Source organism: Barbus barbus (genome assembly GCF_936440315.1).
Source record: "Barbus barbus genome assembly, chromosome: 47".
NCBI lineage: Eukaryota > Metazoa > Chordata > Actinopteri > Cypriniformes > Cyprinidae > Barbus > Barbus barbus.
Window position 1 is genome coordinate 20,800,487 of NC_136725.1, and position 64,936 is coordinate 20,865,422.

General features: G+C 43.2%; 5 protein-coding genes across 5 annotated transcripts in view; all 5 read left to right on the forward strand.

Moving 5' to 3' along the window:
- Positions 1–10,181: 10,181 nt before the first annotated feature.
- Positions 10,182–12,052, forward strand: LOC306866251 (interleukin-1 beta-like; the record flags this gene model as incomplete). The annotated part of the gene is made up of 4 exons (XM_079411346.1): positions 10,182–10,252; positions 11,327–11,500; positions 11,593–11,729; positions 11,819–12,052. Exons 1-4 carry the CDS (start codon positions 10,189–10,191, stop codon positions 12,050–12,052), a joined length of 609 nt encoding a protein of 202 aa, XP_079267472.1. The 5' UTR covers positions 10,182–10,188.
- A 9,592-nt stretch (positions 12,053–21,644) lies between these two features.
- On the forward strand, positions 21,645–26,498 carry LOC306866252 (interleukin-1 beta-like; the record flags this gene model as incomplete). The annotated part of the gene is made up of 7 exons (XM_079411347.1): positions 21,645–21,839; positions 24,168–24,206; positions 24,396–24,468; positions 24,547–24,721; positions 25,773–25,946; positions 26,039–26,175; positions 26,265–26,498. Exons 1-7 carry the CDS (start codon positions 21,772–21,774, stop codon positions 26,496–26,498), a joined length of 900 nt encoding a protein of 299 aa, XP_079267473.1. The 5' UTR covers positions 21,645–21,771.
- Positions 26,499–35,505: 9,007 nt separating this feature from the next.
- LOC306865750 (interleukin-1 beta-like) lies at positions 35,506–40,245 on the forward strand. The gene is made up of 7 exons (XM_079410519.1): positions 35,506–35,611; positions 37,885–37,923; positions 38,114–38,186; positions 38,265–38,439; positions 39,513–39,686; positions 39,779–39,915; positions 40,005–40,245. The coding sequence occupies exons 1-7, from the start codon at positions 35,544–35,546 to the stop codon at positions 40,236–40,238; spliced, it is 900 nt and encodes a 299-aa protein (XP_079266645.1). The 5' UTR covers positions 35,506–35,543; the 3' UTR covers positions 40,239–40,245.
- Positions 40,246–50,146: 9,901 nt separating this feature from the next.
- LOC306866253 (interleukin-1 beta-like) lies at positions 50,147–55,017 on the forward strand (the record flags this gene model as incomplete). Its single annotated transcript, XM_079411348.1, has 7 exons — positions 50,147–50,346; positions 52,649–52,687; positions 52,879–52,951; positions 53,030–53,204; positions 54,293–54,466; positions 54,559–54,695; positions 54,784–55,017. Exons 1-7 carry the CDS (start codon positions 50,279–50,281, stop codon positions 55,015–55,017), a joined length of 900 nt encoding a protein of 299 aa, XP_079267474.1. The 5' UTR covers positions 50,147–50,278.
- Positions 55,018–63,675: 8,658 nt separating this feature from the next.
- Positions 63,676–64,936, forward strand: part of LOC306866254 (interleukin-1 beta-like) — a gene marked incomplete at its 3' end in the record, with an annotated part of 1,868 nt that continues 607 nt past the window's right edge. Inside the window, exons 1-2 of the mRNA XM_079411349.1 lie at positions 63,676–63,746; positions 64,819–64,936. The exon at positions 64,819–64,936 is cut by the window's right edge and continues 56 nt beyond it. Of these exons, the coding sequence (XP_079267475.1) occupies positions 63,683–63,746; positions 64,819–64,936 (182 nt within the window). The 5' untranslated portion in view covers positions 63,676–63,682. The remainder of the gene's footprint in view (positions 63,747–64,818) is intronic.

A 64,936-nucleotide genomic window follows, 5' to 3' on the forward strand; every position in this document is an offset into this window, starting at 1 on the left:
CATCCTTGCCCTCGCTATATCACGAGCGAGGACACACACGATTTGTGCGTGGTCTGCCTGGGTGCGGAGCACGCAGAATCGGTCTCCGCACCCGGAGGGCTCTCTTCGAGAAGGGAGCCTTCGCGAGCTTCCCACGCGGTGCCGGTCCCGCTGCTGCCGAGGCAGAGCGGCGGCTGCACTCGTGGGGCTCGCAGGCTGGCGAGTGTGAGACGGGCATGTCCTTATCTCCTCCCGTATCCGCCAGATCTGGCGCCCCGTCTCTCGGTGTGGAAGCTGTCTCTTCCCCCGAGACGAGGGCTCAATGCTTCGTCTCTCTTCCTCTGAGGAGGTTGATGTGACGAGCGTTCACGAGGTTTCGCCGCCTCTGTCACCCCAATATGATATAACTATGAGCTTTGTAAGCTGCAGTGTTTGCACAAGCATAAAATGAATAAAGCCGGTCCCGCTTCTGCCTTTAAATCAGAGAGAAAAAAAAGGCAGAGCGGCGTCTGCGCTCGCGGGGCTTGCAGAGAGAAAAAAAAATAAAAGAAAAAGGCTGATCTGGCTGGCGAGAGTCAGACGGGCATGTCCCTATCTCCTCCCGCGCCTGATCTGGCGCCCCGTCTCTCGGTTCGGAAGCTGTCTCTTCCCCCGAGACGAGGGCTCAATGCTTCGTCTCTCTTCCTCCGAGGAGGTTGATGTGACGAGCGTTGACGAGGTTTCGCCGCCTCTCTCGCCCCAGAGAGCTACTTCTACACAGGAGCCTTCCGTTTTCCCCGATCTCCTCACCGAGGTGTCGAGATCGCGGGTGAAATCTTTTCGTCCCGGCCATTCGTTCCCGCGGGAACTGAATGAGCGCGGGTATGCGGCGATGCCGCGGGTTGAACAGACGCTTGCGAGCTATCTGTCTCCCTCTACGGCAGGGGTGTCAAACTCAAATTCACAGTGGGCCAAAATTAAAAATTAGGACAAGGTCGCGGGCCAAACTCAATATTTATTGAAAAATTGCAATGCAATTCTGCATGTTTTGTTTTCTTTTGAGATATGTAATGTTAAACTTGCTTTACTTACTTACTTACTTTTTACTTTTGTCATTTAGCAGACGCTTTTGTCCAAAGCGACTTACAAATAAGAAAAAGTAACTAAAACTAAAAGTTACTAGAGTGTAAAGTTTTTAGAGTGTAAAGGCCATCGATTCTACCGTGCGACTCCACCGGGCAGGGACACCGGCAAGGGATAGTAGTATCGCTTTTTATTTAAATTTTTCATTTATATGTTTATTATTGAAATGTTGTTATATGCATGTGTCAATTTTATTTAATTTCTTTATTTTCTTAAATATGTGGGTATATAGTATTTATAGAGTTGTAACTTTTAGTTTTAGTTACTTTTTCTTATTTGTAAGTCGCTTTGGACAAAATTAGCGTCTGTTAAATGACAAAAGTAAGTAAGTAAGTAAAAATAAAGAAATAAAAAAAAATTGACATGCATATAACAACATAAAACAACAATATAAAAACCTTTTCATATGAAAATAGATTTTAGTTTTGCTCAAACATTGAATCCAGAACAAGCATAAACAAATAGAAATAGCATTTAAAATAAATAATACTGTCTCTATAACTATAGATTTCAAGCTCCTTTGTTACAATCCAACAGCCAAAAGCAACAATTTCTTTCAATGAAAATCCAATATTTTAACTTTGAGTCATTAAGAAAACATTCATCCAAGCTCAGTTTTTGCTATACTGTGATTTAGCCTACTCTGCTCCACATGGGTCCAAGCCCGATACTTGGCATCTCTTCTTAGAGGCAAGTTCATCAAAGTCTGAGGTCAAGCTCTGAGCTGAGGAAATTCTCAGGACTGAATGAAGGTGTTCGTCAGTGAGACGACTCCTGTGTGGTGTTTTGCTCATCTTCATCAAAGAGAAGAGTTGTTCACATAAATATGTGCTGCCGAACATAGAGAGCATTTGAGCATCTTGGGCTCGGAGTTGGGGCAGAGTGTCGGGGAGGAAGCGTGGGAACTGCGCAGCACCGACGGAGTCGTACTTTGACTTGAGCGCGTCACTACACTGGAGCTCAATCAGCTCCATTTGGAGATTGCGGTGCGCTCTTCACGTCAACCGCAAACGGTTAAATAAATTTGAGTGAGGTGACTCGTAGCTTTGCTAATGCGTTGTAACACAGAGGAGGAGGTGTGCGGTCTAGAGACTGACGGGCCGGCGGCAACGCGTTAGCAAAGCATTCTGGGATTCGTAGTCTAAAGGCCCTTTCACACGGGACGGGACACGGCAAGCGGTGGAATCGCCCCGTGGCTGCCGCTTAGCGGTGCATGCGCTATATACTGGCGCGGCGGGCCAGCTCTAATACATTATTGGATATGATCTCGCGGGCCAAATAAAATTAGATTTTAGGGCCTGAGTTTGACATGTATGCTCTACGGCATCGCCTTTGAAGGCTCCTGCTCTTACAACATCTTTGGTGGGCAGAGGGTATGCGCGCTCTCTAAACTCAGGTGGCTGCTGGGCGGGCGCAGCCTCCTCCGCATACCAGCTCCTCGCGCAAAAGGTCCTGACGGGCGAGCCCCAGGACCGCGGAGGGCGACCCCTACTGGGGTGAAGTGGCTTGCACCGCGGCACTCGGTGACCACTTCACCTCGGTGCCCTCCAGGGACTTGTCTGCTGAGCCTGCCGCTGTTCCAGGGCACAGCCGGTCCCAGCGAGTATATTTCTCAGGTTTGTCCGCCCGGCAGCGCGGAGCCAAGAAACTCGCCTCAGCTGCCAGATTACGCGTCTCATTCCGGTGCGCCGCATCGAGACAGCGGTCTGGCCGCTTCTCTGAACCCAGAGGTCAGTCTCGAGAGACTGATTCCCTTAGAAGATCATTGGGCAGCGAGCTGCCGAATGTGTCTCTTTGGGTCCTGCCTTGCAGGGTCTGGTTCGTTCAGAGGTCCTGACAGGTGAGCCCCAGGACTACGGAGGACGACCCCTACTGGGGTGGAGCGGCTTACACCGCTGCACACGGTGACCGTCTCCCCTCGGTGCCCTCCGGGGATTTGTCTGTCAACCCTGCAGTTCCAGGGCACAGCAGGTCCCAGCGAGTATTACTCTCAGGTTCTTCCGCCTGTGATTTCAGCGGGCCTGAGAAACTCGCCTTGGCCGCCAGATTACGCGTCTCCTGCCGGTGCGCCGCAGCGAGGCAGCGGTCTGGCCGCTTCTCTAACACCAGAGGTCAGTCTCGAGAGACTGATTCCCTTAGTAGATCGTTTGGCAGCCTGGCAGCGACTGCCAAATGTGTCTCTTTGCGTCCTGCGGACGGTAGAGGCTGGCTATTCCATCCAGTTCGATGGGCCACCTCCGCTGTTCAAAGGGGTCTGTGTGACTACGGTCCGCCCCGAGCAGGCTCTGGTCTTGGAACAGGAAGTCGATACTTTGCTGAGGAAGGAAGCCATCGAGTTGGTTCCTCCTCACGAAGTCCACGCCGGCTGCTACAGCCTGTACTTCATTGTTCCAAAGAAGGATGTGGGGCTGAGGCCCATACTGGATTTGAGTCTTCTGAACCGCTCAGCCAGAAAGCTGAAGTTCAAGATGCTCACTGTCAGGCAGATCGTGTCTCAAATCAGGTCCGAGGAATGATTTGTCACGACAGACCTCAAAGATGTCTATTTCCATGTACCCATCCTTCCCTCTCACAGGGAGTTCCTGAGGTTCGCTTTCGGGGGCAAAGCGTATCAGTATCGGTTTCTTCCCCTCGGCCTAGCACTCTCACCCCGCACTTTCACCAAGTGTGTGGATGCGGCACTGGTCCCGTTGCGACTGCAGGGCATCCGCATACTCAATTATATCGACGATTGGTCGATCCTCGCTCAATTAGAGCGGGCGGCGATTCGGCATCGAGGTGTCGTTCTCGCCCACATGAAAGATTTGGGGGGTTAAGACTAAACGCCAAGGAAAGTGTGCTTTCTCCAGCTCAGAGAACCACTTATCCAGGTGTAGTGTGGGATTCGACCACGATGCAGGCTCGTTTGACCCCTGCTCGGATCGAGTCGAGAGAGTGTGAGAAGGCCAGCCATTCACTGTCAAGCAGTTTCAGAGACTGCTTGGGCTCATGGCAGCTGCGTCCAGCGTGATTCCTTCTGGCCTGCTGTACATGAGGCCCCTATAGTGGTGGCTCAAGACCAAGGGGGTCTCCCTGCTCCCTGGGAGCTCCTTGTCGCTGCGTCTCGCTAGCGACGGACGCTTCCCTCACCGGTTGGGGTGCGGTCATGAGTGGCCATCCTGCCCACGGTCTGTGGAGTGGTCGCCACCTGACGTGGCATATCAACCAGCTAGAGATCCTAGCTGTGTTCCGTGCGCTCAAGCACTTCCTCCCAGACCTAAGAGATCACCACGTTCTGGTGCGCACCGACAGCACGGCAGTGGTCTCTTACATCAACCACCAAGGAGGTCTGCGGTCGCGCCCCTTGTATAAGCTGGCACACCAGATCCTTGTGTGGTCCCAGGGCAAGCTCCTATCACTGAGAGCTGTGCACATTCCTGGGCATCTTTATGTGGGAGGGGTGAAGCAGATGTGGAAGGTTTTGGCCAGGCACAGGTGGACCTCTTCGCCACTCGAGAGTCAGCGCAATGTCCCCTCTGGTTCCTCCAGCTCCTCCGGGACTGGACGCTATGGTATAGATATGGCCGAGGCTCCGTCTGTACGCCTTCCCCCCGATCGCTCTGCTCCCTGGAGTTCTGGCGAGAGTGCGCCGGGACGAGGTCAGTCTACTGTTAGTAGCACCGTTCTGGCCGGGCCGAGTATGGTTCTCGGACCTGATATCTCTCCTCGACGGCACTCCGTGGGAAGTGCCCGTCAGGAGGGACCTCCTCTCACAGGCCGGGGGCACCGAGGTGCACCCTCGCCCGGAGTTATGGAAGCTGTGGGTGTGGCCCCTGAGGGGGCACAGCTCATAGCTTCCGGTCTGTCAACCGAGGCTGTCGAGACCATTCTCCAATCCAGAGCTCCCTCTACGAGGAAACTGTACGCCTTGAAGTGGAGGCTCTTCACTTCTTGGTGCGGGGACCGCCAGCTCGACCCAGTCAACTGCCCCGTTGGTGCAGTACTGGAGTTCCTGCAGGCCCGTTTCTCCGCAGGGATAACCCATTCCACTGTTAAGGTCTACGTGGCAGCTATTTCGTCATACCACGCCCTTATTAGTGGCCAGTCAGTGGGTAGACACCCCCTAGTTACACGTTTCCTCCGCGGTGCGCTGAGGCTGAGGCCTCCGGTACGATCTCGTCCCTACGTGGGATCTGGCTGTGGTTCTGGAGGCTCTGTGCAATGCACCTTTCGAGCCCATTGGACGCATACATCCACAGGTCCTCCCTGTGGAGAAAGTCGGACCAGCTGCCCGTGTGCTATGGTCCGCCTAGGAGGGGTCTTCCTGCTACGAAGCCCTCTCTTAGTAGGTGGATTGTGGGTGCCATGGCTTTGGCATACGAGGCCTCTGAGCTCCTCCCGCCGGTGGGAGTCAGAGCGCACTCAACCCGAGGTGTGGCGGCCTCCAAGGCCTTCTGGGCAGGTGTTCCATGCAGGACATCTGCAACGCAGCTGGGTGGTCCACGCCCCTGACTTTCGTTAGGTTCTATGACCTCGACATCCGAGCCACTCCCGGCTCCTCTGTCCTTTCGTCCTGACACCAGGCAGGGACTTGTCAGTCTGGCGGCGTTGGTATCTCGTTCCCATATGCGTTTCGACGCAGCTCGAAGTTCCTGGAAGGGAACGTCTCAGGTTACGTATGTAACCATTGTTCCCTGAAGGGAACGAGACGCTGCGTCACGTTGCCACACTTCCGGCATCCCTGCCAGCGCTTGCTTCATGACTTGAAGCTGAAGCCGGCTCCGCCGCACGTGCTTATATGCTTCCTGGTCGTGACGTCACCCCGCCCGTGACGCCTCGCCCTTGTTTGACTGATTACACATCATATTCAGAGCCTGGTCACGCTGAAGGCGTTCCCATATGCGTTTCGACGCAGCGTCTCGTTCCCTTCAGGGAACCATGGTTACATACGTAACCTGAGACGTTATATTTTTAAAGCATAAAATATGTTTGCAGATATTTAGGAAACATGCTAAGCTCACATATACAAAGTTTCTGAAAAACGATGCTACAGCCTACAGCTATTTAAACCTAAAAATAAATAAATCGCTGTAGGATTTAGAAAATTTGTAAATAAAGACTATTTTCTCATTTTTAGTGACATTTTAGTCAGATATTTATAACATTGGCCATGTGGCCGAGAGAGCTCAACGCGCTGCAAATTAAGAAAACAACTTCATCAATTTAACAACACGCGCTGCAAATGCTCACAACACAACCAAACAAAGAAACGCGCTGCAAATAAAATTCTTTATTTGTTTGTGTTGCACCTCTGTCAAATTGATGAAAATGTTTTCTTGATTTGCTGGTGCTTTTCCTGTTTGCATGTGTTTTCTGAAGTTGCAGCGTGTTGAGCTCTCTCGGCCACCGTATACATGTATAAAGAGACAGATTTTTGTGTAAATGTAAACTTTTCACCCGAATTGTTACGCAAATGATATAATTTGCAATTGTATTGAATTTGAAACATGCACAGTTTTGTACCCCAAACACAATTCCAGACTAATTTCTTTAATAACTGTCATATTTCTCTGTCTCATGTGGACACTTCTTGCAGTCCCTGCGGTTTTACCTCTCTGACCCCTGAATGTAATAGGGTGGGCTGTTATCTGGTTCTTGCAGTGGGGCTGGAGTGAGTCACTGCCTTTACAGGGATCATGTCTCAAGATCAGTCTGCAGTGAGTGGCCCTTTTAGCATACGCAGACGACTGCTCCTCACAGCACAAACAGTATTTAGAAACTGCACGAGGAGATATTGGAAAGGTATGAACAGTGATTCAGAGCAAGTTATGAGAAGTGGAAGTCTCTTATTAATGTTGGCTGAATTCTCCTCTAATGATTTCTTACAAGATGTTATGACGAGTATCCTGCAGATTCTCCCTCCAGAGGTCTTAGAACAATTGGTAGCGTCCAGCTGGCTCACAGGACCAAACTTCTTGTGGCAGAAGGATGGGAGGAAGTTAAGGTGGGAGATGTAACCATGAGCAATGATCCAGAGCTTCGTAAGGGTCAAGTTCTTAGTACCTACACAAGAGAAGGAAAATCATTGTTGAAACGCCTTCTTAAGTTCTCTGATTGGACCAAAATGGTGAAGGCCATTGCCAGACTTAAACGGTGTGTGAAAGAAGCCAAAGGTCTTGAATCCAGATCTTCTGAAACTACGTCTAGAGGAAAGGAGAGAGGCAGAACTCTTTATTATTCGACTGGTTCAAGAAGCAGCCTTTTACAATGAAATACTGGGTCTCAAGAAACAGAAAGCATCCAGTACTCAAACTGCATGGAGACTTAACAACGCTGTAAGTAAGAAATTGTCTTAAACTTCTTTCAAGTACAAGTAAATCTCAAAGATGAGTGTATAAGCTGTGTGTATACATTTAGCCACAGATTGGTGCCAGTAGAGAATGGGGCTAGTTGTCACATGGGTTATATTTTCGTAAAATTAATGTTTCAGTTTCAAAAACATCTTAGTCTCACATGTAGTTCAAAAGTGTTGCAAATTCGGATACTTTTTGTGAATTCCTTCCTACAAACTAAAACTTAAGTTGCATCATAGTATTGCAAAAGCAGACGGAAACCACAAAAATGACCACAAAAAAACCAACTACGTAGCTACACAACAATTGGTTTATATTTTAGCTTTGTTGTTTTGATTGTTTTGTAATGTATTTCCGGAAAACCTGTAATAAGCTGTTTATTTAATAATTTTGACAAAACTATTTTTATGTTACTGGATGCCTCATGCAAAAATACTAATACAAATAAGTAATAAGTATATACTAATTATTACTATTATATACTAATAGAATATATAGGCCTATATTCTATTAGTTATAAAAAAAGCTTTTTATGGTTTTCTTGTAGCTTGCACAAACAAATGCCTTTTTTTAACTTACAAAAAACTAATGCTTCTCTGCTTTTTTTTTCTTTTTTTAAGAATTAATAATAAAATACAATGCCAAACTTCTCATGCCAGTATTTTTTCAAGCATTTTAACATTTAATGACTTTTTTCCTTTAGTGATACTTTAGGACAGCCAAAACATTTCAACCTGATTTGTAATTAAGTGAATGCAGAGTCATCATCATCATCATCATCAGAGCTGTGTTTCACAGACTTACACAAATTATAGGATACTGTGATTTTAAACCAGTAGTGCAGGCTATTGAAACTTTTAGTAGTTTTGAATGAAGGAGTTTATTTTTATTAGTTTGCTTCGTTTTGGAAATACAAGTCTACTAATTACAATTTAGTTTGTTCTTTATGAAAAAATGGGTTTTATTGTCTTGTTTTTTGTTTGTTTTTTCATAACAGTCTTATAGTTATAGTTAATCAAATATAATTTTTCGTTCTCACTCTCTGTGCTATAGTATAAAAGTTATAGGCCTACTAAAATATGCAGATATCTTTTTTTATATCGTATAAAATCAAGTCAATCCTATGTCCTACAAATAAATACACACGCGGTCAGAGACAAGGTAACAAGGATTACAATTTCTATTATTTTGTGTGTTATTCATATGCAATTTAAACCCCTGGAGACAGATCTAATGGCTAAAGACACCATCCATTACTAGAGCTCTCTCTCTCTCTGTGTGTTTTTGAGTGTTTTGTATCAGACCATGTGTGAAAAGCAACTAATAAAACATGTATGTTACCTGTCTGAGGAGTTATTAGCGAGGTAATATCTTGTTATAAATTTAATGGGTTTTAAAAATATATATATATTTGCCTATTGAAAATGTTTGTAATAGCTATATAAACAAAATGGATCGGCATTAATTTAATATCCCCTATGAGATTTAAATAAACATGATGGGTACAATCAAAAAGGCATCTCTTTATAATTAGCTATTTACAGTGTAACATCTGCATATGACGAGTTCATTATTATGTTTTTAACAATTCTCAGAAATTATTTTTTTCATTGTGCATTCCAATTAATCTCAATCAAACTGCAGTTGGGTTATTTTGACTAGGAAAACAGCTAATTAACACAATAAAAACATAACAAAATTTGAGATATCATGTTACAGGATACAGCAGTTTCCTTTCAGTTCTGTTTTGCCCTTATTTGGTAGTTCCTGTCCTTGTTTAGTTAATGATTCATGCTAATTATCTCGTTTACTCCTTTGTTCCTGTTTTTGGGTTTTGTTCTAGCCTCACACTAAAGTTATGTTAATGCTGATAGACATTAAAGTTTTAACATTGTAATGTAGCTCAAAACCCCTTAATTGCTACATGTACTGCGTTAGACTTCACTTAGACTAAGTCGCTTTGGATAAAAGCGTCTGCAAAATTATTAAATGTAAATATAAATATGAATTTATTCGAGACCTATACAGCGCATGCGCATAAAACATCCACTACGTTTTGGATCTGAGCTATTACGTCATGGTGCTACAGGCTGCAGCAAGAACCTCTTTTGGGAAAATCCCCGCTGTAGATGTACAAAAGCCACTGGCTACTTGTCCACAAACACATTCAACAGAGGAACAACGGTTTAACCAACCCAGTAACTACTATCTACTTTCACCTGAGCCGTGATTGAAAGTCATTTTCTCACTGTGTAGTTTTATGCTTTATTTTAGTACGATGGCATGTCAAGGACACCGTTTTTTTCCTTCAAAGTAAGTATGGCTTGTTTTTTTTTAATATATATATTACATTAATCAATGCATTATCAAATAGCCTAGCTCTCGTCTAGATGATGCATTTAACATAAAGTCTGTAAATGATGTCCTTAATTAGCTTAGGATTAGTTTGCCTAAAACTCCTTTAATGATACATTTTGTTCATTTCTTAAACAGTGCGCTCAAGACAGACATGATGTATCCTGACATTTCTGGCTTTGATGAACGGGACTGCCCAGATCTAGCCATGGTGAGCTGCTGTTAAATATGCTCGTGCATATGTTCTGATTACTATGAAGTCTTCTAAAACATAGTTTATTTTCTCCAGATTTGCGACATGAATCAAGACATCAAGCTGGAGCTGTCTCCGCATCCTCACAGCATGAGGCGGGTGGTGAACATCATCATTGCTGTGGAAAGGTTGAAGCACATCAAAGAAATGTCTTCTGGCAAGTTTTGTGAAGATGCGCTGCTCAACTTCTTCTTGGAGAACGTGATCGAAGGTACCTTTAGCAAACTTTTAAGCAGCTAAAAGCTGGTTTGATAGTTGGTCAAGATGGTAAGAGCTGGAAGCACCAGCAATGAACCATACTGACCACCTTAACCATTATATTATGCTGGTCAGCTTGACCCAGATTCTTGAGTTGGCGGAAATACTGGTTAACCTAGATTTTTCTTCATATTATATTTTAATATATAAATATGTGTCCCTGGACCACAAAACCAATCACAAGGGTCATTTTTTTCAAAATTGATATTTATACATCATCTGAAAGCTGAATAAATAAGCTTTCCATTGATTTGTTAGAATAGGACAATATTTGTCTGAGATACAACTATTTGAAAATCTGGAATCTGAGGGTGCAAAAAAATCTAAATATTGAGAAAATTGTCTTTAAAGTTGTTCAAATGAAGTTCTTAGCAATGCATATTACTAACCAAAAATTAAGTTTTGATATATTTATGGTAGTAAATTTACAAAATATCTTCATGGAACATGATGTTTACTTAATATCCTAATGATTTTTGGCATAGAAGAAAAACCTATAATTTTGACTCATATAATGTATTTTTGGCTATTGCTACAAATATACCCCAGCGACTTCAGACTGGTTTTGTGCTCCAGGGTCATATATATATTTTGATGCATCTTCAAAGAAGGGTGTTTAGTTACATTTAAGCATCTCGCAGATGCTCATATCTACAGAAATTGAAAGAAAACAAACTTTTGAATCCAAGATTTTGATAATAATATAGCATGAGCAGGTTGGTATTTTTTGACGGGGAACATCAAATTAGGTCAAGGATTCTCTGCACAGCACAAGGGTTTAAATGTACTAATATTACCTGATTTTTGATGTGTTCTAATTGGGTCAATCTAATTTGGGTCAATTTGACACAAGATTTTAAACATAATACAAAGGTGTCTAGCTGGTTTGTCAAATCGCTATAATATTAATATGAATCTGCAATATCAAACCAAGTATATTAATTGACTTAAAAGGAAATTTGACTGCCACAATGTTTAGACATTTGTTCTCTTTTGATTGATGTTCACTGTCTTTTTATTTCCACAGAGCGTCTAGTGAAGCCGCTTAATGTGACACCGATTTACTGTAAGACCAGCCGGACCCTGCAGTGCACCGTTTATGATAAGTACAAAAAGACTCTGGTGCAGAGCAACAAACTAACCAATGAGGATCTTCATTTGAAGGCTGTGACTCTGAGTGCAGGAACCATTCAATACAAAGGTAAATCTTCAACACAAGCTTTCACATGCAAATGCATGACTTCAGAAATGTCCTTTTGACATAACCCCCTACACGTTTTCTGTTTCTCTCAGTTCGATTCAGTATGTCAACGTACGTAACGAGTGTCCCACAAAATAACGGCCAGCCTGTGTGCCTGGGAATTTCCAACAGCAACCTCTACATTGCTTGCTCTCAGTCTGGTGGTCCTTCCCCCGTCCTGCTCTTGAAGGTTCGTGCACCACAAACACATTAAATTTCCCCAAAAAATGTTTTCCACATTATAAAACGAGGATTCAAAGCCCTTTTTAATTGTTTTAGGAGGTCAATGGCCCCCTGGACACCATTAGAGCCAATGACCCGAACGAGTACGACAGCCTCCTCTTCTTCAGAAAAGAGACTGGCACGGCTTACAGCACTTTTGAATCTGTTAAATTTCCTGGATGGTTCATTACCACAGCTTTTGATGACTGGAAGAGGGTGGAAATGAACCAGGTGCCAACGGACCAAACCACAAACTTCACACTTGAGGATCAACAAGTAATCCTGAGCTAAGAATCAGATTTGATCCATAAACACATTTCCAGAGAGTATGTACCATGTACAGTTTATAATCTGGATCTATTCAAACATGTTACAAACCTGAATGAGTTTATGTATATGTCTTTTTTTTTTTTTTTTCTCAAATATATGTGTAAGGTTTGTGTTGGGAATGGTAAATTCATGTTGAATTCCTTAAGTATGAACATTATGTACCTATGTGCTTTTAATTTAATTTTTTAATTAAGTTTAATATTTATTTTAAATTATTTTTTAAATCAAAATTATTTTACACTGTACTTATTTTGTATCTTATATTAAAATAAACCAAAGATATGGATTTAACTTGGTGTTGTGTTGTTGATTAACTACAGGATGATTATTATTATAAGATTATCATATAAAGTGACAACCGAGTACCAAAGTGCACTAACAAATAAGTCACCGCACAAAAAGAACAAGCATAAAAGAACTGCATTAACACAACTTAAGGCACTAAATGGAGACACCAAAATAACACTAATGAATTGATACAGGTAATAATCGTTTACATTCATCTTACCCATAAATGCAGTTAACTTATGCTGTAAGCATTGATGTTGCTTTTTTTTTTTTTTTTTTTTTTTTTGTGTAGTCACTTTTTTTTTGTGCACTTTGATGTTATGTTGCCACTTTATTGATAAATCAATACATTTTTAAATCATGTTTTATTAGCTGAATCTATGCACCCCAAATATACTTATGTATAAATTGGCACAGAACTTTAAATCATTTGACAATGAGACATTTTGAACATAAAATTACATTGTATGGGTCAAAATTATCCATTTTTCTTTTATGCCACAAATCATTAGGATATTAAGTAAAGATCATGTTCCATGAAGATATTTTGTAAATGTCCTACTGTAAATATATTAAAACTTAATTTTTGATTAGTAATATGCATTGCTAAGAACTTCATTTGGACAACTTTAAAGGCGATTTTCTCAATATTTAGATTTTTTGTGCACCCTCAAATTCCAGATTTTCAAATAGTTGTATCTCAGCCAAATATTACCAAACCATACATCAATGGAAAGCTTATTTATTCAGCTTTCAGATTATGTATAAATCTCAATTTGAAATATTGACACTTATGACTAGTTTTGTGGTCCAGGGTCACATATTGTCTTCAAATAGTAAATATGCATATGAGCTGTTTTATGTGTTCTCCTGACAAAAAGTGGCAGTGCAGCCGCGGTTAACATTTTATACCAGCATTTTGCAGAAGCTAAATGTGGAAGTTTCATAAACACAGAAATTCTGGACATTCTAGCCCCAATATTTGTTGAAGCGAGTGAATGGGGATTGCCTAACTAGACAAAACACCAAAAAACCTCTCTGTTGAGGAATTTACTTTCATAACCCAATTGTGGACATTCTTCCTTAAACTGGAGTAGGTCATTAATTCATCCAGAACTTTTTATGCATGACCTCAGTACAAATTTAAGTTAATAAGATTAAGTCTGAAACAGTGAAGTAATTAAGCACTTAAGCTACAATAATATCTCTTCTTCATGGTTTCATTTAAACAGGCAGTTATTTAGGCAGTGCTTAAATAAATAAAAAAGCTGTTTTGTATTTTTGTGACTTTACAAAATATAATTTTAAAGGTGCTGTATGTTCCCTTCCAGGAACTTCGAGCTGCATCGAAACGCATATGGGAACGCCTTCAGCGTGACCAGGCTCTGAATATGATGTGTAATCAGTCAAACAAGGGCGAGGCGTCACGGGCGGGGTGACGTCACGACCAGGAAGCATATAAGCACGTGCGGCGGAGCCGGCTTCAGCTTTTTGTCATTCAGCGAAGCGCTCTGTGTGTGTCAGTCTTATTTACTGTTGTTTGTCCTAGTTTTAAGTGGAAAGCATTCAGTATCATGCCAAAGCCAAGGGCAAGCTCAGGGGTGAAGCTTTCAGACCACGTTTTGAGTCGTGTGTGCATCCTTGCCCTCGCTATATCACGAGCGAGGACACACACGATTTGTGCGTGGTCTGCCTGGGTGCGGAGCACGCAGAATCGGTCTCCGCACCCGGAGGGCTCTCTTCGAGAAGGGAGCCTTCGCGAGCTTCCCACGCGGTGCCGGTCCCGCTGCTGCCGAGGCAGAGCGGCGGCTGCACTCGTGGGGCTCGCAGGCTGGCGAGTGTGAGACGGGCATGTCCTTATCTCCTCCCGTATCCGCCAGATCTGGCGCCCCGTCTCTCGGTGTGGAAGCTGTCTCTTCCCCCGAGACGAGGGCTCAATGCTTCGTCTCTCTTCCTCTGAGGAGGTTGATGTGACGAGCGTTCACGAGGTTTCGCCGCCTCTGTCACCCCAATATGATATAACTATGAGCTTTGTAAGCTGCAGTGTTTGCACAAACATAAAATGAATAAAGCCGGTCCCGCTTCTGCCTTTAAATCAGAGAGAAAAAAAAGGCAGAGCGGCGTCTGCGCTCGCGGGGCTTGCAGAGAGAAAAAAAAATAAAAGAAAAAGGCTGATCTGGCTGGCGAGAGTCAGACGGGCATGTCCCTATCTCCTCCCGCGCCTGATCTGGCGCCCCGTCTATCGGTTCGGAAGCTGTCTCTTCCCCCGAGACGAGGGCTCAATGCTTCGTCTCTCTTCCTCCGAGGAGGTTGATGTGACGAGCGTTGACGAGGTTTCGCCGCCTCTCTCGCCCCAGAGAGCTACTTCTACACAGGAGCCTTCCGTTTTCCCCGATCTCCTCACCGAGGTGTCGAGATCGCGGGTGAAATCTTTTCGTCCCGGCCATTCGTTCCCGCGGGAACTGAATGAGCGCGGGTATGCGGCGATGCCGCGGGTTGAACAGACGCTTGCGAGCTATCTGTCTCCCTCTACGGCAGGGGTGTCAAACTCAAATTCACAGTGGGCCAAATTTAAAAATTAGGACAAGGTCGCGGGCCAAACTCAATATTTATTGAAAAATTGCAATGCAATTCTGCATGTTTTGTTTTCTTTTGAGATATGTAATGTTAAACTTACTTTACTTACTTACTTACTTTTTACTTTTGTCATTTAGCAGACGCTTTTGTCCAAAGCGACTTACAAATAAGAAAAAGTAACTAAAACTAAAAGTTACTAGAGTGTAAAGTTTTTAGAGTGTAAAGACCATCGATTCTACCGTGCGACTCCACCGGGCAGGGACACCGGCAAGGGATAGTAGTATCGCTTTTTATTTAAATTTTTCATTTATATGTTTATTATTGAAATGTTGTTATATGCATGTGTCAATTTTATTTAATTTCTTTATTTTCTTAAATATGTGGGTATATAGTATTTATAGAGTTGTAACTTTTAGTTTTAGTTACTTTTTCTTATTTGTAAGTCGCTTTGGACAAAAGCGTCTGCTAAATGACAAAAGTAAGTAAGTAAGTAAAAATAAAGAAATAAAAAAAAATTGACATGCATATAACAACATAAAACAACAATATAAAAACCTTTTCATATGAAAATAGATTTTAGTTTTGCTCAAACATTGAATCCAGAACAAGCATAAACAAATAGAAATAGCATTTAAAATAAATAATACTGTCTCTATAACTATAGATTTCAAGCTCCTTTGTTACAATCCAACAGCCAAAAGCAACAATTTCTTTCAATGAAAATCCAATATTTTAACTTTGAGTCATTAAGAAAACATTCATCCAAGCTCAGTTTTTGCTATACTGTGATTTAGCCTACTCTGCTCCACATGGGTCCAAGCCCGATACTTGGCATCTCTTCTTAGAGGCAAGTTCATCAAAGTCTGAGGTCAAGCTCTGAGCTGAGGAAATTCTCAGGACTGAATGAAGGTGTTCGTCAGTGAGACGACTCCTGTGTGGTGTTTTGCTCATCTTCATCAAAGAGAAGAGTTGTTCACATAAATATGTGCTGCCGAACATAGAGAGCATTTGAGCATCTTGGGCTCGGAGTTGGGGCAGAGTGTCAGGGAGGAAGCGTGGGAACTGCGCAGCACCGACGGAGTCGTACTTTGACTTGAGCGCGTCACTACACTGGAGCTCAATCAGCTCCATTTGGAGATTGCGGTGCGCTCTTCACGTCAACCGCAAACGGTTAAATAAATTTGAGTGAGGTGACTCGTAGCTTTGCTAATGCGTTGTAACACAGAGGAGGAGGTGTGCGGTCTAGAGACTGACGGGCCGGCGGCAACGCGTTAGCAAAGCATTCTGGGATTCGTAGTCTAAAGGCCCTTTCACACGGGACGGGACACGGCAAGCGGTGGAATCGCCCCGTGGCTGCCGCTTAGCGGTGCATGCGCTATATACTGGCGCGGCGGGCCAGCTCTAATACATTATTGGATATGATCTCGCGGGCCAAATAAAATTAGATTGAGTTTGACATGTATGCTCTACGGCATCGCCTTTGAAGGCTCCTGCTCTTACAACATCTTTGGTGGGCAGAGGGTATGCGCGCTCTCTAAACTCAGGTGGCTGCTGGGCGGGCGCAGCCTCCTCCGCATACCAGCTCCTCGCGCAAAAGGTCCTGACGGGCGAGCCCCAGGACCGCGGAGAGCGACCCCTACTGGGGTGAAGTGGCTTGCACCGCGGCACTCGGTGACCACTTCACCTCGGTGCCCTCCAGGGACTTGTCTGCTGAGCCTGCCGCTGTTCCAGGGCACAGCCGGTCCCAGCGAGTATATTTCTCAGGTTTGTCCGCCCGGCAGCGCGGAGCCAAGAAACTCGCCTCAGCTGCCAGATTACGCGTCTCATTCCGGTGCGCCGCATCGAGACAGCGGTCTGGCCGCTTCTCTGAACCCAGAGGTCAGTCTCGAGAGACTGATTCCCTTAGAAGATCATTGGGCAGCGAGCTGCCGAATGTGTCTCTTTGGGTCCTGCCTTGCAGGGTCTGGTTCGTTCAGAGGTCCTGACAGGTGAGCCCCAGGACTACGGAGGACGACCCCTACTGGGGTGGAGCGGCTTACACCGCGGCACACGGTGACCGTCTCCCCTCGGTGCCCTCCGGGGATTTGTCTGTCAACCCTGCAGTTCCAGGGCACAGCAGGTCCCAGCGAGTATTACTCTCAGGTTCTTCCGCCTGTGATTTCAGCGGGCCTGAGAAACTCGCCTTGGCCGCCAGATTACGCGTCTCCTGCCGGTGCGCCGCAGCGAGGCAGCGGTCTGGCCGCTTCTCTAACACCAGAGGTCAGTCTCGAGAGACTGATTCCCTTAGTAGATCGTTTGGCAGCCTGGCAGCGACTGCCAAATGTGTCTCTTTGCGTCCTGCGGACGGTAGAGGCTGGCTATTCCATCCAGTTCGATGGGCCACCTCCGCTGTTCAAAGGGGTCTGTGTGACTACGGTCCGCCCCGAGCAGGCTCTGGTCTTGGAACAGGAAGTCGATACTTTGCTGAGGAAGGAAGCCATCGAGTTGGTTCCTCCTCACGAAGTCCACGCCGGCTGCTACAGCCTGTACTTCATTGTTCCAAAGAAGGATGTGGGGCTGAGGCCCATACTGGATTTGAGTCTTCTGAACCGCTCAGCCAGAAAGCTGAAGTTCAAGATGCTCACTGTCAGGCAGATCGTGTCTCAAATCAGGTCCGAGGAATGATTTGTCACGACAGACCTCAAAGATGTCTATTTCCATGTACCCATCCTTCCCTCTCACAGGGAGTTCCTGAGGTTCGCTTTCGGGGGCAAAGCGTATCAGTATCGGTTTCTTCCCCTCGGCCTAGCACTCTCACCCCGCACTTTCACCAAGTGTGTGGATGCGGCACTGGTCCCGTTGCGACTGCAGGGCATCCGCATACTCAATTATATCGACGATTGGTCGATCCTCGCTCAATTAGAGCGGGCGGCGATTCGGCATCGAGGTGTCGTTCTCGCCCACATGAAAGATTTGGGGGGTTAAGACTAAACGCCAAGGAAAGTGTGCTTTCTCCAGCTCAGAGAACCACTTATCCAGGTGTAGTGTGGGATTCGACCACGATGCAGGCTCGTTTGACCCCTGCTCGGATCGAGTCGATCCTCACGGCAGTCGAGAGAGTGTGAGAAGGCCAGCCATTCACTGTCAAGCAGTTTCAGAGACTGCTTGGGCTCATGGCAGCTGCGTCCAGCGTGATTCCTTCTGGCCTGCTGTACATGAGGCCCCTACAGTGGTGGCTCAAGACCAAGGGGGTCTCCCTGAGGGGAGACTCGCTCCGCGCTGTCAAAGTGTCACGCCGCTGTCCGTGCCTTAGACATGTGGAGGAATCCTTGGTTCTTGTCCCGGGGCCCGGTGCTGGGAGCTCCTTGTCGCCGCGTCTCGCTAGCGACGGACGCTTCCCTCACCGGTTGGGGTGCGGTCATGAGTGGCCACCCTGCCCGCGGTCTGTGGAGTAGTCGCCACCTGACGTGGCATATCAACCAGCTAGAGATCATAGCTGTGTTCCGTGCGCTCAAGCACTAAGAGATCACCTAAGAGATCACCACGTGCTGGTGCGCACCGACAGCACGGCAGTGGTCTCTTACATCAACCACCAAGGAGGTCTGCGGTCGCGCCCCTTGTATAAGCTGGCACACCAGATCCTTGTGTGGTCCCAGGGCAAGCTCCTATCACTGAGAGCTGTGCACATTCCTGGGCATCTTTATGTGGGAGCAGGCGTCCTGTCGAGACAGGGGCCGAGGCCCGGGGTATGGATGCTTCACCCCGAGGGGTGAAGCAGATGTGGAAGGTTTTGGCCAGGCACAGGTGGACCTCTTCGCCACTCGAGAGTCAGCGCAATGTCCCCTCTGGTTCCTCCAGCTCCTCCGGGACTGGACGCTATGGTATAGACGTGGCCGAGGCTCCGTCTGTACGCCTTCCCCCCGATCGCTCTGCTCCCTGGAGTTCTGGCGAGAGTGCGCCGGGACGAGGTCAGTCTACTGTTAGTAGCACCGTTCTGGCCGGGCAGAGTATGGTTCTCGGACCTGTTATCTCTCCTCGACGGCACTCCGTGGGAAGTGCCCGTCAGGAGGGACCTCCTCTCACAGGCCGGGGGCACCGAGGTGCACCCTCGCCCGGAGTTATGGAAGCTGTGGGTGTGGCCCCTGAGGGGGCACAGCTCATAGCTTCCGGTCTGTCAACCGAGGTTGTCGAGACCATTCTCCAATCCAGAGCTCCCTCTACGAGGAAACTGTACGCCTTGAAGTGGAGGCTCTTCACTTCTTGGTGCGGGGACCGCCAGCTCGACCCAGTCAACTGCCCCGTTGGTGCAGTACTGGAGTTCCTGCAGGCCCGTTTCTCCGCAGGGGTAACCCATTCCACTGTTAAGGTCTACGTGGCAGCTATTTCGTCATACCACGCCCTTATTGGTGGCCAGTCAGTGGGTAGACACCCCCTAGTTACACGTTTCCTCCGCGGTGCGCTGAGGCTGAGGCCTCCGGTACGATCTCGTCCCTACGTGGGATCTGGCTATGGTTCTGGAGGCTCTGTGCAATGCACCTTTCGAGCCCATTCAGGAGATAACTGAGAGACTCCTTACTATCAAGACCGTCTTCCTATTGGCTATCACCTCTCTGAGGAGGGTGGGTGACCTTCAGGCCCTGACAACGGCCTCTATTCACTTTGCGCCCGGTTCGGCAAAAGTATTCCTCTACCCCTGCGTGGGGTATGTTCCGAAGGTCCCATCGGTCGTTCCACAGCCGGTCGTACTGCAGGGCTTCTGTCCTCCTCCCTTCGGGGAGCCAGACCAGGAGAAGCACAACCGTATGTGTCCAGTGCGAGCACTGGACGCATACATCCACAGGTCCTCCCTGTGGAGAAAGTCGGACCAGCTGCCCGTGTGCTATGGTCCGCCTAGGAGGGGTCTTCCTGCTACGAAGCCCTCTCTTAGTAGGTGGATTGTGGGTGCCATGGCTTTGGCATACGAGGCCTCTGAGTTCCCCCCGCCGGTGGGAGTCAGAGCGCACTCAACCCGAGGTGTGGCGGCCTCCAAGGCCTTCTGGGCAGGTGTTCCATGCAGGACATCTGCAACGCAGCTGGGTGGTCCACGCCCCTGACTTTCGTTAGGTTCTATGACCTCGACATCCGAGCCACTCCCGGCTCCTCTGTCCTTTTGTCCTGACACCAGGCAGGGACTTGTCAGTCTGGCGGCGTTGGTATCTCGTTCCCATATGCGTTTCGACGCAGCTCGAAGTTCCTGGAAGGGAACGTCTCAGGTTACGTATGTAACCATGGTTCCCTGAAGGGAACGAGACGCTGCGTCGCGTTACCACACTTCCGGCATCCCTGCCAGCGCTTGCTTCATGGCTTGAAGCTGAAGCCGGCTCCGCCGCACGTGCTTATATGCTTCCTGGTCGTGACGTCACCCTGCCCGTGACGCCTCGCCCTTGTTTGACTGATTACACATCATATTCAGAGCCTGGTCATGCTGAAGGCGTTCCCATATGCGTTTCGACGCAGCGTCTCGTTCCCTTCAGGGAACCATGGTTACATACGTAACCTGAGATGTTATATTTTTAAAGCATAAAATATGTTTGCAGATATTTAGGAAACATGCTAAGCTCACATATACAAAGTTTCTGAAAAACGATGCTACAGCCTACAGCTATTTAAACCTAAAAATAAATAAATCGCTGTAGGATTTAGAAAATTTGTAAATAAAGACTATTTTCTCATTTTTAGTGACATCAGATATTTATAACATTGGCCATGTGGCCGAGAGATCTCAACGCGCTGCAAATTAAGAAAACAACTTCATCAATTTAACAACACGCGCTACAAATGCTCACAAAACAATCAAACAAAGAAACGCGCTGCAAATAATATTCTTTATTTGTTTGTGTTGCACCTCTGTCAAATTGATGAAAATGTTTTCTTGATTTGCTGGTGCTTTTCCTGTTTGCATGTGTTTTCTGAAGTTGCAGCGTGTTGAGCTCTCTCGGCCACCGTATACATGTATAAAGAGACAGATTTTTGTGTAAATGTAAACTTTTCACCCGAATTGTTACGCAAATGATATAATTTGCAATTGTATTGAATTTGAAGCATGCACAGTTTTGTACCCCAAACACAATTCCAGACTCATTTCTTTAATAACTGTCATATTTCTCTGTCTCATGTGGACACTTCTTGCAGCGGTTTTACCTCTCTGACCACTGAATGTAATGGGGTGGGCTGTTATCTGGTTCTTGCAGTGGGGCTGGAGTGAGTCACTGCCTTTACAGGGATCATGTCTCAAGATCAGTCTGCAGTGAGTGGCCCTTTTAGCATACGCAGACGACTGCTCCTCACAGCACAAACAGTATTCAGAAACTGCACGAGGAGAAATTGGAAAGGTATGAACAGTGATTTAGAGCAAGTTATGAGAAGTGGAAGTCTCTTATTAATGTTGGCTGAATTCTCCTCTAATGATTTCTTACAAGATGTTATGACGAGTATCCTGCTGATTCTCCCTCCAGAGGTCTTAGAACAATTGGTAGCGTCCAGCTGGCTCACAGGACCAAACTTCTTGTGGCAGAAGGATGGGAGGAAGTTAAGGTGGGAGATGTAACCATGAGCAATGATCCAGAGCCTCGTAAGGGTCAAGTTCTTAGTACCTACACAAGAGAAGGAAAATCATTGTTGAAACGCCTTCTTAAGTTCTCTGATTGGACCAAAATGGTGAAGGCCATTGCCAGACTTAAACGGTGTGTGAAAGAAGCCAAAGGTCTTGAATCCAGATCTTCTGAAACTACGTCTAGAGGAAAGGAGAGAGGCAGAACTCTTTATTATTCGACTGGTTCAAGAAGCAGCCTTTTACAATGAAATACTGGGTCTCAAGAAACAGAAAGCATCCAGTACTCAAACTGCATGGAGACTTAACAACGCTGTAAGTAAGAAATTGTCTTAAACTTCTTTCAAGTACAAGTAAATCTCAAAGATGAGTGTATAAGCTGTGTGTATACATTTAGCCACAGATTGGTGCCAGTGGAGAATGGGGCTAGTTGTCACATGGGTTATATTTTCGTAAAATTAATGTTTCAGTTTCAAAAACATCTTAGTCTCACGTGTAGTTCAAAAGTGTTGCAAATTCGGATACTTTTTGTGAATTCCTTCCTACAAACTAAAACTTAAGTTGCATCATAGTATTGCAAAAGCAGACGGAAACCACAAAAATGACCACAAAAAAACCAACTACGTAGCTACACAACAATTGGTTTATATTTTAGCTTTGTTGTTTTGATTGTTTTGTAATGTATTTCCGGAAAACCTGTAATAAGCTGTTTATTTAATAATTTTGACAAAACTATTGTTATGTTACTGGATGCCTCATGCAAAAATACTAATACAAATAAGTAATAAGTATATACTAATTATTACTATTATATACTAATAGAATATATAGGCCTATATTCTATTAGTTATAAAAAAAGCTTTTTATGGTTTTCTTGTAGCTTGCACAAACAAATGCCTTTTTTTAACTTACAAAAAACTAATGCTTCTCTGCTTTTTTTTTCTTTTTTTAAGAATTAATAATAAAATACAATGCCAAACTTCTCATGCCAATATTTTTTCAAGCATTTTAACATTTAATGACTTTTTTCCTTTTGTGATACTTTAGGACAGCCAAAACATTTCAACCTGATTTGTAATTAAGTGAATGCAGAGTCATCATCATCATCATCATCAGAGCTGTGTTTCACAGACTTACACAAATTATAGGATACTGTGATTTTAAACCAGTAGTGCAGGCTATTGAAACTTTTAGTAGTTTTGAATGAAGGAGTTTATTTTTTATTAGTTTGCTTCGTTTTGGAAATAGAAGTCTACTAATTACAATTTAGTTTGTTCTTTATGACAAAATGGGTTTTATTGTCTTGTTTTTTGTTTGTTTTTTCATAACAGTCTTATAGTTATAGTTAATCAAATATTATTTTTCATTCTCACTCTCTGTGCTATAGTATAAAAGTTATAGGCCTACTAAAATATGCAGATATCTTTTTTTATATCGTATAAAATCAAGTCAATCCTATGTCCTACAAATAAATACACACGCGGTCAGAGACAAGGTAACAAGGATTACAATTTCTATTATTTGTGTGTTATTCATATGCAATTTAAACCCCTGGAGACAGATCTAATGGCTAAAGACACCATCCATTACTAGAGCTCTCTCTCTCTCTCTGTGTGTTTTTGAGTGTTTTGTATCAGACCATGTGTGAAAAGCAACTAATAAAACATGTATGTTACCTGTCTGAGGAGTTATTAGCGAGGTAATATCTTGTTATAAATTTAATGGGTTTTAAAAAAAAATATTATTAGCCTATTGAAAATGTTTGTAATAGCTATATAAACAAAATGGATCGGCATTAATTTAATATCCCCTATGAGATTTAAATAAACATGACGGGTACAATCAAAAAGGCATTTAAGATAATTAAATGTCTTTATAATTAGCTATTATTTACAGTGCAACATCTGCATATGACGAGTTCATTATTATGTTTTTAACAATCCTCAGAAATAATTTTTTTCATTGTGCATTCCAGTTAATCTCAATCAAACTGCAGTTGGGTTATTTTGACTAGGAAAACAGCTAATTAACACAATAAAAACATAATAACAAAATTTGAGGTATCATGTTACAGGATACAGCAGTTTCCTTTCAGTTCTGTTTTGCCCTTATTTGGTAGTTCCTGTCCTTGTTTAGTTAATGATTCATGCTAATTATCTCGTTTACTCCTTTGTTCCTGTTTTTGGGTTTTGTTCTAGCCTCACACTAAAGTTATGTTAATGCTGATAGACATTAAAGTTTTAACATTGTAATGTAGCTCAAAACCCCTTAATTGCTACATGTACTGCGTTAGACTTCACTTAGACTAAGTCGCTTCGGATAAAAGCTTCTTCAAAATGATTAAATGTAAATATAAATATGAATTTATTCGAGACCTATACAGCGCATGCGCATAAAACATCCACTACGTATTGGATCTGAGCTATTACGTCATGGTGCTACAGGCTGCAGCAAGAACCTCTTTTGGGAAAATCCCCGCTGTAGATGTACAAAAGCCACTGGCTACTTGTCCACAAACACATTCAACAGAGGACTCTCAGAAGAGAAACAACGGTTTAACCAACCCAGTAACTACTATCTACTTTCACCTGAGCCGTGATTGAAAGTCATTTTCTCACCGTTTAGTTTTATGCTTTATTTTAGTACGATGGCATGTCAAGGACACCGTTTTTTTCCTTCAAAGTAAGTATGGCTTGTTTTTTTTAATATATATATTACATTAATCAATGCATTATCAAATAGCCTAGCTCTCGTCTAGATGATGCATTTAACATAAAGTCTGTAAATGATGCATTTCTATGTCCTTAATTAGCTTTGGATTAGTTTGCCTAAAACTCCTTTAATGATACATTTTGTTCATTTCTTAAACAGTGCGCTCAAGACAGACATGATGTATCCTGACATTTCTGGCTTTGATGAACGGGACTGCCCAGATCTAGCCATGGTGAGCTGCTGTTAAATATGCTCGTGCATATGTTCTGATTACTATGAAGTCTTCTAAAACATAGTTTATTTTCTCCAGATTTGCGACATGAATCAAGACATCAAGCTGGAGCTGTCTCCGCATCCTCACAGCATGAGGCGGGTGGTGAACATCATCATTGCTGTGGAAAGGTTGAAGCACATCAAAGAAATGTCTTCTGGCAAGTTTTGTGAAGATGCGCTGCTCAACTTCTTCTTGGAGAACGTGATCGAAGGTACCTTTAGCAAACTTTTAAGCAGCTAAAAGCTGGTTTGATAGTTGGTCAAGATGGTAAGAGCTGGAAGCACCAGCAATGAACCATACTGACCACCTTAACCATTATATTATGCTGGTCAGCTTGACCCAGATTCTTGAGTTGGCGGAAATACTGGTTAACCTAGATTTTTCTTCATATTATATTTTAATATATAAATATGTGTCCCTGGACCACAAAACCAATCACAAGGGTCAAATTTTCAAAATTGAGATTTATACATCATCTGAAAGCTGAATAAATAAGCTTTCCATTGATTTGTTAGAATAGGACAATATTTGTCTGAGATACAACTATTTGAAAATCTGGAATCTGAGGGTGCAAAAAAATGCCTTTAAAGTTGTTCAAATGAAGTTCTTAGCAATGCATATTACTAATCAAAAATGAAGTGTTTATATATTTACAGTAGTAAATAAAATATCTTCATGGAACATGATGTTTACTTAATATCCTAATGATTTTAGGCATAGAAGAAAAACCTATAATTTTGACTCATATAATGTATTTTTGGCTATTGCTACAAATATACCCCAGCGACTTCAGACTGCTTTTGTGCTCCAGGGTCATATATATATTTTGATGCATCTTCAAAGAAGGGTGTTTAGTTACATTTAAGCATCTTGCAGATGCTCATATCTACAGAAATTGAAAGAAAACAAACTTTTGAATCCAAGATTTTGATAATAATATAGCATGAGCAGGTTGGTGTTTTTTGACGGGGAACATCAAATTAGGTCAAGGATTTTCTGCACAGCACAAGGGTTTAAATGTACTAATATTACCTGATTTGTGATGTGTTCTAATTGGGTCAATCTAATTTGGGTCAATTTGACACAAGATTTTAAACATAATACAAAGGTGTCTAGCTGGTTTGTCAAATCGCTATAATATTAACATGAATCTGCAATATCAAACCAAGTATATTAATTGACTTAAAAGGAAATTTGACTGCCACAATGTTTAGACGTTTGTTCTCTTTTGATTGATGTTCACTGTCTTTTTATTTCCACAGAGCGTCTAGTGAAGCCGCTTAATGTGACACCGATTTACTGTAAGACCAGCCGGACCCTGCAGTGCACCGTTTATGATAAGTACAAAAAGACTCTGGTGCAGAGCAACAAACTAACCAATGAGGATCTTCATTTGAAGGCTGTGACTCTGAGTGCAGGAACCATTCAATACAAAGGTAAATCTTCAACACAAGCTTTCACATGCAAATGCATGACTTCAGAAATGTCCTTTTGACGTTACCCCCTACACGTTTTCTGTTTCTTTCAGTTCGATTCAGTATGTCAACGTACGTAACGAGTGTCCCACAAAATAACGGCCAGCCTGTGTGCCTGGGAATTTCCAACAGCAACCTCTACATTGCTTGCTCTCAGTCTGGTGGTCCTTCCCCCGTCCTGCTCTTGAAGGTTCGTGCACCACAAACACATTAAATTTCCCCAAAAAATGTTTTCCACATTATAAAACGAGGATTCAAAGCCCTTTTTAATTGTTTTAGGAGGTCAATGGCCCCCTGGACACCATTAGAGCCAATGACCCGAACGAGTACGACAGCCTCCTCTTCTTCAGAAAAGAGACTGGCACGGCTTACAGCACTTTTGAATCTGTTAAATTTCCTGGATGGTTCATTACCACAGCTTTTGATGACTGGAAGAGGGTGGAAATGAACCAGGTGCCAACGGACCAAACCACAAACTTCACACTTGAGGATCAACAAGTAATCCTGAGCTAAGAATCAGATTTGATCCATAAACACATTTCCAGAGAGTATGTACCATGTACAGTTTATAATCTGGATTTATTCAAACATGTTACAAACCTGAATGAGTTTATGTATATGTCTGTTTTTTTTTTTTTTGTCTCGAATATATGTGTAAGGTTTGTGTTGGGAATGGTAAATTCATGTTGAATTCCTTAAGTATGAACATTATGTGCTTTTAATTTAATTTTTTAATTAAGTTTAATATTTATTTTAAATTATTTTTTAAATCAAAATTATTTTACACTGTACTTCTTTTGTATCTTATATTAAAATAAACCAAAGATATGGATTTAACTTGGTGTTGTGTTGTTGATTAACTACAGGATGATTATTATTATAAGATTATCATATAAAGTGACAACCGAGTACCAAAGTGCACTAACAAATAAGTCACCGCACAAAAAGAACAAGCATAAAAGAACTGCATTAACACAACTTAAGGCACTAAATGGAGACACCAAAATAACACTAATGAATTGATACAGGTAATAATCGTTTACATTCATCTTACCCATAAATGCAGTTAACTTATGCTGTAAGCATTGATGTTGCTTTTTTTTTTTTTTTTTTTTTTTTTTTTGTGCACTTTGATGTTATGTTGCCACTTTATTGATAAATCAATACATTTTTAAATCATGTTTTATTAGCTGAATCTATGCACCCCAAATATACTTATGTATAAATTGGCACAGAACTTTAAATCATTTGACAATGAGACATTTTGAACATAAAATTACATTGTATGGGTCAAAATTATCAATTTTTCTTTTATGCCACAAATCATTAGGATATTAAGTAAAGATCATGTTCCATGAAGATATTTTGTAAATGTCCTACTGTAAATATATTAAAACTTAATTTTTGATTAGTAATATGCATTGCTAAGAACTTCATTTGAACAACTTTAAAGGCAATTTTCTCAATATTTAGATTTTTTGTGCACCCTCAGATTCCAGATTTTCAAATAGTTGTATCTCAGCCAAATATTACCAAACCATACATCAATGGAAAGCTTATTTATTCAGCTTTCAGATGATGTATAAATCTCAATTTGAAATATTGACACTTATGACTAGTTTTGTGGTCCAGGGTCACATATTGTCTTAAAATAGTAAATATGCATATGAGCTGTTTTATGTGTTCTCCTGACAAAAAGTGGCAGTGCAGCCGCGGTTAACATTTTATACCAGCATTTTGCAGAAGCTAAATGTGGAAGTTTCATAAACACAGAAATTCTGGACATTCTAGCCCCAATATTTGTTGAAGCGAGTGAATGGGGATTGCCTAACTAGACAAAACACCAAAAAACCTCTCTGTTGAGGAATTTACTTTCATAACCCAATTGTGGACATTCTTCCTTAAACTGGAGTAGGTCATTAATTCATCCAGAACTTTTTATGCATGACCTCAGTACAAATTTAAGTTAATAAGATTAAGTCTGAAACAGTGAAGTAATTAAGCACTTAAGCTACAATAATATCTCTTCTTCATGGTTTCATTTAAACAGGCAGTTATTTAGACAGTGCTTAAATAAATAAAAAAGCTGTTTTGTATTTTTGTGACTTTACAAAATATAATTTTAAAGGTGCTGTATGTTCCCTTCCAGGAACTTCGAGCTGCGTCGAAACGCATATGGGAACGCCTTCAGCGTGACCAGGCTCTGAATATGATGTGTAATCAGTCAAACAAGGGCGAGGCGTCACGGGCGGGGTGACGTCACGACCAGGAAGCATATAAGCACGTGCGGCGGAGCCGGCTTCAGCTTTTTGTCATTCAGCGAAGCGCTCTGTGTGTGTCAGTCTTATTTACTGTTGTTTGTCCTAGTTTTAAGTGGAAAGCATTCAGTATCATGCCAAAGCCAAGGGCAAGCTCAGGGGTGAAGCTTTCAGACCACGTTTTGAGTCGTGTGTGCATCCTTGCCCTCGCTATATCACGAGCGAGGACACACACGATTTGTGCGTGGTCTGCCTGGGTGCGGAGCACGCAGAATCGGTCTCCGCACCCGGAGGGCTCTCTTCGAGAAGGGAGCCTTCGCGAGCTTCCCACGCGGTGCCGGTCCCGCTGCTGCCGAGGCAGAGCGGCGGCTGCACTCGTGGGGCTCGCAGGCTGGCGAGTGTGAGACGGGCATGTCCTTATCTCCTCCCGTATCCGCCAGATCTGGCGCCCCGTCTCTCGGTGTGGAAGCTGTCTCTTCCCCCGAGACGAGGGCTCAATGCTTCGTCTCTCTTCCTCTGAGGAGGTTGATGTGACGAGCGTTCACGAGGTTTCGCCGCCTCTGTCACCCCAATATGATATAACTATGAGCTTTGTAAGCTGCAGTGTTTGCACAAGCATAAAATGAATAAAGCCGGTCCCGCTTCTGCCTTTTTTTTCTCTCTGATTTAAAGGCAGAGCGGCGTCTGCGCTCGCGGGGCTTGCAGAGAGAAAAAAAAATAAAAGAAAAAGGCTGATCTGGCTGGCGAGAGTCAGACGGGCATGTCCCTATCTCCTCCCGCGCCTGATCTGGCGCCCCGTCTCTCGGTTCGGAAGCTGTCTCTTCCCCCGAGACGAGGGCTCAATGCTTCGTCTCTCTTCCTCCGAGGAGGTTGATGTGACGAGCGTTGACGAGGTTTCGCCGCCTCTCTCGCCCCAGAGAGCTACTTCTACACAGGAGCCTTCCGTTTTCCCCGATCTCCTCACCGAGGTGTCGAGATCGCGGGTGAAATCTTTTCGTCCCGGCCATTCGTTCCCGCGGGAACTGAATGAGCGCGGGTATGCGGCGATGCCGCGGGTTGAACAGACGCTTGCGAGCTATCTGTCTCCCTCTACGGCAGGGGTGTCAAACTCAAATTCACAGTGGGCCAAAATTAAAAATTAGGACAAGGTCGCGGGCCAAACTCAATATTTATTGAAAAATTGCAATGCAATTCTGCATGTTTTGTTTTCTTTTGAGATATGTAATGTTAAACTTACTTTACTTACTTACTTACTTTTTACTTTTGTCATTTAGCAGACGCTTTTGTCCAAAGCGACTTACAAATAAGAAAAAGTAACTAAAACTAAAAGTTACTAGAGTGTAAAGTTTTTAGAGTGTAAAGACCATCGATTCTACCGTGCGACTCCACCGGGCAGGGACACCGGCAAGGGATAGTAGTATCGCTTTTTATTTAAATTTTTCATTTATATGTTTATTATTGAAATGTTGTTATATGCATGTGTCAATTTTATTTAATTTCTTTATTTTCTTAAATATGTGGGTATATAGTATTTATAGAGTTGTAACTTTTAGTTTTAGTTACTTTTTCTTATTTGTAAGTCGCTTTGGACAAAAGCGTCTGCTAAATGACAAAAGTAAGTAAGTAAGTAAAAATAAAGAAATTAAAAAAAATTGACATGCATATAACAACATAAAACAACAATATAAAAACCTTTTCATATGAAAATAGATTTTAGTTTTGCTCAAACATTGAATCCAGTACAAGCATAAACAAATAGAAATAGCATTTAAAATAAATAATACTGTCTCTATAACTATAGATTTCAAGCTCCTTTGTTACAATCCAACAGCCAAAAGCAACAATTTCTTTCAATGAAAATCCAATATTTTAACTTTGAGTCATTAAGAAAACATTCATCCAAGCTCAGTTTTTGCTATACTGTGATTTAGCCTACTCTGCTCCACATGGGTCCAAGCCCGATACTTGGCATCTCTTCTTAGAGGCAAGTTCATCAAAGTCTGGGGTCAAGCTCTGAGCTGAGGAAATTCTCAGGACTGAATGAAGGTGTTCGTCAGTGAGACGACTCCTGTGTGGTGTTTTGCTCATCTTCATCAAAGAGAAGAGTTGTTCACATAAATATGTGCTGCCGAACATAGAGAGCATCTTGGGCTCGGAGTTGGGGCAGAGTGTCGGGGAGGAAGCGTGGGAACTGCGCAGCACCGACGGAGTCGTACTTTGACTTGAGCGCGTCACTACACTGGAGCTCAATCAGCTCCATTTGGAGATTGCGGTGCGCTCTTCACGTCAACCGCAAACGGTTAAATAAATTTGAGTGAGGTGACTCGTAGCTTTGCTAATGCGTTGTAACACAGAGGAGGAGGTGTGCGGTCTAGAGACTGACGGGCCGGCGGCAACGCGTTAGCAAAGCATTCTGGGATTCGTAGTCTAAAGGCCCTTTCACACGGGACGGGACACGGCAAGCGGTGGAATCGCCCCGTGGCTGCCGCTTAGCGGTGCATGCGCTATATACTGGCGCGGCGGGCCAGCTCTAATACATTATTGGATATGATCTCGCGGGCCAAATAAAATTAGATTTTAGGGCCTGAGTTTGACATGTATGCTCTACGGCATCGCCTTTGAAGGCTCCTGCTCTTACAACATCTTTGGTGGGCAGAGGGTATGCGCGCTCTCTAAACTCAGGTGGCTGCTGGGCGGGCGCAGCCTCCTCCGCATACCAGCTCCTCGCGCAAAAGGTCCTGACGGGCGAGCCCCAGGACCGCGGAGGGCGACCCCTACTGGGGTGAAGTGGCTTGCACCGCGGCACTCGGTGACCACTTCACCTCGGTGCCCTCCAGGGACTTGTCTGCTGAGCCTGCCGCTGTTCCAGGGCACAGCCGGTCCCAGCGAGTATATTTCTCAGGTTTGTCCGCCCGGCAGCGCGGAGCCAAGAAACTCGCCTCAGCTGCCAGATTACGCGTCTCATTCCGGTGCGCCGCATCGAGACAGCGGTCTGGCCGCTTCTCTGAACCCAGAGGTCAGTCTCGAGAGACTGATTCCCTTAGAAGATCATTGGGCAGCGAGCTGCCGAATGTGTCTCTTTGGGTCCTGCCTTGCAGGGTCTGGTTCGTTCAGAGGTCCTGACAGGTGAGCCCCAGGACTACGGAGGACGACCCCTACTGGGGTGGAGCGGCTTACACCGCGGCACACGGTGACCGTCTCCCCTCGGTGCCCTCCGGGGATTTGTCTGTCAACCCTGCAGTTCCAGGGCACAGCAGGTCCCAGCGAGTATTACTCTCAGGTTCTTCCGCCTGTGATTTCAGCGGGCCTGAGAAACTCGCCTTGGCCGCCAGATTACGCGTCTCCTGCCGGTGCGCCGCAGCTAGGCAGCGGTCTGGCCGCTTCTCTAACACCAGAGGTCAGTCTCGAGAGACTGATTCCCTTAGTAGATCGTTTGGCAGCCTGGCAGCGACTGCCAAATGTGTCTCTTTGCGTCCTGCGGACGGTAGAGGCTGGCTATTCCATCCAGTTCGATGGGCCACCTCCGCTGTTCAAAGGGGTCTGTGTGACTACGGTCCGCCTCGAGCAGGCTCTGGTCTTGGAACAGGAAGTCGATACTTTGCTGAGGAAGGAAGCCATCGAGTTGGTTCCTCCTCACGAAGTCCACGCCGGCTGCTACAGCCTGTACTTCATTGTTCCAAAGAAGGATGTGGGGCTGAGGCCCATACTGGATTTGAGTCTTCTGAACCGCTCAGCCAGAAAGCTGAAGTTCAAGATGCTCACTGTCAGGCAGATCGTGTCTCAAATCAGGTCCGAGGAATGATTTGTCACGACAGACCTCAAAGATGTCTATTTCCATGTACCCATCCTTCCCTCTCACAGGGAGTTCCTGAGGTTCGCTTTCGGGGGCAAAGCGTATCAGTATCGGGTTCTTCCCCTCGGCCTAGCACTCTCACCCCGCACTTTCACCAAGTGTGTGGATGCGGCACTGGTCCCGTTGCGACTGCAGGGCATCCGCATACTCAATTATATCGACAATTGGTCGATCCTCGCTCAATTAGAGCGGGCGGCGATTCGGCATCGAGGTGTCGTTCTCGCCCACATGAAAGATTTGGGGGGTTAAGACTAAACGCCAAGGAAAGTGTGCTTTCTCCAGCTCAGAGAACCACTTATCCAGGTGTAGTGTGGGATTCGACCACGATGCAGGCTCGTTTGACCCCTGCTCAGATCGAGTCGAGAGAGTGTGAGAAGGCCAGCCATTCACTGTCAAGCAGTTTCAGAGACTGCTTGGGCTCATGGCAGCTGCGTCCAGCGTGATTCCTTCTGGCCTGCTGTACATGAGGCCCCTACAGTGGTGGCTCAAGACCAAGGGGGTCTCCCTGAGGGGAGACTCGCTCCGCGCTGTCAAAGTGTCACGCCGCTGTCCGTGCCTTAGACATGTGGAGGAATCCTTGGTTCTTGTCCCGGGGCCCGGTGCTGGGAGCTCCTTGTCGCCGCGTCTCGCTAGCGACGGACGCTTCCCTTCACCCGAGGGGTGAAGCAGATGTGGAAGGTTTTGGCCAGGCACAGGTGGACCTCTTCGCCACTCGAGAGTCAGCGCAATGTCCCCTCTGGTTCCTCCAGCTCCTCCGGGACTGGACGCTATGGTATAGACGTGGCCGAGGCTCCGTCTGTACGCCTTCCCCCCGATCGCTCTGCTCCCTGGAGTTCTGGCGAGAGTGCGCCGGGACGAGGTCAGTCTACTGTTAGTAGCACCGTTCTGGCCGGGCAGAGTATGGTTCTCGGACCTGATATCTCTCCTCGACGGCACTCCGTGGGAAGTGCCCGTCAGGAGGGACCTCCTCTCACAGGCCGGGGGCACCGAGGTGCACCCTCGCCCGGAGTTATGGAAGCTGTGGGTGTGGCCCCTGAGGGGGCACAGCTCATAGCTTCCGGTCTGTCAACCGAGGTTGTCGAGACCATTCTCCAATCCAGAGCTCCCTCTACGAGGAAACTGTACGCCTTGAAGTGGAGGCTCTTCACTTCTTGGTGCGGGGACCGCCAGCTCGACCCAGTCAACTGCCCCGTTGGTGCAGTACTGGAGTTCCTGCAGGCCCGTTTCTTCGCAGGGGTAACCCATTCCACTGTTAAGGTCTACGTGGCAGCTATTTCGTCATACCACGCCCTTATTGGTGGTCAGTCAGTGGGTAGACACCCCCTAGTTACACGTTTCCTCCGCGGTGCGCTGAGGCTGAGGCCTCCGGTACGATCTCGTCCCTACGTGGGATCTGGCTATGGTTCTGGAGGCTCTGTGCAATGCACCTTTCGAGCCCATTGGACGCATACATCCACAGGTCCTCCCTGTGGAGAAAGTCGGACCAGCTGCCCGTGTGCTATGGTCCGCCTAGGAGGGGTCTTCCTGCTACGAAGCCCTCTCTTAGTAGGTGGATTGTGGGTGCCATGGCTTTGGCATACGAGGCCTCTGAGCTCCCCCCGCCGGTGGGAGTCAGAGCGCACTCAACCCGAGGTGTGGCGGCCTCCAAGGCCTTCTGGGCAGGTGTTCCATGCAGGACAGCTGCAACGCAGCTGGGTGGTCCACGCCCCTGACTTTCGTTAGGTTCTATGACCTCGACATCCGAGCCACTCCCGGCTCCTCTGTCCTTTCGTCCTGACACCAGGCAGGGACTTGTCAGTCTGGCGGCGTTGGTATCTCGTTCCCATATGCGTTTCGACGCAGCTCGAAGTTCCTGGAAGGGAACGTCTCAGGTTACGTATGTAACCATTGTTCCCTGAAGGGAACGAGACGCTGCGTCACGTTGCCACACTTCCGGCATCCCTGCCAGCGCTTGCTTCATGACTTGAAGCTGAAGCCGGCTCCGCCGCACGTGCTTATATGCTTCCTGGTCGTGACGTCACCCCGCCCGTGACGCCTCGCCCTTGTTTGACTGATTACACATCATATTCAGAGCCTGGCGTTCCCATATGCGTTTCGACGCAGCGTCTCGTTCAGGGAACCATGGTTACATACGTAACCTGAGACGTTATATTTTTAAAGCATAAAATATGTTTGCAGATATTTAGGAAACATGCTAAGCTCACATATACAAAGTTTCTGAAAAACGATGCTACAGCCTACAGCTATTTAAACCTAAAAATAAATAAATCGCTGTAGGATTTAGAAAATTTGTAAATAAAGACCATTTTCTCATTTTTAGTGACATTTTAGTCAGATATTTATAACATTGGCCATGTGGCCGAGAGATCTCAACGCGCTGCAAATTAAGAAAACAACTTCATCAATTTAACAACACGCGCTGCAAATGCTCACAACACAACCAAACAAAGAAACGCGCTGCAAATAAAATTCTTTATTTGTTTGTGTTGCACCTCTGTCAAATTGATGAAAATGTTTTCTTGATTTGCTGGTGCTTTTCCTGTTTGCATGTGTTTTCTGAAGTTGCAGCGTGTTGAGCTCTCTCGGCCACCGTATACATGTATAAAGAGACAGATTTTTGTGTAAATGTAAACTTTTCACCCGAATTGTTACGCAAATGATATAATTTGCAATTGTATTGAATTTGAAACATGCACAGTTTTGAAACCCCAAACACAATTCCAGACTAATTTCTTTAATAACTGTCATATTTCTCTGTCTCATGTGGACACTTCTTGCAGTCCCTGCGGTTTTACCTCTCTGACCCCTGAATGTAATAGGGTGGGCTGTTATCTGGTTCTTGCATTGGGGCTGGAGTGAGTCACTGCCTTTACAGGGATCATGTCTCAAGATCAGTCTGTAGTGAGTGGCCCTTTTAGCATACGCAGACGACTGCTCCTCACAGCACAAACAGTATTTAGAAACTGCAGGAGGAGATATTGGAAAGGTATGAACAGTGATTCAGAGCAAGTTATGAGAAGTGGAAGTCTCTTATGTTGGCTGAATTCTCCTCTAATGATTTCTTACAAGATGTTATGACGAGTATCCTGCAGATTCTCCCTCCAGAGGTCTTAGAACAATTGGTAGCGTCCAGCTGGCTCACAGGACCAAACTTCTTGTGGCAGAAGGATGGGAGGAAGTTAAGGTGGGAGATGTAACCATGAGCAATGATCCAGAGCTTCGTAAGGGTCAAGTTCTTAGTACTTACACAAGAGAAGGAAAATCATTGTTGAAACGCCTTCTTAAGTTCTCTGATTGGACCAAAATGGTGAAGGCCATTGCCAGACTTAAACGGTGTGTGAAAGAAGCCAAAGGTCTTGAATCCAGATCTTCTGAAACTACGTCTAGAGGAAAGGAGAGAGGCAGAACTCTTTATTATTCGACTGGTTCAAGAAGCAGCCTTTTACAATGAAATACTGGGTCTCAAGAAACAGAAAGCATCCAGTACTCAAACTGCATGGAGACTTAACAACGCTGTAAGTAAGAAATTGTCTTAAACTTCTTTCAAGTACAAGTAAATCTCAAAGATGAGTGTATAAGCTGTGTGTATACATTTAGCCACAGATTGGTGCCAGTGGAGAATGGGGCTAGTTGTCACATGGGTTATATTTTCGTAAAATTAATGTTTCAGTTTCAAAAACATCTTAGTCTCACATGTAGTTCAAAAGTGTTGCAAATTCGGATAGTTTTTGTGAATTCCTTCCTACAAACTAAAACTTAAGTTGCATCATAGTATTGCAAAAGCAGACGGAAACCACAAAAATGACCACAAAAAAACCAACTACGTAGCTACACAACAATTAGTTTATATTTTAGCTTTGTTGTTTTGATTGTTTTGTAATGTATTTCCGGAAAACCTGTAATAAGCTGTTTATTTAATAATTTTGACAAAACTATTTTTATGTTACTGGATGCCTCATGCAAAAATACTAATACAAATAAGTAATAAGTGTATACTAATTATTACTATTATATACTAATAGAATATATAGGCCTTGCACAAACAAATGCCTTTTTTTAACTTACAAAAAACTAATGCTTCTCTGCTTTTTTTTTTTTTTTTTAAGAATTAATAATAAAATACAATGCCAAACTTATCATGCCAGTATTTTTCAAGCATTTTAACATTTAATGACTTTTTTCCTTTAGTGATACTTTAGGACAGCCAAAACATTTCAACCTGATTTGTAATTAAGTGAATGCCGAGTCATCATCATCATCATCAGAGCTGTGTTTCACAGACTTACACAAATTATAGGATACTGTGATTTTAAACCAGTAGTGCAGGCTATTGAAACTTTTAGTAGTTTTGAATGAAGGAGTTTATTTTTATTAGTTTGCTTCGTTTTGGAAATACAAGTCTACTAATTACAATTTAGTTTGTTCTTTATGAAAAAATGGGTTTTATTGTCTTGTTTTTTGTTTGTTTTTTCATAACAGTCTTATAGTTATAGTTAATCAAATATTATTTTTCATTCTCACTCTCTGTGCTATAGTATAAAAGTTATAGGCCTACTAAAATATGCAGATATCTTTTTTTATATCGTATAAAATCAAGTCAATCCTATGTCCTACAAATAAATACACACGTGGTCAGAGACAAGGTAACAAAGATGACAATTTCTATTATTTGTGTGTTATTCATATGCAATTTAAACCCCTGGAGACAGATCTAATGGCTAAAGACACCATCCATTACTAGAGCTCTCTCTCTCTCTCTGTGTGTTTTTGAGTGTTTTGTATCAGACCATGTGTGAAAAGCAACTAATAAAACATGTATGTTACCTGTCTGAGGAGTTATTAGCGAGGTAATATCTTGTTATAAATTTAATGGGTTTTAAAAAAAAATATTATTAGCCTATTGAAAATGTTTGTAATAGCTATATAAACGAAATGGATCGGCATTAATTTAATATCCCCTATGAGATTTAAATAAACATGACGGGTACAATCAAAAAGGCATTTAAGATAATTAAATGTCTTTATAATTAGCTATTATTTACAGTGCAACATCTGCATATGACGAGTTCATTATTATGTTTTTAACAATCCTCAGAAATAATTTTTTTCATTGTGCATTCCAGTTAATCTCAATCAAACTGCAGTTGGGTTATTTTGACTAGGAAAACAGCTAATTAACACAATAAAAACATAACAAAATTTGAGATATCATGTTACAGGATACAGCAGTTTCCTTTCAGTTCCGTTTTGCCCTTATTTGGTAGTTCCTGTCCTTGTTTAGTTAATGATTCATGCTAATTATCTCGTTTACTCCTTTGTTCCTGTTTTTGGGTTTTGTTCTAGCCTCACACTAAAGTTATGTTAATGCTGATAGACATTAAAGTTTTAACATTGTAATGTAGCTCAAAAACCCTTAATTGCTACATGTACTGCGTTAGACTTCACTTAGACTAAGTCGCTTTGGATAAAAGCGTCTGCAAAATTATTAAATGTAAATATAAATATGAATTTATTCGAGACCTATACAGCGCATGCGCATAAAACATCCACTACGTATTGGATCTGAGCTATTACGTCATGGTGCTACAGGCTGCAGCAAGAACCTCTTTTGGGAAAATCCCCGCTGTAGATGTACAAAAGCCACTGGCTACTTGTCCACAAACACATTCAACAGAGGACTCTCAGAAGAGAAACAACGGTTTAACCAACCCAGTAACTACTATCTACTTTCACCTGAGCCGTGATTGAAAGTCATTTTCTCACTGTTTAGTTTTATGCTTTATTTTAGTACGATGGCATGTCAAGGACACCGTTTTTTTCCTTCAAAGTAAGTATGGCTTGTTTTTTTTTAATATATATATTACATTAATCAATGCATTATCAAATAGCCTAGCTCTCGTCTAGATGATGCATTTAACATAAAGTCTGTAAATGATGCATTTCTATGTCCTTAATTAGCTTTGGATTAGTTTGCCTAAAACTCCTTTAATGATACATTTTGTTCATTTCTTAAACAGTGCGCTCAAGACAGACATGATGTATCCTGACATTTCTGGCTTTGATGAACGGGACTGCCCAGATCTAGCCATGGTGAGCTGCTGTTAAATATGCTCGTGCATATGTTCTGATTACTATGAAGTCTTCTAAAACATAGTTTATTTTCTCCAGATTTGCGACATGAATCAAGACATCAAGCTGGAGCTGTCTCCGCATCCTCACAGCATGAGGCGGGTGGTGAACATCATCATAGCTGTGGAAAGGTTGAAGCACATCAAAGAAATGTCTTCTGGCAAGTTTTGTGAAGATGCGCTGCTCAACTTCTTCTTGGAGAACGTGATCGAAGGTACCTTTAGCAAACTTTTAAGCAGCTAAAAGCTGGTTTGATAGTTGGTCAAGATGGTTAGAGCAGGAAGCACCAGCAATGAACCATACTGACCACCTTAACCATTATATTATGCTGGTCAGCTTGACCCAGATTCTTGAGTTGGCGGAAATACTGGTTAACCTAGATTTTTCTTCATATTATATTTTAATATATAAATATGTGTCCCTGGACCACAAAACCAATCACAAGGGTCAATTTTTCAAAATTGATATTTATACATAATCTGAAAGCTGAATAAATAAGCTTTCCATTGATTTGTTAGAATAGGACAATATTTGTCTGAGATACAACTATTTGAAAATCTGGAATCTGAGGATGCAAAAAAATCTAAATATTGAGAAAATTGTCTTTAAAGTTGTTCAAATGAAGTTCTTAGCAATGCATATTACTAACCAAAAATTAAGTTTTGATATATTTATGGTAGTAAATTTACAAAATATCTTCATGGAACATGATGTTTACTTAATATCCTAATGATTTTTGGCATAGAAGAAAAACCTATAATTTTGACTCATATAATGTATTTTTGGCTATTGCTACAAATATACCCCAGCGACTTCAGACTGGTTTTGTGCTCCAGGGTCATATATATATTTTGATGCATCTTCAAAGAAGGGTGTTTAGTTACATTTAAGCATCTTGCAGATGCTCATATCTACAGAAATTGAAAGAAAACAAACTTTTGAATCCAAGATTTTGATAATAATATAGCATGAGCAGGTTGGTGTTTTTTGACGGGGAACATCAAATTAGGTCAAGGATTCTCTGCACAGCACAAGGGTTTAAATGTACTAATATTACCTGATTTGTGATGTGTTCTAATTGGGTCAATCTAATTTGGGTCAATTTGACACAAGATTTTAAACATAATACAAAGGTGTCTAGCTGGTTTGTCAAATCGCTATAATATTAATATGAATCTGCAATATCAAACCAAGTATATTAATTGACTTAAAAGGAAATTTGACTGCCACAATGTTTAGACGTTTGTTCTCTTTTGATTGATGTTCACTGTCTTTTTATTTCCACAGAGCGTCTAGTGAAGCCGCTTAATGTGACACCGATTTACTGTAAGACCAGCCGGACCCTGCAGTGCACCGTTTATGATAAGTACAAAAAGACTCTGGTGCAGAGCAACAAACTAACCAATGAGGATCTTCATTTGAAGGCTGTGACTCTGAGTGCAGGAACCATTCAATACAAAGGTAAATCTTCAACACAAGCTTTCACATGCAAATGCATGACTTCAGAAATGTCCTTTTGACGTTACCCCCTACACGTTTTCTGTTTCTTTCAGTTCGATTCAGTATGTCAACGTACGTAACGAGTGTCCCACAAAATAACGGCCAGCCTGTGTGCCTGGGAATTTCCAACAGCAACCTCTACATTGCTTGCTCTCAGTCTGGTGGTCCTTCCCCCGTCCTGCTCTTGAAGGTTCGTGCACCACAAACACATTAAATTTCCCCAAAAAATGTTTTCCACATTATAAAACGAGGATTCAAAGCCCTTTTTAATTGTTTTAGGAGGTCAATGGCCCCCTGGACACCATTAGAGCCAATGACCCGAACGAGTACGACAGCCTCCTCTTCTTCAGAAAAGAGACTGGCACGGCTTACAGCACTTTTGAATCTGTTAAATTTCCTGGATGGTTTATTACCACAGCTTTTGATGACTGGAAGAGGGTGGAAATGAACCAGGTGCCAACGGACCAAACCACAAACTTCACACTTGAGGATCAACAAGTAATCCTGAGCTAAGAATCAGATTTGATCCATAAACACATTTCCAGAGAGTATGTACCATGTACAGTTTATAATCTGGATTTATTCAAACATGTTACAAACCTGAATGAGTTTATGTATATGTCTGTTTTTTTTTTTTTCCTCGAATATATGTGTAAGGTTTGTGTTGGGAATGGTAAATTCATGTTGAATTCCTTAAGTATGAACATTATGTGCTTTTAATTTAATTTTTTAATTAAGTTTAATATTTATTTTAAATTATTTTTTAAATCAAAATTATTTTACACTGTACTTCTTTTGTATCTTATATTAAAATAAACCAAAGATATGGATTTAACTTGGTGTTGTGTTGTTGATTAACTACAGGATGATTATTATTATAAGATTATCATATAAAGTGACAACCGAGTACCAAAGTGCACTAACAAATAAGTCACCGCACAAAAAGAACAAGCATAAAAGAACTGCATTAACACAACTTAAGGCACTAAATGGAGACACCAAAATAACACTAACGAATTGATACAGGTAATAATCGTTTACATTCATCTTACCCATAAAAGCAGTTAACTTATGCTGTAAGCATTGATGTTGCTTTTTTTTTTTTTTTTTTTTTTTTGTGTAGTCACTTTTTTTTTGTGCACTTTGATGTTATGTTGCCACTTTATTGATAAATCAGTACATTTTTAAATCATGTTTTATTAGCTGAATCTATGCACCCCAAATATACTTATGTATAAATTGGCACAGAACTTTAAATAATTTGACAATGAGACATTTTGAACATAAAATTACATTGTATGGGTCAAAATTATCCATTTTTCTTTTATGCCACAAATCATTAGGATATTAAGTAAAGATCATGTTCCATGAAGATATTTTGTAAATGTCCTACTGTAAATATATTAAAACTTAATTTTTGATTAGTAATATGCATTGCTAAGAACTTCATTTGGACAACTTTAAAGGAGATTTTCTCAATATTTAGATTTTTTGTGCACCCTCAGATTCCAGATTTTCAAATAGTTGTATCTCAGCCAAATATTACCAAACCATACATCAATGGAAAGCTTATTTATTCAGCTTTCAGATGATGTATAAATCTCAATTTGAAATATTGACACTTATGACTAGTTTTGTGGTCCAGGGTCACATATTGTCTTCAAATAGTAAATATGCATATGAGCTGTTTTATGTGTTCTCCTGACAAAAAGTGGCAGTGCAGCCGCGGTTAACATTTTATACCAGCATTTTGCAGAAGCTAAATGTGGAAGTTTCATAAACACAGAAATTCTGGACATTCTAGCCCCAATATTTGTTGAAGCGAGTGAATGGGGATTGCCTAACTAGACAAAACACCAAAAAACCTCTCTGTTGAGGAATTTACTTTCATAACCCAATTGTGGACATTCTTCCTTAAACTGGAGTAGGTCATTAATTCATCCAGAACTTTTTATGCATGACCTCAGTACAAATTTAAGTTAATAAGATTAAGTCTGAAACAGTGAAGTAATTAAGCACTTAAGCTACAATAATATCTCTTCTTCATGGTTTCATTTAAACAGGCAGTTATTTAGACAGTGCTTAAATAAATAAAAAAGCTGTTTTGTATTTTTGTGACTTTACAAAATATAATTTTAAAGGTGCTGTATGTTCCCTTCCAGGAACTTCGAGCTGCATCGAAACGCATATGGGAACGCCTTCAGCGTGACCAGGCTCTGAATATGATGTGTAATCAGTCAAACAAGGGCGAGGCGTCACGGGCGGGGTGACGTCACGACCAGTGCTCGAATTGAATCAAGTCTTATGGGGGGTCCCCACCATCAGACTTTTTTTTTTTTTTTTGGTGGGGGTTAGTCTCGCAATATACAATTTATACAAAATAAACAATATATTTGATCATAATATGCATAACTATATACTATTTAATGTTGCATAACAAAGAGAGATAAGCTACTATTCTTCTTTTAAATGGCTTACTCCAAGTAAAAATGTCTGAGGGACCCCCCTAAGTCTATTTTTTACTTCTTATGGGGGGTCCCTAATGCCTTATGGGGGGTCCCGGATCCCCCCAGCCCCCCTTCAATTCGAGCAGTGGTCACGACCAGGAAGCATATAAGCACGTGCGGCGGAGCCGGCTTCAGCTTTTTGTCATTCAGCGAAGCGCTCTGTGTGTGTCAGTCTTATTTACTGTTGTTTGTCCTAGTTTTAAGTGGAAAGCATTCAGTATCATGCCAAAGCCAAGGGCAAGCTCAGGGGTAAAGCTTTCAGACCACGTTTTGAGTCGTGTGTGCATCCTTGCCCTCGCTATATCACGAGCGAGGACACACACGATTTGTGCGTGGTCTGCCTGGGTGCGGAGCACGCAGAATCGGTCTCCGCACCCGGAGGGCTCTCTTCGAGAAGGGAGCCTTCGCGAGCTTCCCACGCGGTGCCGGTCCCGCTGCTGCCGAGGCAGAGCGGCGGCTGCACTCGTGGGGCTCGCAGGCTGGCGAGTGTGAGACGGGCATGTCCTTATCTCCTCCCGTATCCGCCAGATCTGGCGCCCCGTCTCGGTGTGGAAGCTGTCTCTTCCCCCGAGACGAGGGCTCAATGCTTCGTCTCTCTTCCTCTGAGGAGGTTGATGTGACGAGCGTTCACGAGGTTTCGCCGCCTCTGTCACCCCAATATGATATAACTATGAGCTTTGTAAGCTGCAGTGTTTGCACAAGCATAAAATGAATAAAGCCGGTCACGCTTCTGCCTTTAAATCAGAGAGAAAAAAAAGGCAGAGCGGCGTCTGCGCTCGCGGGGCTTGCAGAGAGAAAAAAAAATAAAAGAAAAAGGCTGATCTGGCTGGCGAGAGTCAGACGGGCATGTCCCTATCTCCTCCCGCGCCTGATCTGGCGCCCCGTCTCTCGGTTCGGAAGCTGTCTCTTCCCCCGAGACGAGGGCTCAATGCTTCGTCTCTCTTCCTCCGAGGAGGTTGATGTGACGAGCGTTGACGAGGTTTCGCCGCCTCTCTCGCCCCAGAGAGCTACTTCTACACAGGAGCCTTCCGTTTTCCCCGATCTCCTCACCGAGGTGTCGAGATCGCGGGTGAAATCTTTTCGTCCCGGCCATTCGTTCCCGCGGGAACTGAATGAGCGCGGGTATGCGGCGATGCCGCGGGTTGAACAGACGCTTGCGAGCTATCTGTCTCCCTCTACTGCAGGGGTGTCAAACTCAAATTCACAGTGGGCCAAAATTAAAAATTAGGACAAGGTCGCGGGCCAAACTCAATATTTATTGAAAAATTGCAATGCAATTCTGCATGTTTTGTTTTCTTTTGAGATATGTAATGTTAAACTTACTTTACTTACTTACTTACTTTTTACTTTTGTCATTTAGCAGACGCTTTTGTCCAAAGCGACTTACAAATAAGAAAAAGTAACTAAAACTAAAAGTTACTAGAGTGTAAAGTTTTTAGAGTGTAAAGACCATCGATTCTACCGTGCGACTCCACCGGGCAGGGACACCGGCAAGGGATAGTAGTATCGCTTTTTATTTAAATTTTTCATTTATATGTTTATTATTGAAATGTTGTTATATGCATGTGTCAATTTTATTTAATTTCTTTATTTTCTTAAATATGTGGGTATATAGTATTTATAGAGTTGTAACTTTTAGTTTTAGTTACTTTTTCTTATTTGTAAGTCGCTTTGGACAAAAGCGTCTGCTAAATGACAAAAGTAAGTAAGTAAGTAAAAATAAAGAAATAAAAAAAAATTGACATGCATATAACAACATAAAACAACAATATAAAAACCTTTTCATATGAAAATAGATTTTAGTTTTGCTCAAACATTGAATCCAGAACAAGCATAAACAAATAGAAATAGCATTTAAAATAAATAATACTGTCTCTATAACTATAGATTTCAAGCTCCTTTGTTACAATCCAACAGCCAAAAGCAACAATTTCTTTCAATGAAAATCCAATATTTTAACTTTGAGTCATTAAGAAAACATTCATCCAAGCTCAGTTTTTGCTATACTGTGATTTAGCCTACTCTGCTCCACATGGGTCCAAGCCCGATACTTGGCATCTCTTCTTAGAGACAAGTTCATCAAAGTCTGAGGTCAAGCTCTGAGCTGAGGAAATTCTCAGGACTGAATGAAGGTGTTCGTCAGTGAGACGACTCCTGTGTGGTGTTTTGCTCATCTTCATCAAAGAGAAGAGTTGTTCACATAAATATGTGCTGCCGAACATAGAGAGCATTTGAGCATCTTGGGCTCGGAGTTGGGGCAGAGTGTCGGGGAGGAAGCGTGGGAACTGCGCAGCACCGACGGAGTCGTACTTTGACTTGAGCGCGTCACTACACTGGAGCTCAATCAGCTCCATTTGGAGATTGCGGTGCGCTCTTCACGTCAACCGCAAACGGTTAAATAAATTTGAGTGAGGTGACTCGTAGCTTTGCTAATGCGTTGTAACACAGAGGAGGAGGTGTGCGGTCTAGAGACTGACGGGCCGGCGGCAACGCGTTAGCAAAGCATTCTGGGATTCGTAGTCTAAAGGCCCTTTCACACGGGACGGGACACGGCAAGCGGTGGAATCGCCCCGTGGCTGCCGCTTAGCGGTGCATGCGCTATATACTGGCGCGGCGGGCCAGCTCTAATACATTATTGGATATGATCTCGCGGGCCAAATAAAATTAGATTTTAGGGCCTGAGTTTGACATGTATGCTCTACGGCATCGCCTTTGAAGGCTCCTGCTCTTACAACATCTTTGGTGGGCAGAGGGTATGCGCGCTCTCTAAACTCAGGTGGCTGCTGGGCGGGCGCAGCCTCCTCCGCATACCAGCTCCTCGCGCAAAAGGTCCTGACGGGCGAGCCCCAGGACCACGGAGAGCGACCCCTACTGGGGTGAAGTGGCTTGCACCGCGGCACTCGGTGACCACTTCACCTCGGTGCCCTCCAGGGACTTGTCTGCTGAGCCTGCCGCTGTTCCAGGGCACAGCCGGTCCCAGCGAGTATATTTCTCAGGTTTGTCCGCCTGGCAGCGCGGAGCCAAGAAACTCGCCTCAGCTGCCAGATTACGCGTCTCATTCCGGTGCGCCGCATCGAGACAGCGGTCTGGCCGCTTCTCTGAACCCAGAGGTCAGTCTCGAGAGACTGATTCCCTTAGAAGATCATTGGGCAGCGAGCTGCCGAATGTGTCTCTTTGGGTCCTGCCTTGCAGGGTCTGGTTCGTTCAGAGGTCCTGACAGGTGAGCCCCAGGACTACGGAGGACGACCCCTACTGGGGTGGAGCGGCTTACACCGCTGCACACGGTGACCGTCTCCCCTCGGTGCCCTCCGGGGATTTGTCTGTCAACCCTGCAGTTCCAGGGCACAGCAGGTCCCAGCGAGTATTACTCTCAGGTTCTTCCGCCTGTGATTTCAGCGGGCCTGAGAAACTCGCCTTGGCCGCCAGATTACGCGTCTCCTGCCGGTGCGCCGCAGCGAGGCAGCGGTCTGGCCGCTTCTCTAACACCAGAGGTCAGTCTCGAGAGACTGATTCCCTTAGTAGATCGTTTGGCAGCCTGGCAGCGACTGCCAAATGTGTCTCTTTGCGTCCTGCGGACGGTAGAGGCTGGCTATTCCATCCAGTTCGATGGGCCACCTCCGCTGTTCAAAGGGGTCTGTGTGACTACGGTCCGCCCCGAGCAGGCTCTGGTCTTGGAACAGGAAGTCGATACTTTGCTGAGGAAGGAAGCCATCGAGTTGGTTCCTCCTCACGAAGTCCACGCCGGCTGCTACAGCCTGTACTTCATTGTTCCAAAGAAGGATGTGGGGCTGAGGCCCATACTGGATTTGAGTCTTCTGAACCGCTCAGCCAGAAAGCTGAAGTTCAAGATGCTCACTGTCAGGCAGATCGTGTCTCAAATCAGGTCCGAGGAATGATTTGTCACGACAGACCTCAAAGATGTCTATTTCCATGTACCCATCCTTCCCTCTCACAGGGAGTTCCTGAGGTTCGCTTTCGGGGGCAAAGCGTATCAGTATCGGTTTCTTCCCCTCGGCCTAGCACTCTCACCCCGCACTTTCACCAAGTGTGTGGATGCGGCACTGGTCCCGTTGCGACTGCAGGGCATCCGCATACTCAATTATATCGACGATTGGTCGATCCTCGCTCAATTAGAGCGGGCGGCGATTCGGCATCGAGGTGTCGTTCTCGCCCACATGAAAGATTTGGGGGGTTAAGACTAAACGCCAAGGAAAGTGTGCTTTCTCCAGCTCAGAGAACCACTTATCCAGGTGTAGTGTGGGATTCGACCACGATGCAGGCTCGTTTGACCCCTGCTCGGATCGAGTCGATCCTCACGGCAGTCGAGAGAGTGTGAGAAGGCCAGCCATTCACTGTCAAGCAGTTTCAGAGACTGCTTGGGCTCATGGCAGCTGCGTCCAGCGTGATTCCTTCTGGCCTGCTGTACATGAGGCCCCTACAGTGGTGGCTCAAGACCAAGGGGGTCTCCCTGAGGGGAGACTCGCTCCGCGCTGTCAAAGTGTCACGCCGCTGTCCGTGCCTTAGACATGTGGAGGAATCCTTGGTTCTTGTCCCGGGGCCCGGTGCTGGGAGCTCCTTGTCGCCGCGTCTCGCTAGCGACGGACGCTTCCCTCACCGGTTGGGGTGCGGTCATGAGTGGCCACCCTGCCCGCGGTCTGTGGAGTAGTCGCCACCTGACGTGGCATATCAACCAGCTAGAGATCATAGCTGTGTTCCGTGCGCTCAAGCACTAAGAGATCACCTAAGAGATCACCACGTGCTGGTGCGCACCGACAGCACGGCAGTGGTCTCTTACATCAACCACCAAGGAGGTCTGCGGTCGCGCCCCTTGTATAAGCTGGCACACCAGATCCTTGTGTGGTCCCAGGGCAAGCTCCTATCACTGAGAGCTGTGCACATTCCTGGGCATCTTTATGTGGGAGCAGGCGTCCTGTCGAGACAGGGGCCGAGGCCCGGGGTATGGATGCTTCACCCCGAGGGGTGAAGCAGATGTGGAAGGTTTTGGCCAGGCACAGGTGGACCTCTTCGCCACTCGAGAGTCAGCGCAATGTCCCCTCTGGTTCCTCCAGCTCCTCCGGGACTGGACGCTATGGTATAGACGTGGCCGAGGCTCCGTCTGTACGCCTTCCCCCCGATCGCTCTGCTCCCTGGAGTTCTGGCGAGAGTGCGCCGGGACGAGGTCAGTCTACTGTTAGTAGCACCGTTCTGGCCGGGCAGAGTATGGTTCTCGGACCTGATATCTCTCCTCGACGGCACTCCGTGGGAAGTGCCCGTCAGGAGGGACCTCCTCTCACAGGCCGGGGGCACCGAGGTGCACCCTCGCCCGGAGTTATGGAAGCTGTGGGTGTGGCCCCTGAGGGGGCACAGCTCATAGCTTCCGGTCTGTCAACCGAGGTTGTCGAGACCATTCTCCAATCCAGAGCTCCCTCTACGAGGAAACTGTACGCCTTGAAGTGGAGGCTCTTCACTTCTTGGTGCGGGGACCGCCAGCTCGACCCAGTCAACTGCCCCGTTGGTGCAGTACTGGAGTTCCTGCAGGCCCGTTTCTCCGCAGGGGTAACCCATTCCACTGTTAAGGTCTACGTGGCAGCTATTTCGTCATACCACGCCCTTATTGGTGGTCAGTCAGTGGGTAGACACCCCCTAGTTACACGTTTCCTCCGCGGTGCGCTGAGGCTGAGGCCTCCGGTACGATCTCGTCCCTACGTGGGATCTGGCTATGGTTCTGGAGGCTCTGTGCAATGCACCTTTCGAGCCCATTCAGGAGATAACTGAGAGACTCCTTACTATCAAGACCGTCTTCCTATTGGCTATCACCTCTCTGAGGAGGGTGGGTGACCTTCAGGCCCTGACAACGGCCTCTATTCACTTTGCGCCCGGTTCGGCAAAAGTATTCCTCTACCCCTGCGTGGGGTATGTTCCGAAGGTCCCATCGGTCGTTCCACAGCCGGTCGTACTGCAGGGCTTCTGTCCTCCTCCCTTCGGGGAGCCAGACCAGGAGAAGCACAACCGTATGTGTCCAGTGCGAGCACTGGACGCATACATCCACAGGTCCTCCCTGTGGAGAAAGTCGGACCAGCTGCCCGTGTGCTATGGTCCGCCTAGGAGGGGTCTTCCTGCTACGAAGCCCTCTCTTAGTAGGTGGATTGTGGGTGCCATGGCTTTGGCATACGAGGCCTCTGAGTTCCCCCCGCCGGTGGGAGTCAGAGCGCACTCAACCCGAGGTGTGGCGGCCTCCAAGGCCTTCTGGGCAGGTGTTCCATGCAGGACATCTGCAACGCAGCTGGGTGGTCCACGCCCCTGACTTTCGTTAGGTTCTATGACCTCGACATCCGAGCCACTCCCGGCTCCTCTGTCCTTTTGTCCTGACACCAGGCAGGGACTTGTCAGTCTGGCGGCGTTGGTATCTCGTTCCCATATGCGTTTCGACGCAGCTCGAAGTTCCTGGAAGGGAACGTCTCAGGTTACGTATGTAACCATGGTTCCCTGAAGGGAACGAGACGCTGCGTCGCGTTACCACACTTCCGGCATCCCTGCCAGCGCTTGCTTCATGGCTTGAAGCTGAAGCCGGCTCCGCCGCACGTGCTTATATGCTTCCTGGTCGTGACGTCACCCCGCCCGTGACGCCTCGCCCTTGTTTGACTGATTACACATCATATTCAGAGCCTGGTCATGCTGAAGGCGTTCCCATATGCGTTTCGACGCAGCGTCTCGTTCCCTTCAGGGAACCATGGTTACATACGTAACCTGAGATGTTATATTTTTAAAGCATAAAATATGTTTGCAGATATTTAGGAAACATGCTAAGCTCACATATACAAAGTTTCTGAAAAACGATGCTACAGCCTACAGCTATTTAAACCTAAAAATAAATAAATCGCTGTAGGATTTAGAAAATTTGTAAATAAAGACTATTTTCTCATTTTTAGTGACATCAGATATTTATAACATTGGCCATGTGGCCGAGAGATCTCAACGCGCTGCAAATTAAGAAAACAACTTCATCAATTTAACAACACGCGCTACAAATGCTCACAAAACAATCAAACAAAGAAACGCGCTGCAAATAAAATTCTTTATTTGTTTGTGTTGCACCTCTGTCAAATTGATGAAAATGTTTTCTTGATTTGCTGGTGCTTTTCCTGTTTGCATGTGTTTTCTGAAGTTGCAGCGTGTTGAGCTCTCTCGGCCACCGTATACATGTATAAAGAGACAGATTTTTGTGTAAATGTAAACTTTTCACCCGAATTGTTACGCAAATGATATAATTTGCAATTGTATTGAATTTGAAGCATGCACAGTTTTGTACCCCAAACACAATTCCAGACTCATTTCTTTAATAACTGTCATATTTCTCTGTCTCATGTGGACACTTCTTGCAGTCCCTGCGGTTTTACCTCTCTGACCCCTGAATGTAATAGGGTGGGCTGTTATCTGGTTCTTGCAGTGGGGCTGGAGTGAGTCACTGCCTTTACAGGGATCATGTCTCAAGATCAGTCTGCAGTGAGTGGCCCTTTTAGCATACGCAGACGACTGCTCCTCACAGCACAAACAGTATTCAGAAACTGCACGAGGAGAAATTGGAAAGGTATGAACAGTGATTCAGAGCAAGTTATGAGAAGTGGAAGTCTCTTATTAATGTTGGCTGAATTCTCCTCTAATGATTTCTTACAAGATGTTATGACGAGTGGTCCAGAGGTCCAGAGGTCTTAGAACAATTGGTAGCGTCCAGCTGGCTCACAGGACCAAACTTCTTGTGGCAGAAGGATGGGAGGAAGTTAAGGTGGGAGATGTAACCATGAGCAATGATCCAGAGCTTCGTAAGGGTCAAGTTCTTAGTACCTACACAAGAGAAGGAAAATCATTGTTGAAACGCCTTCTTGAGTTCTCTGATTGGACCAAAATGGTGAAGGCCATTGCCAGACTTAAACGGTGTGTGAAAGAAGCCAAAGGTCTTGAATCCAGATCTTCTGAAACTACGTCTAGAGGAAAGGAGAGAGGCAGAACTCTTTATTATTCGACTGGTTCAAGAAGCAGCCTTTTACAATGAAATACTGGGTCTCAAGAAACAGAAAGCATCCAGTACTCAAACTGCATGGAGACTTAACAACGCTGTAAGTAAGAAATTGTCTTAAACTTCTTTCAAGTACAAGTAAATCTCAAAGATGAGTGTATAAGCTGTGTGTATACATTTAGCCACAGATTGGTGCCAGTGGAGAATGGGGCTAGTTGTCACATGGGTTATATTTTCGTAAAATTAATGTTTCAGTTTCAAAAACATCTTAGTCTCACATGTAGTTCAAAAGTGTTGCAAATTCGGATACTTTTTGTGAATTCCTTCCTACAAACTAAAACTTAAGTTGCATCATAGTATTGCAAAAGCAGACGGAAACCACAAAAATGACCACAAAAAAACCAACTACGTAGCTACACAACAATTGGTTTATATTTTAGCTTTGTTGTTTTGATTGTTTTGTAATGCATTTCCGGAAAACCTGTAATAAGCTGTTTATTTAATAATTTTGACAAAACTATTGTTATGTTACTGGATGCCTCATGCAAAAATACTAATACAAATAAGTAATAAGTATATACTAATTATTACTATTATATACTAATAGAATATATAGGCCTATATTCTATTAGTTATAAAAAAAGCTTTTTATGGTTTTCTTGTAGCTTGCACAAACAAATGCCTTTTTTTAACTTACAAAAAACTAATGCTTCTCTGCTTTTTTTTTCTTTTTTTAAGAATTAATAATAAAATACAATGCCAAACTTCTCATGCCAGTATTTTTTCAAGCATTTTAACATTTAATGACTTTTTTCCTTTAGTGATACTTTAGGACAGCCAAAACATTTCAACCTGATTTGTAATTAAGTGAATGCCGAGTCATCATCATCATCATCAGAGCTGTGTTTCACAGACTTACACAAATTATAGGATACTGTGATTTTAAACCAGTAGTGCAGGCTATTGAAACTTTTAGTAGTTTTGAATGAAGGAGTTTATTTTTATTAGTTTGCTTCGTTTTGGAAATACAAGTCTACTAATTACAATTTAGTTTGTTCTTTATGAAAAAATGGGTTTTATTGTCTTGTTTTTTGTTTGTTTTTTCATAACAGTCTTATAGTTATAGTTAATCAAATATTATTTTTCGTTCTCACTCTCTGTGCTATAGTATAAAAGTTATAGGCCTACTAAAATATGCAGATATCTTTTTTTATATCGTATAAAATCAAGTCAATCCTATGTCCTACAAATAAATACACACGCGGTCAGAGACAAGGTAACAAAGATTACAATTTCTATTATTTTGTGTGTTATTCATATGCAATTTAAACCCCTGGAGACAGATCTAATGGCTAAAGACACCATCCATTACTAGAGCTCTCTCTCTCTCTGTGTGTTTTTGAGTGTTTTGTATCAGACCATGTGTGAAAAGCAACTAATAAAACATGTATGTTACCTGACTGAGGAGTTATTAGCGAGGTAAAGTCTTGTTATAAATTTAATGGGTTTTAAAAATATATATATATTAGCCTATTGAAAATGTTTGTAATAGCTATATAAACAAAATGGATCGGCATTAATTTAATATCCCCTATGAGATTTAAATAAACATGATGGGTACAATCAAAAAGGCATCTCTTTATAATTAGCTATTTACAGTGTAACATCTGCATATGACGAGTTCATTATTATGTTTTTAACAATTCTCAGAAATTATTTTTTTCATTGTGCATTCCAATTAATCTCAATCAAACTGCAGTTGGGTTATTTTGACTAGGAAAACAGCTAATTAACACAATAAAAACATAACAAAATTTGAGATATCATGTTACAGGATACAGCAGTTTCCTTTCAGTTCTGTTTTGCCCTTATTTGGTAGTTCCTGTCCTTGTTTAGTTAATGATTCATGCTAATTATCTCGTTTACTCCTTTGTTCCTGTTTTGGGTTTTGTTCTAGCCTCACACTAAAGTTATGTTAATGCTGATAGACATTAAAGTTTTAACATTGTAATGTAGCTCAAAACCCCTTAATTGCTACATGTACTGCGTTAGACTTCACTTAGACTAAGTCGCTTTGGATAAAAGCGTCTGCAAAATTATTAAATGTAAATACAAATATGAATTTATTCAAGACCTATACAGCGCATGCGCATAAAACATCCACTACGTTTTGGATCTGAGCTATTACGTCATGGTGCTACAGGCTGCAGCAAGAACCTCTTTTGGGAAAATCCCCGCTGTAGATGTACAAAAGCCACTGGCTACTTGTCCACAAACACATTAAACAGAGGACTCTCAGAAGAGAAACAACGGTTTAACCAACCCAGTAACTACTATCTACTTTCACCTGAGCCGTGATTGAAAGTCATTTTCTCACTGTTTAGTTTTATGCTTTATTTTAGTACGATGGCATGTCAAGGACACCGTTTTTTTCCTTCAAAGTAAGTATGGCTTGTTTTTTTTAATATATATATATTACATTAATCAATGCATTATCAAATAGCCTAGCTCTCGTCTAGATGATGCATTTAACATAAAGTCTGTAAATGATGCATTTCTATGTCCTTAATTAGCTTTGGATTAGTTTGCCTAAAACTCCTTTAATGATACATTTTGTTCATTTCTTAAACAGTGCGCTCAAGACAGACATGATGTATCCTGACATTTCTGGCTTTGATGAACGGGACTGCCCAGATCTAGCCATGGTGAGCTGCTGTTAAATATGCTCGTGCATATGTTCTGATTAATGTTAAGTCTTCTAAAACATAGTTTATTTTCTCCAGATTTGCGACATGAATCAAGACATCAAGCTGGAGCTGTCTCCGCATCCTCACAGCATGAGGCGGGTGGTGAACATCATCATAGCTGTGGAAAGGTTGAAGCACATCAAAGAAATGTCTTCTGGCAAGTTTTGTGAAGATGCGCTGCTCAACTTCTTCTTGGAGAACGTGATCGAAGGTACCTTTAGCAAACTTTTAAGCAGCTAAAAGCTGGTTTGATAGTTGGTCAAGATGGTAAGAGCTGGAAGCACCAGCAATGAACCATACTGACCACCTTAACCATTATATTATGCTGGTCAGCTTGACCCAGATTCTTGAGTTGGCGGAAATACTGGTTAACCTAGATTTTTCTTCATATTATATTTTAATATATAAATATGTGTCCCTGGACCACAAAACCAATCACAAGGGTCAAATTTTCAAAATTGAGATTTATACATCATCTGAAAGCTGAATAAATAAGCTTTCCATTGATTTGTTAGAATAGGACAATATTTGTCTGAGATACAACTATTGGAAAATCTGGAATCTGAGGGTGCAAAAAATCTAAATATTGAGAAAATCTCCTTTAAAGTTGTTCAAATGAAGTTCTTAGCAATGCATATTACTAATCAAAAATGAAGTGTTTATATATTTACAGTAGTAAATAAAATATCTTCATGGAACATGATGTTTACTTAATATCCTAATGATTTTTGGCATAGAAGAAAAACCTATAATTTTGACTCATATAATGTATTTTTGGCTATTGCTACAAATATATCCCAGCGACTTCAGACTGCTTTTGTGCTCCAGGGTCATATATATATATATATATATATATATATATTTTGATGCATCTTCAAAGAAGGGTGTTTAGTTACATTTAAGCATCTTGCAGATGCTCATATCTACAGAAATTGAAAGAAAACAAACTTTTGAATCCAAGATTTTGATTATAATATAGCATGAGCAGGTTGGTATTTTTTGACGGGGAACATCAAATTAGGTCAAGGATTTTCTGCACAGCACAAGGGTTTAAATTTACTAATATTACCTGATTTGTGATGTGTTCTAATTGGGTCAATCTAATTTGGGTCAATTTGACACAAGATTTTAAACATAATACAAAGGTGTCTAGCTGGTTTGTCAAATCACTATAATATTAATATGAATCTGCAATATCAAACCAAGTATATTAATTGACTTAAAAGGAAATTTGACTGCCACAATGTTTAGACGTTTGTTCTCTTTTGATTGATGTTCACTGTCTTTTTATTTCCACAGAGCGTCTAGTGAAGCCGCTTAATGTGACACCGATTTACTGTAAGACCAGCCGGACCCTGCAGTGCACCGTTTATGATAAGTACAAAAAGACTCTGGTGCAGAGCAACAAACTAACCAATGAGGATCTTCATTTGAAGGCTGTGACTCTGAGTGCAGGAACCATTCAATACAAAGGTAAATCTTCAACACAAGCTTTCACATGCAAATGCATGACTTCAGAAATGTCCTTTTGACATAACCCCCTACACGTTTTCTGTTTCTTTCAGTTCGATTCAGTATGTCAACGTACGTAACGAGTGTCCCACAAAATAACGGCCAGCCTGTGTGCCTGGGAATTTCCAACAGCAACCTCTACATTGCTTGCTCTCAGTCTGGTGGTCCTTCCCCCGTCCTGCTCTTGAAGGTTCGTGCACCACAAACACATTAAATTTCCCAAAAAATGTTTTCCACATTATAAAACGAGGATTCAAAGCCCTTTTTAATTGTTTTAGGAGGTCAATGGCCCCCTGGACACCATTAGAGCCAATGACCCGAACGAGTACGACAGCCTCCTCTTCTTCAGAAAAGAGACTGGCACGGCTTACAGCACTTTTGAATCTGTTAAATTTCCTGGATGGTTTATTACCACAGCTTTTGATGACTGGAAGAGGGTGGAAATGAACCAGGTGCCAACGGACCAAACCACAAACTTCACACTTGAGGATCAACAAGTAATCCTGAGCTAAGAATCAGATTTGATCCATAAACACATTTCCAGAGAGTATGTACCATGTACAGTTTATAATCTGGATTTATTCAAACATGTTACAAACCTGAATGAGTTTATGTATATGTCTGTTTTTTTTTTTCTCGAATATATGTGTAAGGTTTGTGTTGGGAATGGTAAATTCATGTTGAATTCCTTAAGTATGAACATTATGTGCCTATGTGCTTTTAATTTAATTTTTTAATTAAGTTTAATATTTATTTTAAATTATTTTTTCAATCAAAATTATTTTACACTGTACTTATTTTGTATCTTATATTAAAATAAACCAAAGATATGGATTTAACTTGGTGTTGTGTTGTTGATTAACTACAGGATGATTATTATTATAAGATTATCATATAAAGTGACAACCGAGTACCAAAGTGCACTAACAAATAAGTCACCGCACAAAAAGAACAAGCATAAAAGAACTGCATTAACACAACTTAAGGCACTAAATGGAGACACCAAAATAACACTAATGAATTGATACAGGTAATAATCGTTTACATTCATCTTACCCATAAATGCAGTTAACTTATGCTGTAAGCATTGATGTTGCTTTTTTTTGTGCACTTTGATGTTATGTTGCCACTTTATTGATAAATCAATACATTTTTAAATCATGTTTTATTAGCTGAATCCATGCACCCCAAATATACTTATGTATAAATTGGCACAGAACTTTAAATCATTTGACAATGAGACATTTTGAACATTTTGAACACATTACATTGTATGAGTCAAAATTATCCATTTTTCTTTTATGCCACAAATCATTAGGATATTAAGTAAAGATCATGTTCCATGAAGATATTTTGTAAATTTCCTACTGTAAATATATTAAAACTTAATTTTTGATTAGTAATATGCATTGCTAAGAACTTCATTTGGACAACTTTAAAGGCAATTTTCTCAATATTTAGATTTTTTGTGCACCCTCAGATTCCAGATTTTCAAATAGTTGTATCTCAGCCAAATATTACCAAACCATACATCAATGGAAAGCTTATTTATTCAGCTTTCAGATGATGTATAAATCTCAATTTGAAATATTGACACTTATGACTAGTTTTGTGGTCCAGAGTCACATATTGTCTTCAAATAGTAAATATGCATATGAGCTGTTTTATGTGTTCTCCTGACAAAAAGTGGCAGTGCAGCCGCGGTTAACATTTTATACCAGCATTTTGCAGAAGCTAAATGTGGAAGTTTCATAAACACAGAAATTCTGGACATTCTAGCCCCAATATTTGTTGAAGCGAGTGAATGGGGATTGCCTAACTAGACAAAACACCAAAAAACCTCTCTGTTGAGGAATTTACTTTCATAACCCAATTGTGGACATTCTTCCTTAAACTGGAGTAGGTCATTAATTCATCCAGAACTTTTTATGCATGACCTCAGTACAAATTTAAGTTAATAAGATTAAGTCTGAAACAGTGAAGTAATTAAGCACTTAAGCTACAATAATATCTCTTCTTCATGGTTTCATTTAAACAGGCAGTTATTTAGGCAGTGCTTAAATAACTAAAAAAGGTTTTGTATTTTTGTGACTTTACAAAATATCATTTTAAAGGTGCTGTATGTTCCCTTCCAGGAACTTCGAGCTGCGTCGAAACGCATATGGGAACGCCTTCAGCGTGACCAGGCTCTGAATATGATGTGTAATCAGTCAAACAAGGGCGAGGCGTCACGGGCGGGGTGACGTCACGACCAGGAAGCATATAAGCACGTGCGGCAGAGCCGGCTTCAGCTTTTTGTCATTCAGCGAAGCGCTCTGTGTGTGTCAGTCTTATTTACTGTTGTTTGTCCTAGTTTTAAGTGGAAAGCATTCAGTATCATGCCAAAGCCAAGGGCAAGCTCAGGGGTGAAGCTTTCAGACCACGTTTTGAGTCGTGTGTGCATCCTTGCCCTCGCTATATCACGAGGACACACACGATTTGTGCGTGGTCTGCCTGGGTGCGGAGCACGCAGAATCGGTCTCCGCACCCGGAGGGCTCTCTTCGAGAAGGGAGCCTTCGCGAGCTCCCCACGCGGTGCCGGTCCCGCTGCTGCCGAGGCAGAGCGGCGGCTGCACTCGTGGGGCTCGCAGGCTGATCTGGCTGGCGAGTGTGAGACGGGCATGTCCTTATCTCCTCCCGTATCCGCCAGATCTGACGCCCCGTCTCTCGGTGTGGAAACTGTCTCTTCCCCCGAGACGAGGGCTCAATGCTTCGTCTCTCTTCCTCTGAGGAGGTTGATGTGACGAGCGTTCACGAGGCTCCTGCTCTGCTTACAACATCTTTGGTGGGCAGAGGGTATGCGCGCTCTCTAAACTCAGGTGGCTGCTGGGCGGGCGCAGCCTCCTCCGCATACCAGCTCCTCGCGCAAAAGTTCCTGACGGGCGAACCCCAGGACCGCGGAGGGCGGCCCCTACTGGGGTGGAGTGGCTTGCACCGCGGCACTCGGTGACCACTTCACCTCGGTGCCCTCCAGGGACTTGTCTGCTGACCCTGCCGCTGTTCCAGGGCACAGCCGGTCCCAGCGAGTATATTTCTCAGGTTTGTCCGCCCGGCAGCGCGGAGCCGAGAAACTCGCCTCAGCCGCCAGATTACGCGTCTCATTCCGGTGCGCCGCATCGAGACAGCGGTCTGGCCGCTTCTCTGAACCCAGAGGTCAGTCTCGAGAGACTGATTCCCTTAGAAGATCATTGGGCAGCGAGCTGCCGAATGTGTCTCTTTGGGTCCTGCCTTGCAGGGTCTGGTTCGTTCAGAGGTCCTGACGGGTGAGCCCCAGGACTACGGAGGACGACCCCTACTGGGGTGGAGCGGCTTACACCGCGGCACACGGTGACCGTCTCCCCTCGGTGCCCTCCGGGGATTTGTCTGTCAACCCTGCAGTTCCAGGGCACAGCAGGTCCCAGTGAGTATTACTCTCAGGTTCTTCCGCCTGTGATTTCAGCGGGCTTGAGAAACTCGCCTTGGCCGCCAGATTACACGTCTCCGGCCGGTGCGCCGCAGCGAGGCAGCGGTCTGGCCGCTTCTCTAACACCAGAGGTCAGTCTCGAGAGACTGATTCCCTTAGTAGATCGTTTGGCAGCCTGGCAGCGACTGCCAAATGTGTCTCTTTGGGTCCTGCGGATGGTAGAGGCTGGCTATTCCATCCAGTTCGATGGGCCACCTCCGCTGTTCAAAGGGGTCTGTGTGACTACAGTCCGCCCCGAGCAGGCTCTGGTCTTGGAACAGGAAGTCGATACTTTGCTGAGGAAGGAAGCCATCGAGTTGGTTCCTCCTCACGAAGTCCACGCCGGCTGCTACAGCCTGTACTTCATTGTTCCAAAGAAGGATGGGGGGCTGAGGCCCATACTGGATTTGAGTCTTCTGAACCGCTCAGCCAGAAAGCTGAAGTTCAAGATGCTCACTGTCAGGCAGATCGTGTCTCAAATCAGGTCCGAGGACTCATTTGTCACGACAGACCTCAAAGATGTCTATTTCCATGTACCCATCCTTCCCTCTCACAGGGAGTGTGGATGCGGCACTGGTCCCGTTGCGACTGCAGTGCATCCGCATACTCAATTATATCGACGATTGGTCGATCCTCGCTCAATTAGAGCGGGCGGCGATTCGGCATCGTGGTGTCGTTCTCACCCACATGAAAGATTTGGGGGGTTAAGACTAAACGCCAAGGAAAGTGTGCTTTCTCCAGCTCAGAGAACCACTTATCCAGGTGTAGTGTGGGATTCGACCACAATGCAGGCTCGTTTGACCCCTGCTCGGATCGAGTCGATCCTCACGGCAGTCGAGAGAGTGTGAGAAGGCCAGCCATTCACTGTCAAGCAGTTTCAGGGACCATTCTCCAATCCAGAGCTCCCTCTACGAGGAAACTGTACGCCTTGAAGTGGAGGCTCTTCACTTCTTGGTGCGGGGACCGCCAGCTCGACCCAGTCAACTGCCCCGTTGGTGCAGTACTGGAGTTCCTGCAGGCCCGTTTCTCCGCAGGGGTAACCCATTCCACTGTTAAGGTCTACGTGGCAGCTATTTCGTCATACCACGCCCTTATTGGTGGCCAGTCAGTGGGTAGACACCCCCTAGTTACACGTTTCCTCCGTGGTGCGCTGAGGCTGAGGCCTCCGGTACGATCTCGTCCCTACGTGGGATCTGGCTGTGGTTCTGGAGGCTCTGTGCAATGCACCTTTCGAGCCCATTGGACGCATACATCCACAGGTCCTCCCTGTGGAGAAAGTCGGACCAGCTGCCCGTGTGCTATGGTCCGCCTAGGAGGGGTCTTCCTGCTACGCATCCCTCTCTTAGTAGGTGGATTGTGGGTGCCATGGCTTTGGCATACGAGGCCTCTGAGCTTTTGCCTTTCGTCCTGACACCAGGCAGGGACTTGTCAGTCTGGCGGCGTTGGTATCTCGTTCCCATATGCGTTTCGACGCAGCTCGAAGTTCCTGGAAGGGAACGTCTCAGGTTACGTATGTAACCATTGTTCCCTGAAGGGAACGAGACGCTGCGTCGCGTTGCCACACTTCCGGCATCCCTGCCAGCGCTTGCTTCATGACTTGAAGCTGAAGCCGGCTCCGCCGCACGTGCTTATATGCTTCCTGGTCGTGACGTCACCCCGCCCGTGACGCCTCGCCCTTGTTTGACTGATTACACATCATATTCAGAGCCTGGTCCGCTGAAGGCGTTCCCATATGCGTTTCGACGCAGTGTCTCGTTAAATAAAGACTATTTTCTCATTTTTAGTGACATTTTAGTCAGATATTTATAACATTGCAAATTGCAAATTAACAAAACAACTTCATCAATTTAACAACACGCGCTGCAAATGCTCACAACACAACCAAACAAAGAAACGCGCTGCAAATAAAATTCTTTATTTGTTTGTGTTGCACCTCTGTCAAATTGATGAAAATGTTTTCTTGATTTGCTGGTGCTTTTCCTGTTTGCATGTGTTTTCTGAAGTTGCAGCCTGTTGAGCTCTCTCGGCCACCGTATACATGTATAAAGAGACAGATTTTTGTGTAAATGTAAACTTTTCACCCGAATTGTTACGCAAATGATATAATTTGCGATTGTATTGAATTTGAAACATGCACAGTTTTGTACCCCAAACACAATTCCAGACTAATTTATTTAATAACTGTCATATTTCTCTGTCTCATGTGGACACTTCTTGCAGTCCCTGCGGTTTTACCTCTCTGACCCCTGAATGTAATAGGGTGGGCTGTTATCTGGTTCTTGCAGTGGGGCTGGAGTGAGTCACTGCCTTTACAGGGATCATGTCTCAAGATCAGTCTGCAGTGAGTGGCCCTTTTAGCATACGCAGACGACTGCTCCTCATAGCACAAACAGTATTTAGAAACTGCAGGAGGAGATATTGGAAAGGTATGAACAGTGATTCAGAGCAAGTTATGAGAAGTGGAAGTGTTTTATTAATTTTGGCTGAATTCTCCTCTAATGATTTCTTACAAGATGTTATGACGAGTATCCTGCAGATTCTCCCTCCAGAGGTCTTAGAACAATTGGTAGCGTCCAGCTGGCTCACAGGACCAAACTTCTTGTGGCAGAAGGATGGGAGGAAGTTAAGGTGGGAGATGTAACCATGAGCAATGATCCAGAGCTTCGTAAGGGTCAAGTTCTTAGTACCTACACAAGAGAAGGAAAATCATTGTTGAAACGGCTTCTTAAGTTCTCTGATTGGACCAAAATGGTGAAGGCCATTGCCAGACTTAAACGGTGTGTGAAAGAAGCCAAAGGTCTTGAATCCAGATCTTCTGAAACTACGTCTAGAGGAAAGGAGAGAGGCAGAACTCTTTATTATTCGACTGGTTCAAGAAGCAGCCTTTTACAATGAAATACTGGGTCTCAAGAAACAGAAAGCATCCAGTACTCAAACTGCATGGAGACTTAACAACGCTGTAAGTAAGAAATTGTCTTAAACTTCTTTCAAGTACAAGTAAATCTCAAAGATGAGTGTATAAGCTGTGTGTATACATTTAGCCACAGATTGGTGCCAGTGGAGAATGGGGCTAGTTGTCACATGGGTTATATTTTCGTAAAATTAATGTTTCAGTTTCAAAAACATCTTAGTCTCACATGTAGTTCAAAAGTGTTGCAAATTCGGATACTTTTTGTGAATTCCTTCCTACAAACTAAAACTTAAGTTGCATCATAGTATTGCAAAAGCAGACGGAAACCACAAAAATGACCACAAAAAAACCAACTACGTAGCTACACAACAATTAGTTTATATTTTAGCTTTGTTGTTTTGATTGTTTTGTAATGTATTTGCTGAAAAACCTGTAATAAGCTGTTTATTTAATAATTTTGACAAAACTATTTTTATGTTACTGGATGCCTCATGCAAAAATACTAATACAAATAAGTAATAAGTATATACTAATTATTACTATTATATACTAATAGAATATATAGGCCTTGCACAAACAAATGCCTTTTTTTAACTTACAAAAAACTAATGCTTCTCTGCTTTTTTTTTCTTTTTTTAAGAATTAATAATAAAATACAATGCCAAACTTCTCATGCCAGTATTTTTTCAAGCATTTTAACATTTAATGACTTTTTTCCTTTAGTGATACTTTAGGACAGCCAAAACATTTCAACCTGATTTGTAATTAAGTGAATGCCGAGTCATCATCATCATCATCATCAGAGCTGTGTTTCACAGACTTACACAAATTATAGGATACTGTGATTTTAAACCAGTAGTGCAGGCTATTGAAACTTTTAGTAGTTTTGAATGGAGTTTATTTTTTATTAGTTTGCTTCGTTTTGGAAATACAAGTCTACTAATTACAATTTAGTTTGTTCTTTATGAAAAAATGGGTTTTATTGTCTTGTTTTTTGTTTGTTTTTTCATAACAGTCTTATAGTTATAGTTAATCAAATATTATTTTTCGTTCTCACTCTCTGTGCTATAGTATAAAAGTTATAGGCCTACTAAAATATGCAGATATCTTTTTTTATATCGTATAAAATCAAGTCAATCCTATGTCCTACAAATAAATACACACGCGGTCAGAGACAAGGTAACAAAGATTACAATTTCTATTTTTTTGTGTGTTATTCATATGCAATTTAAACCCCTGGAGACAGATCTAATGGCTAAAGACACCATCCATTACTAGAGCTCTCTCTCTCTCTGTGTGTTTTTGAGTGTTTTGTATCAGACCATGTGTGAAAAGCAACTAATAAAACATGTATGTTACCTGTCTGAGGAGTTATTAGCGAGGTAATATCTTGTTATAAATTTAATGGGTTTTAAAAATATATATATATTTGCCTATTGAAAATGTTTGTAATAGCTATATAAACAAAATGGATCGGCATTAATTTAATATCCCCTATGAGATTTAAATAAACATGATGGGTACAATCAAAAAGGCATCTCTTTATAATTAGCTATTTACAGTGTAACATCTGCATATGACGAGTTCATTATTATGTTTTTAACAATTCTCAGAAATTATTTTTTTCATTGTGCATTCCAGTTAATCTCAATCAAACTGCAGTTGGGTTATTTTGACTAGGAAAACAGCTAATTAACACAATAAAAACATAACAAAATTTGAGATATCATGTTACAGGATACAGCAGTTTCCTTTCAGTTCTGTTTTGCCCTTATTTGGTAGTTCCTGTCCTTGTTTAGTTAATGATTCATGCTAATTATCTCGTTTACTCCTTTGTTCCTGTTTTTGGGTTTTGTTCTAGCCTCACACTAAAGTTATGTTAATGCTGATAGACATTAAAGTTTTAACATTGTAATGTAGCTCAAAAACCCTTAATTGCTACATGTACTGCGTTAGACTTCACTTAGACTAAGTCGCTTTGGATAAAAGCGTCTGCAAAATTATTAAATGTAAATATAAACATGAATTTATTCGAGACCTATACAGCGCATGCGCATAAAACATCCACTACGTTTTGGATCTGAGCTATTACGTCATGGTGCTACAGGCTGCAGCAAGAACCTCTTTTGGGAAAATCCCCGCTGTAGATGTACAAAAGCCACTGGCTACTTGTCCACAAACACATTCAACAGAGGACTCTCAGAAGAGAAACAACGGTTTAACCAACCCAGTAACTACTATCTACTTTCACCTGAGCCTTGATTGAAAGTCATTTTCTCACTGTGTAGTTTTATGCTTTATTTTAGTACGATGGCATGTCAAGGACACCGTTTTTTTCCTTCAAAGTAAGTATGGCTTGTTTTTTTTTAATATATATTACATTAATCAATGCATTATCAAATAGCCTAGCTCTCGTCTAGATGATGCATTTAACATAAAGTCTGTAAATGATGTCCTTAATTAGCTTTGGATTAGTTTGCCTAAAACTCCTTTAATGATACATTTTGTTCATTTCTTAAACAGTGCGCTCAAGACAGACATGATGTATCCTGACATTTCTGGCTTTGATGAACGGGACTGCCCAGATCTAGCCATGGTGAGCTGCTGTTAAATATGCTCGTGCATATGTTCTGATTACTATGAAGTCTTCTAAAACATAGTTTATTTTCTCCAGATTTGCGACATGAATCAAGACATCAAGCTGGAGCTGTCTCCGCATCCTCACAGCATGAGGCGGGTGGTGAACATCATCATTGCTGTGGAAAGGTTGAAGCACATCAAAGAAATGTCTTCTGGCAAGTTTTGTGAAGATGCGCTGCTCAACTTCTTCTTGGAGAACGTGATCGAAGGTACCTTTAGCAAACTTTTAAGCAGCTAAAAGCTGGTTTGATAGTTGGTCAAGATGGTTAGAGCAGGAAGCACCAGCAATGAACCATACTGACCACCTTAACCATTATATTATGCTGGTCAGCTTGACCCAGATTCTTGAGTTGGCGGAAATACTGGTTAACCTAGATTTTTTTTCATATTATATTTTAATATATAAATATGTGTCCCTGGACCACAAAACCAATCACAAGGGTCAATTTTTCAAAATTGATATTTATACATCATCTGAAAGCTGAATAAATAAGCTTTCCATTGATTTGTTAGGATCGGACAATATTTGTCTGAGATACAACTATTGGAAAATCTGGAATCTGAGGGTGCAAAAAATCTAAATATTGAGAAAATTGTCTTTAAAGTTGTTCAAATGAAGTTCTTAGCAATGCATATTACTAATCAAAAATGAAGTTTTGATATATTTATGGTAGTAAATTTACATAATATCTTCATGGAACATGATCTTTACTTAATATCCTAATGATTTTTGGCATAGAAGAAAAACCTATAATTTTGACTCATATAATGTATTTTTGGCTATTGCTACAAATATACCCCAGCGACTTCAGACTGGTTTTGTGCTCCAGGGTCATATATACATTTTGATGCATCTTCAAAGAAGGGTGTTTAGTTACATTTAAGCATCTTGCAGATGCTCATATCTACAGAAATTGAAAGAAAACAAACTTTTGAATCCAAGATTTTGATTATAATATAGCATGAGCAGGTTGGTGTTTTTTGACGGGGAACATCAAATTAGGTCAAGGATTCTCTGCACAGCACAAGGGTTTAAATGTACTAATATTACCTGATTTGTGATGTGTTCTAATTGGGTCAATCTAATTTGGGTCAATTTGACACAAGATTTTAAACATAATACAAAGGTGTCTAGCTGGTTTGTCAAATCGCTATAATATTAATATGAATCTGCAATATCAAACCAAGTATATTCATTGACTTAAAAGGAAATTTGACTGCCACAATGTTTAGACATTTGTTCTCTTTTGATTGATGTTCACTGTCTTTTTATTTCCACAGAGCGTCTAGTGAAGCCGCTTAATGTGACACCGATTTACTGTAAGACCAGCCGGACCCTGCAGTGCACCGTTTATGATAAGTACAAAAAGACTCTGGTGCAGAGCAACAAACTAACCAA

What these genes read in the sequence shown, in the direction of transcription:
- LOC306865750 (XM_079410519.1), top strand. Translation starts at nt 35,544, where the DNA reads ATGAAATACTGGGTCTCAAGAAACAGAAAGCATCCAGTACTCAAACTG. An exon ending in CTTGGAGAACGTGATCGAAG is followed by an intron (nt 38,440 to 39,512) that starts GTACCTTTAGCA and finishes TTATTTCCACAG; the next exon opens with AGCGTCTAGTGAAGCCGCTT. An exon ending in CCCCCGTCCTGCTCTTGAAG is followed by an intron (nt 39,916 to 40,004) that starts GTTCGTGCACCA and finishes TAATTGTTTTAG; the next exon opens with GAGGTCAATGGCCCCCTGGA.